This window comes from Neofelis nebulosa, chromosome 5 (assembly GCF_028018385.1).
Source record: "Neofelis nebulosa isolate mNeoNeb1 chromosome 5, mNeoNeb1.pri, whole genome shotgun sequence".
In the NCBI taxonomy this organism is placed as follows: Eukaryota; Metazoa; Chordata; class Mammalia; order Carnivora; family Felidae; genus Neofelis; species Neofelis nebulosa.
Window position 1 is genome coordinate 147332654 of NC_080786.1, and position 70016 is coordinate 147402669.

At 52.9% G+C, this 70016-nt stretch overlaps 2 protein-coding genes, 1 long non-coding RNA gene and 1 other non-coding gene across 4 annotated transcripts; 2 read left to right on the forward strand and 2 right to left on the reverse strand.

Annotated features, from left to right (window-relative positions):
• Positions 1-21405: 21405 nt before the first annotated feature.
• LOC131511508 (uncharacterized) lies at positions 21406-22398 on the reverse strand. The gene is made up of 2 exons (XR_009261541.1): positions 22061-22398; positions 21406-21785 (listed from the first exon to the last, which is right to left on the reverse strand). It is a non-coding gene; the product is annotated as an uncharacterized LOC131511508 (long non-coding RNA).
• Positions 22399-22473: 75 nt separating this feature from the next.
• Positions 22474-26387, forward strand: OLIG2 (oligodendrocyte transcription factor 2). Its single transcript, XM_058731904.1, has 2 exons — positions 22474-23111; positions 23886-26387. Exons 1-2 carry the CDS (start codon positions 22863-22865, stop codon positions 24945-24947), a joined length of 1311 nt encoding a protein of 436 aa, XP_058587887.1. The 5' UTR covers positions 22474-22862; the 3' UTR covers positions 24948-26387.
• Positions 26388-58719: 32332 nt separating this feature from the next.
• LOC131513282 (U6 spliceosomal RNA) lies at positions 58720-58827 on the reverse strand. Its single transcript, XR_009262509.1, has one exon. It is a non-coding gene; the product is annotated as a U6 spliceosomal RNA (small nuclear RNA).
• Positions 58828-66425: 7598 nt separating this feature from the next.
• Positions 66426-68740, forward strand: OLIG1 (oligodendrocyte transcription factor 1). Its single transcript, XM_058731905.1, has one exon. It carries the CDS (start codon positions 66547-66549, stop codon positions 67360-67362), a length of 816 nt encoding a protein of 271 aa, XP_058587888.1. The 5' UTR covers positions 66426-66546; the 3' UTR covers positions 67363-68740.
• Positions 68741-70016: the final 1276 nt, after the last annotated feature.

Here is a 70016-nt window from a genome sequence, read left to right on the forward strand (position 1 = left end):
GACACGTTGACAGCCAGAGGGCCCTGTGGCCTCTGACAGGTCACACATCTGCACCCCCATCCCGGTGCCTCCTCCTGGGCTCCTTGGGCAGAGTCTCCAGGCTCCTTTTCTGACACCTTCCTATGGCGATGGAGGGGAAGCCTTGAAAACACTTTGCCTCCCTCTGACTCAGTCCCCAGCACTTCTCCAATTTTAGGCCTTCCCTTTTGTCCTTCACCTCCCACCCCTGGATCCATAAAACTGCTGGGCTCCCTCAACAGTGAGAGGACCCCATACCTGCACAGATCCACCTGACTCTAGACAAGGTGCACTGTCCGTGGGAGAAATAAAAAAACAGGGCAAGCCAGTGCTGCTTCTGGTTTAGACTCTTGCCTCTACTATACCCTTGCAGTAAGTGCTTCAAGGCTTACCTCTGACACTTTTGGCTTGTTGCTCTCATTGGCTGCTCTGACCCCTGGCAGCTCTCTCTTCCAGCTCACTAACTCAAGCAGTGAGAGGACTGATTCAGCCACAGGACATGAAGTCCTTGGGCAGAGTGAACTCCAGGCTCAGTACTTTAGTGGTCTGGTTTCTCTTTCTCAGGTTTTGCGTGGACTCAGCCTTCCGCTGTGAGCTGCCTTCACCCTTAGGCTGTTAGTAGGATGGCTGGTACAGTTCCAGACCCAAGAACATCCTGCTGAGGATCAGGGGCTGTCTCATAGAGTTGGGTCTTTTTAAGAATGACGAAACCTTCTTCAGTGCCCCCCCCAACCCCACATCCCCGAGCATTGGTCGTATCTGGACCACATGAATAGCATCAACACCCAAGAGAAATAGTGTGATCCCTGATCCTCCAGCTGTCCTGTGGGAGCGACCGTTTCCCCTTAGGCCTGGTGGAATCAAGCTGTCTGGGCAGAATTTATTGTATTTTTTTCCGGATCTATTTTTGTTTTTGGTTTGATTATAGGGGGACATCAGTGCTTCCTCTACTGCGGTTTCCCATAGCATGCTTCAGGTTCTCAAAGTATTAGCAGGCATATGACTTGAGGGCACATAAGTTCAGGAAATGCTGGGTTAGACAGAGTCAAATGGGCTGCTTTACTGCAGGACTTCTCAGAGCCTTTAGTCAATTTACTAAAGGGTGTTGGGAATTAGCACCGGGTGTTGGGAATCTCCAAGAAGGGAAAGGAGAAAGCGATACTCCCCACTATGTTTCTTAGAAGGGGCATTGCCTGAGGCTGATGTTCTGCAAACCGTGCTGGAAAGACCTCTTTAGCGGGCTCTGCGTTCATGGTGCCCAGCAGTCGTGTCTTTGGAGGCGGAGCTGCTAACGGGCAGTCATGCGGCCTCAACTCAGGAAGCCGCAGCAGGGAGCAGAAGTGCCAGGTGAGAGGTCAGCTCCCTCCACATGTGAGGGATGGGGGTCCAGGTGAGTGGCCCGAGCCCCCGCCAGGTGAAGGGCAGGCCCGCTGCAATTCTCAAGGGTCAGTGGGTTGCTCCTACCGGAGCTCCTCTCACAAAGAGTGCTGCAGGTGCACAAGGGAGCCCTTTGAGGAATCGCTTGGGCACCGGGAGAGGCCCTGAGTACCTTCAGAGGATGGATAAATGCACTTGCGGTCGGGGCCAAGCCTACGAAGTGAAGAGCCTCTGCCATATGAGATTTGTGGTCACCACCCTCATTTCCATCATCATTTGTCATCAACGACGAACTAAGTGCTCATTGTGGCCGCATCCACGACCCCATGCGCTCTTCATCACTCTAGGACGTAGGAGGCCTTGCTGGCCACGGAGACGAGGGGGATCCAGCCCCTGACCCTCACGATTAACCGCCGTGTTCTACCCCCGGTGTTCACGCCACCACTGGACTGCCTGAGACCGCGGAAGACAGGATGTGGCACCAGCTGTCCCCCTCCTCAGCTCTCCCCACAGGCTCGGAGCGGCCTCCCCTGGAAGACAGAGGGATGACCCGGGGCCCCAGTCTCCGTGTGGCGCCGACCCCAGCCGGGGTTCGTGAAGGTGGGAATGGTGGTAAGGCAAGACCTTGCCCCGCTGCCTATCTGTGCATTTCCTCGTGGGGCTCGGGTTCCACGCCTGGGGGAGGGCAGTGGAGACTCAGATGAGTACTTCCCGAGAATGCTGCGCCCCCGTGTATTGTTACGACCCCCTCGAGTACAAGGACATGCCGACGGTCGGCCTCCGCGTGCCCGTGAGAGAAGAGTTCACCTGTCGCATGAAGGAGCCCTCATTATAGTATATTGTATTAGTAATAGCTACCACCTAGCTTCTTTTCCTCCTCATCCTTCTAGTAATTTCTCGATGGGGGAGGGGGTCAAGGGCGACACTGCTCCCCACTCTCGGTCCACTGAGGTCCAGTGGGGTTGAACATCTGCCCACACCCCTCTCAGGGGTGGATGTAGGATCCCAGTGGCAGGTCTAAAACAAGTGTGTCCCAATCTGGCCAGTAGGAGTCAGCCCTGGGACACTCTGGACGGGGAAAGTTCTCTTTGTCCTGGGGCGGCTGGGCTGGTGGGGTGGGAGCCTGGAGTTGCCTGCGGAGAAACAGCAGCAAGGCAAGCCAAGAAGTCAGCTTTCCAGAATCCCAGGCATCGCGGGAGGGCACCAGGGTCCAGCCACGCCTGGAAGGAGAGCTAAGCTGTCCTGTCGTGAGCCCACGGGTCCCGCCTTTTGCTTCAGTTGCTTTGATTGGGAATCTGTCATCTACTAAAAAAGGAATTCCTGGGGCGCCTGGGTGGCTCGGTCGGTTAAGCGGCCGACTTCGGCTCGGGTCACGATCTCGCGGTCCGTGAGTTCGAGCCCCGCGTCGGGCTCTGTGCTGACCGCTCAGAGCCTGGAGCCTGTTTCAGACTCTGTGTCTCCCTCTCTCTCTGACCCTCCCCTGTTCACGCTCTGTCTCTCCCTGTCTCAAAAATAAATAAAACGTTAAAAAAAAATTAAAAAAAAAAAAAAGGAATTCCGATTTTGTACTCTTCAGAGTCCCTTAAGCTCCATGAGGATAGCGATCGTGGACCCTGTTTTGCCTGTCACGATACCCCCGGCGACCAGCTCAGTGCAAGGCCCTTAGTAGGCACTGCGCAGTACTGTTCAAGGGCTCGAATGAAGTCCCCTTAGAGTAAGCCCCCTTTCGCATCTGAGGAAATGGAGATGCCTGAGCTGGCATTTGAACCCAGGGCTTTTGGGCTCCAAAGCCATGCTCCAGAATCTCGTGCAACCCTGCCTCACAGCCGTGCTTGCTGTCACGGTTAAGCCACAGTCACAGGGTTGGCTCACAACGCATCAAGGTCACTGCCCTGAGCCCGAGGAAGAGCTCACCCAGGGCATCGTCACAGCTGGCCCAAAGCGGCCCTGGGACGCTGTGGGGCCATCACCTTCTCTCTTTCGGTCCGCCGCGTGCATTTGAGTCTTCGCGTCTCAGAGCTGCATTTGAATCCTGGCTCCGTTATCCACTCGCCAGGTCGCTTTCTTCACAACTCTGTGCCTCAGTTTCCTCATCCATATAAAAGAGATAGATGATACTACCTTATGGTCATGTTCTTTCATTCACTCAAGAAACATTTACCAGGTTTCTGCCATGTCCCAGAAAGTTCGATTGGAAGCTGGGGAAGGAGACAGAGTGAACATCTTCAGAGTGCACGGCCTCCTTGGGTGGGTTTCATGCATCCCGGGCTGAGGACCACTGTGGGAAAGACTCTAGCATGATGTGGCGAGGTTGTCCAGGCACGGTTCATCAGTCCCAGGCAGCCGTATGCTGGGAGAGGTTTTAACAACTGGCTCTCCAAGGGAAAAACAAAACAAAACAAAACAAAACAGTCCTGACAATTTCCCTGGCATCGATGCTCCCATCCTGGCTGGTTTCAAGTTACCCACGTGACGTCACGTGGGGTGGGAAGAAAGATGCCCTTGATTCACTCTTCAAGGCCGGCCAGCTTCCTCTGGCACCAATGGGTCAGAAGAATCTCTGAGAAGGTAGAAGGTCCCCTGCTGAGGGTGAGCCAAGGACTCCTTCAAGAGAACAGTAAATAAGGACTGACCCAAGCCCCCGGAGGAGCAAGTAACCTGAAAACGTCATCGCCACGGCACCCCTAGATTGCTGGCCCTGCTCTCATGCCCGGAATTTGCTTCAGAATAATCTGAGGTAAGAGGAGTGCGGCTGGGTGTAGACGGACCACGAGCTGATAATTGCTGAAGCTGGCTAATGGGCATCTGGGGCTTCCCTGTATGATCCTCTCAATCTTCATAGGTTTTGAAATTTTCCGTGATAGACAGCTCACGTTTCTTTCTGTTCTCAGCAAAGTGCTGCCCAGGACTCTCCTAAAAGTCACGGTCACTCCCCCAACCCCAACCCCAACCCATCCTCTAAAAATGGCTGTGAACCGTGGTGACCCAGAGGCGTGTGGGCACGCTGCGCGTTCTTTTAAAAATACATTAAAGGAACAATAACGTTTAAGGAAACCCTAATGAGAAATCTAGGATATGGTGAGTATTGCTTTGGATCCTGGATTCATGAGAAGGGACTACAGTGGCCCTTGAACTTAAAAAGACCAGGAGGGAAGGCTGGTGATGAAGGCGTGGACAGAACTGTCAAGGGGCAGAGAGCTTTTGCGGTTGGTTGGAACAGGGGGCGGCAGGGTAGGGCAGTTCCAAGGAAGGTCCAAGAAGGGCAGAAAGTTCTGGCTGTGCCACCGGTTTACCACGTGGCTTCATGCCAGACCCATCACCTCCTGGGATGTCGGCTTCCCATCCGTCAGGAGGACAGCTGGGGTCTAGCTGATTGCTAAGGTTCTTCTAGCCTTGACCCGCTGTGACAAGGAAGACATAGCCAATGCCACATCCAACCGGCAACACCAACAAATCCAGCAACAGCCCCTGCAGGTGTGAAGCGCTAAGGACAGCCTGGCCGGAGAAGGACAGAGGGCACGGGCTCACAGGGAGGCCACCGAGAAGAAACCTCCCGGGAGCTGCTGCGGGAGCCCCCCAGCCAGCAGCACAGACGAAATGGGTCAAGCGGGTCTTGGGCACCAGTTTTAACCTAAAGGTAAAAGTGGTCGAACTCATGGCTTACACCAGAAATATCCCGGCTCCCCAGGGATCCAGAGCCTTGGCCCAGGGGTATATGAGCCAGAAAGAGGTCTGCCTACAATGTTAGTTCTCAAACCTTCGAGCGCAGCTCAATCAACCTGGGAGCCCGTTAAAAGGAAAGGGTCCTGGGACCCACACCCAGAGGCTCTGATTCGGTCCATCAGGAGAAGGTCCCAGGAACCTCCTTTTTTGGACAAACTCCTCAGACAGCTCCTGAAACAGGTGACTGGTCCAGGAACATGGCTCTGGATGACAAAGCCTAGATGAGAGGCCTGGCCAACAAGGCCTTGTAGGGAGAGACAGGAGCACCATTTTGCTTGGTACCTCTGGGCCAAACGACCTGGGTCGTCTGAGATCGTACCTCCATCTGTCTCCCTCTGTGGTGGCTGGTAGTGGGGGACCAGAGAAGGACAACTGTGCTGCCACGGTGGCCGTGAGCTGGACCTCGAGAGACAAGGGTGAGGGGAGGGCTCTGCTGGAGAAGAAGACGAAGTAAAGGAAGGTGGTTCCTTCCCTGGCACCCCATCTCTGAGGAGAAGGCTCCCTTTGGTTTTGCCCCCACGTGTTCCAGAAACACTGGAACGTAAGACCGACGGTGATGGGGAGGCCGGCTAGGATAGCCCCCACCTGGGGGTGTGGAAGCCGGCGTCCAAAGATGGCTCCCAATGAACCAGGTCTCCAGGGAGTCGCGCCCTTGTATAGACCCAGCTCGCGCTGAGCCGGGTCTGGCCGCTCACTTTAACCTGCTCAAGGCAGAGGACGTGACACGGTGTAACTTGTGAGGCTGAGCCTTAAGGGATCTGTACCTTCAGCTTTCGCCTCTTGGAGTCCTTCTCCTTTTTTTTTTTTTTTTTTTTTTTTTTAATTTTTACTTGTTAACGTTTATTTCTTTTTGAAGGACACAGAGACAGAGGATGAGCAGGGAAGGAGCAGAGAGAGAGGGAGACACAGAACCCAAAGCAGGCTCCAGGCTCTGAGCTGTCGGCACAGAGCCCGATGGGGGGCTTGAAATCACGAGCCATGAAATCATGACCTGAGCCGAAGTCAGGCGCTTAACGCACTGAGCCACCCCGGCGCCCCCTGAGAGTTCTTCTTCTTGAACCAAGCTGTCTGTCGTGCAGCTGTGGGGAGGTGGCCCAGGAGGCAGGAACTGAGGCCCCAGCTAAGAATCCACGTCGGACCTGCCAGCCGTCTCAGCATCTCAGCCAATGCCAAGTTTAGCAGAAGCATTGCCTGGGAAGCCCACAAAATCGTACACCCAATGCACTGTTATTGCTTGAAGCCGCTAGTCATGCAGCCATGGGTAACTGAGGTAGGGCTTCCCGCAGAACTTACAGGTCACATCTAGATTCGGGGCTTGAGGGGCGCCTGGGTGGCTCAGTCGGTTAAGCCTCTGACTCTTGGTTTCAGCTCAGGTCATGAGCTCACGGTCAGCGAGTTCAAGCCCCACGTCGTGCTCTGCGTTGGCCGCACGGAGCCTGCTTGGGGTTCTCTCTTTCCCTCTCTCCTCTCTCTCTCTCTCTCTCTCTCTCTCTGCCCCTCCGCCACTCACACTGTCTGTCTCTTTCAAAATAAATAAATAAACTCAAAAAAAAAAACCCCAAAAAGAATAAATTTGGGGCTTGAGCAAACCCAGGATGGTCATCTGTCAATCTGTTGTGTTCCCGTGCTTAGACCTGTATGCAAGGCCACACTCTTTCCAGAAAGAGTGTTTTATTCTCCTGCATATAGCTATGCTATTGACTCCTCGGAAAACAAACAAACAAATAAACCACTGCGATCTTTCCTACCAACTTGGCAACTAATCAAAATTGAAAGACAGTGAGAATTAGGAACTTTTGATACAGGCTCGTGTTCACACATACTTACCGCTTCGCGTAGAATAAATGAAATTATACGATAATAAATTGTTCTGATTTTCACAATAATAACATATGGCCAGGACTCTGTATGGAACCATCCAGTTATTTCGGGGAGTTAGGAAGACTCTGGAAGGCATATGTTTGTAGGGCTCAGCAGAAAGACATAATTACTATCTTTGGGTTGCCTGGTTTCCTATCCTTATAATGAGTAAGATATTTAGAGTCCGAACTGTTTATGTGACATTTCAATAAGTAATGCGGAGATTTGACAACATTTCCATATTCCTCTTTTAAAGTCTGAATGGCTCTGCCTTAATCCAAGCTCCTTGGCATTATTACTGTTTGTTACACTAACAAGTAAGATTATGAGAATTCTAATGAAGGCTTCCAGTGACAAACTCTGTGATTAAAATGCCATAATAACAGTTGCATGCATTTATGTGCCTGATTACCATAATCTATTTAGCACAAGTAAATATACAAACAGAAGGAGAAAAGCAAGCCCAGGAAGCTTCAGCTAAAGGGGAATTTGAAATGCGAGGGAGACAATGTAAATATGTAAATGTCTTTGTGTATTCTTTTCATCTCTCTCCTTTCTCATCCTTGCCTTTTTTTCCTTTTTTTCCTGTTTGCTAATGAGAAGACTATACCATCATATGTGGTCCCTACTCGACCAGGCTGAGGTGCATTTGGGGGCCATCTGCTGGGCCCGGCATCTTAAACAATGCCACCCAGAAAGCGCTGGATATATTCGCAGCCACCTTTGACATCGCGGAATAGAAGAAATGGTATCTCAAAGACTACAGGCTTTGATGTTTTCAGTCCCAACACTTAGTTCAGCTGTTACTCCATTAATGCAAGGCCTGGTCGAGCATGGCCGTGCTGGACCCTGCCCTCTCCCTCCCTGCCCTCTCCCTTCCCCCACAAACACCACATTGTCAACAAATTAACAGCCATGAGACCAGGTTTCTAAATGACTCTCTCTCCGTATCTCTGCCGGCTTCATTATTTTTAATTCTTAATAAAATGTCAGGCAGGAGAGGGCCTGGCACCACTCGGGAAGGGATTTTGAAGAACTTTCTGAAGAGTGGACCGAATGCTTGGGTTTAAAAGTAGAAAAACGGTAACAACCCCGTTTGAGAAGTAACTGAAATCCCAAACGTGTTGTGGGAAAGATGTGGCACAAGCATGTTCTTTTGTTTTTTCAAAGGAGGGGGCAATTTCTCGAACAGAAACACGTGGTCATTCATCTAGCCTTAATGCAGAATGGTGGGTTGTGTAAAAGTCCACAGAAAGGCACAGAAGGGTGCAGGTGTTTTGCAGAATATTAGACAAATAAGAAAACTTCGGGTTTAGATGAACAACTGAGGCCCCAAGATATTATATTATAAATGATCTGTTCTAAGTGATCTATTATATTATAAATGATCTATTATATTATAAATTATATATTGTAAATTATATATTATATTACAAATGACCTATCATATTATTATATTAATAATATAATATAATATAATATATAATTAATATAATATATAAATATATAATATAATATATATAAATATATAAATATATTTATATTTTATATATTTATATATTTATATACTATAAATATATAAATATATAAATATTTATATAATATAAATATAAAAATTATATATATAAAATATATATAAATATTTATATATTTATATAAATATATAATATATAAATATATTTATATATTATATATTTATATTTTATATATTTATATATTATATATTATATTATATTATATTATATTATATAATTTTTTATATGCCTATAAAAAATATAAAAAAATCCTGGAATACTCCCAGGAATCTGGAATACTTACAGCTAACATTCTTTCAGCTTTTACTATGTCCCAGGCCCTGTTCTAAGTGCTTTCCATATATCATTCAATGATCCCTCACATTAACCTTGTGAGGAATGTCTACTATAGATGAAGAAACTGAGATACAGGAAGGCTAAGTAGCTTTCCCCGGGATGGCCCGAGTTTTACCAACTGAGGATATTAGAATTCTAACCCACGCAGCCTGAACCCAGAGCCTGCACTTTGATAGAAAACTCAAACATTGTAGCCTCCATAGTTTAAGAACCATGGATCTAACTAGAAGGCTGTATATCGTAAAAATGATACAGTGTAGGGCCCGATGCATAGTAATCGTACAATCTATGCTAGCTGTGACCACTAATAAGATAACAATAATCGCAAGAATAGCATCATCGTTCTTAGCCGACACAGTTGTTTCCACCTGTATACGTTTTCCAACACACGTCCGTATGCATTTTTCAAATGAAGAGACGTTTAAAGAGGGGAGGCGGGCGGCGTGCAAAGAGGTAAGAACGTTGATCGCTGAGAGCGACACAGCTCATTGTTTGCCCGGCCAGCTCCACGCTTACCTGCACCTATGGTAGAGCCTGGAAGCCAGCATGCTAACACCATATGTACCAAATAACCACAGGGGTAGGTTAAACACACAGCCTTCCCCCTAATTTGACCAATTTAGCATTTGGGGAGTAGTCTGTCCGTGCCTATCTGGGGAATTTCTGAAACAATGGATTGAAAGAGAAATTAGGGGAGGCAGACAATATTTTGGAATCAGCCTCACAAACGTGAACAGCTGCGAGACAGACAATCAGCGCCATAGATGATGGGCTCTTCCTTGCAGACGCAAAATAAATGTTGGCGTCCCCCCGGGGCTAGCAGCCCGTCTACTTGCCCGCTGATTTCCACTCACGCGGATGCGCGGCTGTGCCTCCCTCCGGCCCTCTGGCTCGGCTCCCTGGACAGCGTCCCCATGTGGCCACCGGACGTCCCCACAGACATGGGCTCCCAACTCACCGTACTCACACACCAGCTCTCCCCCATGGAATCCCCGTCTTGGTCGATGAGTTGTGGCGACACCACCCATCAGGCTACCCGGCCTTAGAAAACTAACAAGACCCTAGGCTACTCCACACCCCACTGTCCATATGGAGTCAGTCCCCAAAGCTTGCTGATTTGGTCTCCTAAGAATGCCTTCCAGCTGTCCCCTTTTCTCCATATCCCTGCCACTGCCCGAGGTTGGCATCCACATCAGTGTGCCAAGGTTGCCATGACAGGGAGCCTCGAACAACAGAAATTTCTTTTCTTACAGTCGTGGAGGCTGGAAGTCCAAGATCAAGTTGTCAGCAAGACTGGTTTCTTGTCCTCGGCTTAGAGATGGCCGCCTTCGGCCTTCGTCTTCATGTTATCTTCTCTCTGTGTGTCTTTGGGTCCTAGTGGATCGGGGCCCAACCTAATGACCTCACTTTAACTTAATTACCTCTTTAAAGATCCTGTATCCGAATACAGCCACATTGTGAAGTCCTGGGGGTTAAGGACTCCACGTAGGAATTTGGGGGGTGGGGAACACAATTCGGCTCACAACAGGATCCTTATCCTCTCTCACCTGCACTACCATAAAACCCTGGCTTTTCCAAGGTTGCCACACCTAGAAGGCCCATATTTTCAAAACTTTCTAATGAGGACCCTGCATGGCTTTTACTATCAGAAAACAAATAATCGGTGCATTATTCATTCACTCACGATTAATAAATTAGTTCGGAGAAAACTGTAGCGGTCTCCTGTTAACCAGGGAGGTGTCCTTGAACGCTCTCTATGTTCTGCTTAAATCCCTTCCTCTTCTGTCACGTGTCCCGTTTGCCATCCCATGGCCTTCCCTCTGGACTCTTACATTTCTCTTCTACAAAGAAGGCTTCCGCAGAGCTCTATGTAGCAAACTGGCTCCCGTTCCCAAAGCCTGCCCCTCCTAGCCTTTCAGAATGTCTAGAACTCCCCCTGGCAGGGTTCTGGCCCTCGGGAAACTTGCCCCTCACCTTCTGAAGTTCTACACGTCTACGCTGATCCCCATCCTTGACAAAAGCAGGTGAGGGGGCCTCCTGGTGAGCTCTGCTAGGCAAGGTCCCAACAGGAAAGAGCACAGCCAAGATAAGATACTTTGCTGAAGGTTAATTTACAAAGGGACTACTTACAAAGACAGGGCCGGGGTGTAGGGGGACCTCAAGAGGTAGTGTAAGATTTGAGCTAGGAGTGTTTGTGTTGTTTCCACCCTTTGGCCCAAAAGGACAAGGGAGAGAGAGGTTACCAGAGCCCGGAAGAAAGAGAATAGGGCAGAACAGACTGCCGTAGGAGGAACAGTGACTTCCCACTGTAGGGCCTCCAAGGGGGAAAGCCTGGGAGATAAATGCCTCCGTTTCCTTCCTTCCCCGAGGCTGTCAGAGCCCGACCAGAGGAAGCCAGGAGCAGAGACCAGGGTGAAGGTAGCGGAGAGTGGACCCAGAGAGACAAAGGCTAGTTACCTTTCCATCCTCACAGATCTGCAGCACGGTTGCCCCATCTCCAAGCCGAAGTCTGTGCCTGCTTTGCAAGCTTTTCCTGGTCTGCCAAACAACTTACCACAGCAGACAGTTGGCGCCTGGGTGACTCAGTCGACTAAGCGTCCAACTTTGGCTCAGGTCATGATCTCAAACTCACTGCTCACGAGTTCGAGCCCCACGTCCGTCAGGCTCTGTGCTGACAGCTCGGAGCCTGGAGTCTGCTTTGGATTCTGTGTCTCCCTCTCTCTGCCCCTCCCCTACTTGTGCTCTCTCTCTCTCTCTCTCTCTCAAAAATAGACATTAAAAAAATTTTAATGAAAAATAAAAGTAAAAAAGAACAGCAGACAGTTATTTTCTCATGGTTCTGGAGGTCAGAAGTCAGAAATCAAGGTGTCAGTAGAACTGGGTTTTATTCAAAGCTTCTAGAGGAGGATCTTTCCTTTCCTCACCCGGCTTCAATGGTTTCAGGTGCTCCCTGGCTTGTGGCCACATCCTTCCTGCCTCTGCCTCTCTCTCTTCACATGGCCTTCTCCTCTCTGTCTGCTCTTCTGTCTCAGATCTTCTTGTGCCTTGCTTTGATAAAGACACTTGTCACTCATTTAGGGCCCACCTGAATATTCTAGGATGGTCACAAGATTCTTAATTACAGCTACAAAGATGCTTTTTCCAAATAAAGTTACATTCACAAGTTCCAATGATTTGGACATGGACATATATGGGGGGCACCATTCAACCCAAGGTTGGCCTCCCCCCTCCCCCCAGTTTCTCATGCTGAGTCCACTCCTTTTCTTATCAGAGATGTCCATCTCCAGGAAACCTGTGCCACCCACTTCACATCAGCTTTCTGTCAAAGCTCTGTCTGCACCCTCCCCCCTTCCATTGTGTTGGCCTCAGTTTCCACCTCTATGCCTGGGTCGCCAACAACTATGCTGGAGGTGTTGAAAAGGACTTCTCCAGAAACAGTACTTTGGGGCGTCCACAGCTGGCTGCCTTGGAATTGGTCGTAGCAGCTAAAGGGATACTTTCGAAGCAAGTCCCACATCAGCAGCCATAGAAAAATTTAGTTGTAGCATTTAACATAGTGATTCCTAGGTGTGACAGCAACTGCTGCCCCACCACCACTCCACCGGCCCCCAAAATCCATTCTCTTCCATCTCTGTTAGTGTGAGAGCTCCTCATTGGCTGTAATTGGTGGCCCCTGGCCCCTCACCTGAAGACTACATTTCCCAGCCTCACTTGCCTTTAGGTGTAGCCATGTGACTAAGAGAGGCCAATGGGCTGTGAGCAGAAGTCCTGCCTGCAGCCTCTGGGCCTTACCTTCAAGGAAGGTGATGTGGCTTCCACTTGCCCCTCTCCTTCCTGCCGATGGAGCCAGGGCTGCCATCAACACAAAAGAGAGGTTGCAACAGAAGAGAGGAAGACAAAGCAACAAGATAAGGTGGCTGGAGCAGCCATCTGGGCAGAGGGGCACTATACACAGACTGCCACATGATACAGAGCTGTCCTTCTCCCGTGTGAGCACAGCTGGTTATAGTGACATGGGTGTTCATGGCTAAGTGATTTATCAAAGCGGTGCCAGGGCATGGAGGAGCCAGGCCAGAGGAGAAAGCCAAGAAAAGATCTCAGGCCAAAGTGCTAAAGTGTCTGGGCTTCAACCTGAACCCACGGGGCATCCTTGGGGTAGAAATTATGCTCTGGAGTTGCCTTGAGCCAGAAGTAAGAAGGTCTGTGCCATCAGCCCTCTCCACATTCAGCAAATCGGCTCCAGGCAACTAAGCACGGCCCTGCAAAGGTCAGTCAGAGGTGCTGGCCATTGAAAATGAAGCTCACCACAGCCTGAAGAGTGCAGAGAAACGGTAGAAAGGGATCTGGGCAAACATCGACGCTATCTGCCCAGGAGCCTTTGCTACATATCATGAAAAGACACTACCAGGAAGAGTGAAGGGGCCATCAGGACCCACACCATCCATTATAGAAGTCTCCAGAATGAGTCCAACCACCACCACCACTTCCTGAATGACACGGTGCGTGACCACAAGTGCTCACTCGCCCTTCCCTTAGAGCCTCCTCTCAAGAGAGGGTGGCCTCATAACACTGCAATATCGCAGGTCTCCCGTCTTGTTATGATTCTGCCCTGGGCATTAGTTAGGATTCAGGCTCAACTGATGTAACAAAGACATTGGCAGCAGGGAGACGTCTCTTCTGATGTCCAAAAGTGCCCCACTTGGCATTCAAAAGTCCCTTTGGTTAGGATCCAGTTTAGCTGTGTCAGAAAACCCAACATAATGATGGACTTAAGAAGGCAGAGGGGTGTTGCAGTCACCTAAGAGACCAGAGAACGGGTCCTGGGGAGGCCTGGAACCCCACAGTATCAAGAACCCAGGCTCCTTCTCTCCTAATGCTCTTTCCTATGTGGCCCCATGGCCACCTCATGACTCCAGCGGCTCTTCCAGCCCTGACCATCATGTCGGGATCCCAGACAGCAGGAAGTCAAGGTGAAACGAGAAGAACACACTCCCTCACTTGGAGGATGCCTCTGGAAATTGCACGTACCACTTCTGTTCACATCCCCTTGGCCAGAACTTGGTCACAAAGGAGGCTGGGAAATGCAGTCCTTATTCCGGTGGCCACGTGTCCAACCAGAAGTCCTATACAGAAACCGGAACAGATCTGGAGGAACCATCAGCAGTGTGCTGGGTGGGAGGCAGTAACTGTATCCCACACACCCCACTCTAACCACCTCACACAGCCACTGAGAGAATCAAAATAAATTATACTAAGAACCATGATAGTAATTACTTTTGTTAACGGGTTTGAGAGCAGAGATGCTCTTTGTTTTGTTCACTGCTGGTCCCCTGCACAGGACAGTTCATGGCACAAGAAAGGAGCCCAGGAAATATCTGAATTATAATGCCCAAAGCATAAAGATTCTTGGACCCTTCTACCCAACTGTGTGGAAAAAGTCATTAGTACATCTTGAGAAGGATTGGAAATGGTACCAGATGTTGAAATCTATTAGAATTTGTAGCTTGACGTTTTAAAGGGGGAAATGACATTTTATTATTCTATCCTGCAGAGTCACAGTGGTCCGCCCGTCACCTCTTCTGACATCCAAATTAGAGATCACATTTTCTCTGGACTCAGGAAAATAAAAACTCAACATTTAAATGAGCTGTCAGCCAGGCTGTATCTCTTCTACATCGCAACATAAATTTGGATACTACTTAAGTAACAACGCGGTAGCATCTATCAAAATTACCAACGGCACAGACTACCTGACTTAATGATACTAATTCTAGGAATTTATCCTTAGGACATATATGTAAATAATAATTTACAAGGTATTTCATCGCAGCATTGTTTGTAACAGTAAAAAATCAGAAACAATCTAAATGTCTTTCAACATTTGAAAGACAAATAAGACAAATTGATAGCTAAATAAGTTACAGTACATCCATATTACAGAAGGATGAACTTTTTTAAGGAAGGAGCTTTTAATACACTGAGAAGAAATGATCTCCAAGATCACTTAGATCGCCCAATATTAACTGGAAAAAGCAAGGTGGGGAAAACAGCATGTGCAAAATTGTATAAAAAGGGGAACATACATTTTTGCCTGCATTTGCAGCGACTGTCTCTGAAATGATCGAGACAGTGACTAAGCAAGGGAACAAGGTGGCTGGGGGACAAGGGCCGCAATCTTTTCGTTATATTTAAAAATTTTTTTGAACTCTGTGAATATATTACCTATTCAGCGAACAAACAAAAAGTGTCTTGGGGACACTTGGAAGAAGCTGTCTCAGTGCAGGAAGCTCCTTGATCTCTCATCACCTGGGGCTTGAACTGTCCTAGCTTGCAGTGATTAAAGGGGAGCAGAAAAAGTACCATCAGGACGCTGGTGTTCTCAGATTCTGATGCTGTGGTGCTTGCTTTTGAGGCGGAGGAAACTGTCTTCATTGAGATTAGGAGAGGCTCCTTGCACCTCTGACCACCTTGGTGAGGGTGTTTGAGAAGAAGGTGTATGTTTGTAAATATGTGTGTTGGTGGTGTGCTGGCCTAGGTGTGTGTGTGTGTGTGTGTGTGTGTGTGTGTGTGTGTGTATGTGTGTGTGTGTGTGTTTCTGGAATACACAAGAAACTGTAACAGTAGTTCCTCTGGGGACCCGAGGGAAGGAAGCGCCAGGGACACTTGCTTTTAATCAAATACTCTTTAAACTGTTTGGAGTTTAATTTTAGGCATATGCTACACAGCGCCTATTCAAGCATGTTTTAAAGAAGGGAGAATTGTGGTTTATATGATGTGATTTCTTTCTCTTTCTCCTCCTCCTCCTCCTCTCCCGTCCTGCCCCCCTCCTCTTCCTCTCCCTCCTCCTCTTCTTTTTCTTCTTCTAGTCAAAACTGTACCTACCGCTTAAGCAGAATGGCCTCTTTGCTTAGACCTGGCCTTAGAGTCAACCCAGAAGTGGATGCTCTTTGGGGTTGGAAGTGGGGACAGAAAATAAGGGAACTGAATGGCTAAAACTCCTGCATCGTCCAAAATCACAGACCCCAAGTTCTGCCCTGGTCATGGTCCCAGACTAGGAAGGCTCTCTTCACACACTGAACACAGCCAACCCACATCTCAGACGTGGGTTCGGCTTCCCGGACTGTAAGCAAAGTGGAAACCAATTCTTCCCAGTACGCCTGCTGGGAGGGAGAGACTCTTCAGAGGAGAATCTGGTGCTGCTGAGAGCCCAGCGGGAGCCAGGAAGGGAGCACCTACCGTGCCTTGTTGGGCAGGAGCCTGGACCCCCAGGTCCCTCCCACCACAAGGGCACACAGGGTAGAAACACGTTTTCAGAGTTTCCGGTTCTGACCAGCTTTTCGAGGCTGAACAGGCAAAGGAGGGGAGAATCTAAAGGGGATGGGTTGGTGCAGGTCTATACTGCTAAAGGGGTCGGGTGAATCTTGTATTGATGTGGAAGGCCGTCCAAGAGGCGCTAAGAAATCAAAGAAGGCGGTAACAAACCCTTACACAGTCTGGAAGGACGTTGCCACAATGTTTGACAGTGACTTGTCTCAGGGAAGAGGGTTGGACTATTGGCGACTTTTGCATTCTGCCTTATTTCAAAGTTACTTTTGTTTTACAATGGGCTTGCATTTGTGAAAGCGTGCACTAAATTTTATTTAACAGATGGCCAAGGGGGTAAGAGTGAGCACCATACAAGTGGCTGGGGAGGTGTTGTGGACTCTCCAGGAAATAGCTTTGTCCGCCCCAGAAAGGGGCTGTGTCTGGAGCTGGAAGACCCAAGGACCCTGGGGAATAGGCGCCTGAGGACGACCCCCCAAGATACCTAGCGCAACGCTCCCCAAACTCTAATGTGCCATGCATCCCCTGGGAAGCTTGGTTAATGTAGCTTCCCTGTCACTAGGTCTGGATGGGCCTAAGGCTCTGCACGTCCAACAAGCCCCCACTTAAATGCTGGTGTGGTGCGTCCTGGGACCACCAGGGTCCGGAGAGAGGTGGCAGGGGGCGGGGAGTCAGCCTGAGGTTCCTGGCTCTCAGGAGCCTGGCATGTGTCATTTCAGTAAGCAGGGAAAATCAAAACTCAACGGAGACATGATGGAGGGGGAGGAGAAAAGAGACTGATAGAAGCCAAGGAAGCGCGCGCAAAGGGAACGCGGAAGAAGAGAAGAGGAACCCTCAGGCACCTGTCTCCCCACCCGGTTCTCCAAACCCAAGAAGGGGGTGGCGCGTGCGGTGCAGGGGTCAGGGCTGTGCCTCGGGTCCCCAACCGGGGGGAAGGTGCGGCCCGGTGCCCACGCGGCGGCCCGGTCCCTGCTCCGCCCGCGCTGTGGAGCCGCGTGAAGCTGGGGGCTCGGGCCGGGGACCCCTGGTTGGGGAAACACACCCCCCAGCCCCGGGCCGGCCGCGCGTTCGGGCTGAGCCGGGGGGAGGGCGCCGGGAGCCGGAGGCCCTGCCCGGATCCCTGGCCGCGCCAGCTCCGGGTACCCCGGGACCCCGCCGCACCTCTCGCCCCGCGCTCCCCTCCCTCCCCGCGGGGCGGAGTGCGGCAGGAAACCGGTGGGAGCCCATCTCCCGCCCCCCGCCTTACGGGATGACTTGTTTGCCTGGGGTCGGGGGCTGTCTGCCCCCCCACCCCCCACCCATATGACCAGGAGTGAGCGGCACGGTCCTCATCAGGCATTTTTGAAACTGGTCTAATGAGGGGGGAGACTTGTACCTTTGCCGCTATTGTTATTGTTGTCTTTTGTGGTGTGTGCAAAGTCCAAGAAAACTTTCAGGATAACTGTCTTGTCAGAGGCCCTTACTTGGATTTATTGAGCTCTCTTGGGACCTGTCCCCACTCTGGGGCTCAGAGATGCAAAGTGAGTTCTGGCACCGTGAGGACCCTCCAGGCGCTCCCCGTCGGGGAGGGAGCCAGTGGGTGAAATGCAGTGGGGTGAACCCTGCTGGAGGTGGGGAGAGCTCTGGGTGTCGCAGGAGCTCAAGGAGGGGGGGTGGTCTTCCCGGGAAGACCCCTGAGAGGGTAGTATGGGGCACAGACTGACAGACAGGAGGAGGGCAGGGGTCGGGGAGGCGTAGGTGAAGGTGGGGAAAGGGCAGAGCCCCGGGATAGACAGACGCTCCGGGCCCTGAGAAAAGGGGAGAGGGAGCGGGAGACCCTGAGAAGCCGGGCGGAGATCCGATTAGTACCCGAAGGCCGAGGTCAAGGGCCTGGATGGGATCCTGAAGGCTACGGGGAGGCATCGAACTGCTACATTTTCCAGATGCAGCAAGGAAGGTCATTTACTCCGTGTTTGGAGCTGAACAACAGGCACTCGGAGGTGAGAGGCCCCGCGCCCTCCGCGCGTGCAGCTGCCCCCGCTGCAGGCCCCACGGGGTGCGGGGAGCGCACGGCAGGTCCTGCCTCGGAATCTGCCGCGCGCTGTTGGCACCTGTAGCCTAGAAGACTCTCTCCTGCGCTCCGACGCCCGCCGCTTCCTCTTACCCAGGGTCTTAGGTCCCTCCTGCCCTGCCCGTGCCACGCCATACCCGAGTGAAGCTCGCCTCACCTCAGGGCCAGCTACCCAATCAGGGACACTCCCACCCGTGCTCCCCAACTTGTTCACCCCATCTTCCGCGCTGGATTAATCTGCTTGGGGGGGGGGGGCAGGGGCGGTGGAGGGGGAAAGGGGAGGCGCCTAGAGTCTCAGGAAAGAGGAGAGCGAGCAAATGGAAACCCAGGACTGACGCATCAAGGCCCCTGTGACTTGGGATCCAGTGGGCTGGAGGTGGAACCCAGACCCTGCCTTGATCTCTAGCCTTCAATATCTTCATCTGTAAAATGGGAACAGCGGGCCTCCTTCTAAACACCGAAGGGCCCGTTGCACAAGTTGGGTGAGATAAACAAATGGGAGCTATGAAGTTAGTTCCTGGTCGCCCCTCAGTCCTACCTCAACTTTGTTCCACGGTGAACTTGGGACACCGGGTTGACTTCAATGTCGCTGATCCTTAGGGGCAGATGGCAACCATTGCTACCTCCGTGGACGTGGGTGATTCAAAGGGTGGAACTCTCTAGGGAGAAGGGGCTATTATTAGTTTGGGGGGTTCTTTGGGGGGGGATTTTTGGTTTGTCATTTCCCTTTCGCTCTCCCAGCACCCCTTCTCCCAAGCCCCTGGGCATTCCTTCCAGATTCTACCCAGGCTGAGCCTCTTCTGACTGGGCGGGGTTCCTCCATATTCTCAGCGACTCAGGGCTCCCAAAACACGAGTATTAACAAAATAGGGAAACTTCCAAGGGAGGGTATCGTTTGACTCTCCCTCGTTCCTCCCAATCTCACAGCAGACATACCTTTTGAGGTCACAGTAGCTTCTAGAAACCCATTTTAGGGATGAGAATCTGAGACTGAAAACAGACAACTCAAGATGTCTCTGATGCCTGCCCTCACACTCTCTGCCTAGACCTGCTTCTCTGCTCCCAGAACCTTGACAAAATGGCCATACCGCCCTCGAGGGTCAGTTTTCCCAGTCTGTAAAATGGGAGTGAGCAAAGTAAGTAAAGGACGCTCCCAGGATCAGTGAGAGATTAAATGAGATGAAGCCTCCCAAGGCCCACTAAGCGTCTGGCCCAACTTAACTCGCCTTGAGGTGGCCATTAGATGGGAGTCCCTGCCCTTATCATTCATTCTAAAGGTTCCCATATTCCAACAGTCCAGATTACAGACCTCATGGTCTGCCCTGTACACAGAACGTTACGTGTATTTTACGAATCGTGTCTCACACCAGCCCGTGTGCACCTCTGCAGGCGTGTGCATTCAGAAGTATTTAGCAAGCACCTTCCACGTGTCCTGCCCGGTGCTCGGCGCTGGGTCCCCGGACAGGGATGACCGTGGACGGCTCCGGGGTCTGAGTTTTACAAGGAAGACAGAGGCCATTTGTTTGCAGAGTTCTCCTGAGGGGGTCTCATCGCTCCCCCAGGACCCCCCCCCCTCGTCGCCAAACGCCACCATTCCTCATCCCTCCTGGTTTCCGGGCCTGGAGCGATGGCCCAACTGCTTTTTTTAATTTGCTTTCTTTTCCGGTGCCCGCAGCCTCGCCTCCTCCCATCGGTCCCGGCTCAACGCCGAGCAAGGCCGCTGCTGTCCTTGGCAGTCTGGCCGAGCCGCTGCCTGAAAGTGTGCAGGAACTTGTGAAGGGAAAGGCGAGACCGCGAAAGAATGGCTCGGGAGGGACCCGGCAAGCAGTGGGAGGTCTGAGCCCTTAGAGCCCCGCGCGAGCCCGCCCCGGCGGATTTGGCACAAACTCCTCCCGGGCCGCCCGGCGACTGAGCAAAGGCCGGCCGCGACGCTCACCCGGCCTTTTGTGGGAGGGAAGCACAAAGGAGAGGGAAAAACACGTCTTCCGTTTTGACGGAGGAGGCCGACAGCTTCTGGACGCCCGGGCCAGCCAGGGACGCCCGGAGCCGGGCCGATTAGCTTCGGCAAAGTGAGCACTCAATTTCCCGGAAAGGGGCTGCGGCGTGGCCCCGGACGCACCCAGGCCGTGCACGCCGGGCGCCGGGGCTCAAGAGCAGAGCAAATGCCAGGGGGCCTCCGGACGCACGAGGGCAGGCGCCAGGGGCCGGGCTCCCGTTTTGCGTTATTCCCGGAGCGGGTAGGACTCGGAGACCCAGAGAGATGGGTCCGGCGACCGTTTTGCCCCGGACTAAAGGAGCTCAGGGGGCCACAGGGGGCCCCTACCTCCTGAGCGACTTTCTGGCAACCACGGAATGTTGGGGGGGATGCTGCCGGGAGAAGGGGTCCTCAGCCTACGGCTGCCAGCCCAAGCTCCGGGCATCGGGAGTCAGGACCGCGAGGTGCCGCTGCGCTGCCCAGAACAGCCACCACTGCCCGGGGCTGGGGCCTGGAGCGTCCGTATGGGCGTTCACGCGGGAACCTGGCCAATAAGCCAGCTCTCCTACCTCTGGACTCTGCCTTCCCTGTTTCTAAGTACGCATGGTGCCAGAACGGACCCCTCAACTAGAGCAAGCGCGAAAAGAACCCCAGGGCGCGCACTCTGGCGCGGACAGTGGCCGGTGACAAGCAACAAAAGAAGGAACCGGGGCTCCAGGACACGTGCCGCCGCCGCCGTCTGGACTAACCTCAGCGTCTGCAACCCAGGCGGGCGCACAGTGCGCCTGCCGGTGTTTATTAGATACACTGGCGCGCGCACAAGTCCACGCCCCGGCTGGTGGCCCGCAGCTCACATTCCCACGAATGTCCTCACTGCCTGCGGCCGGGGAGGCCCAAAGGAACGATCCTCTAAATACTCTAGCTCTTTCTGCTCCCCCCCCCCGCGCCCCCTCCCCGCAGCGTTCGACCATGCGACAGATTCTCCTAATTCAACGGTTATGGGTCATCCTCCGCAACCGTTGGACGACATATCTATCTCCACGCTTCAGTTCTTCATGTTTTAAATACATATTTAACGGATGGCTGCAGAGCCAGCTGGGAAACACACGGGTTGAAAAATAATGCTCCAGAAAGCACAAGATTGGGGCGAAGGCGAGAGCCCGCGAGGTTTCTATCAGAGTCTTACCCAGAAACTGGGAGCCATCCCGTGGGTTTATTTTTGTATTCGTTTATTTCGTGCCTTCCCAACGCGAAGGCGAACGACTTTGTTTTTCAAGCCGTGCGTGCAAATTAAAAGTTCCTAAACAACCACATAAACAGAGGCCATAACACTCCCTGGGAGGGAGGGCCGGGGTGTGTTTGTGTATGTATGTGTGTGCGCAGTATAAACGGCTAGTGTCCGCGGTCTGCAGGAGCAACCCTCCGTGCTGGAAATGTACAGATGGAAGGAATCCAGCTTAGGGAAAAGGTTAGAGACACACGGCCGCCACTGCTGCTCAGGAACCGCCCACGCCGGTTATCTGCTTGGTAAAGACTTAGCAGGGTTGTCCGTGGGCTTGCTGTAGACAGGGTATCCGGATTTTCCCATCTGTAAAATGGACGAGTGTGTCAGTGCCGCTAACCTACCTCAGCTAGCTGCTTCTCTAAGACCAGGTTTCATCCCTGATGGGCAAGCGTTTCCGGGCTTAGCAGCCAAGCTGCGATTGGTGAAAGGGGTCTGAATGCAGCCGCAAGGAGTTGGATCTCGCTGTCTGGCCCAAAGCCTGGAGAAGTCTTTGCCCAGGCCTTCGACCTTTCTCTCTCTCTCTCTCTCTTTTCTTTTTCTTTTTTTTTTTTTCAGACAAACCGGCGTTTCCCTCCTACCTCATTTTCCCATTTTGTGGAGACGACCACAAGAGTGATGCTGAAAATACCACCATCGGTTCCAGAGCTAAGACACGCAGGGCAGGCGCGGCACTTTGGGCGCTAGACTCTGCCCTTCTGTTAGCGCGGTTACTGTGCGGAAGCACCTCCTCCCTGTGTCCACGCCATTCCCGACTTTACGAAGAGTTGAGATTTCTTTCAAAAAGCCATTCTGGAGCAGGTGCTCCAGGTCCTTCCCTGCCCTCTGCCTCGCGAGGCCCTGCCCCCAGCTGGGGGCGCTACCGGCCGCCCGCGGAGGAGCGTGCTTAACTTGCGCCTGGTTGTCCTTTACCCTTGGGGTTCCAAATGCCCCCGTGTTGATGAAACGTTTGAGATGGGGGGGCGGGCAACGGGAACCCAGAGAGAGGGAGATGAAAAGCAAAGGAGGAGACTCCAGCCCCAGCGCCTGAATCGCCAGGGTTATTCGTGCGCATCCCCAAAGATCCGATCGCTTTGGGTATCAGGTTAGTTCGTCGGCAGAACCCCAAGCCCACGCCATCCTCCAGCCTGACTCTGTGGTCACCGTATTTTTACAGAAATTTGACAACGCTCCCTCTCTATCTCAACTGCATTCTGCCCTCGGTACTTCCCCGGCAAGCCCTCCCCACCCCTCCTCCTCCTCCTGCTCGCCTCGCACACCCCCTCCTCGGGTTCCTCCTCCAGTCCCTCCCCAAGAATCTCCCGGCCGCCGACGCCCATTGGCTGTGCGCGGGGAGGAGGCGTGTGCGGGCCGGGCGAGTTTCATTGAGCGGAATTAGCCCGGATGACATCAGCTTCCCAGCCCCCCGGGCGGGCCCAGCTCATTGGCGCGGCGGCCCCTCCAGGACCCGCACATTGTTCCCCGCCCCCGCCTGGGCCACCGCCGCCGCGGTCGCCGCCGCCACCGGGCTATAAAAAACCGGCGGAGCCCCGAAAGGTGCGGATGCTTATTATAGACCAACGCGACATCACCGCCCGGAGCCCGGTTCTCCACTGCGGCTTTTGGGAAGGAGCTCCTCTAATTGCATCCACAGTAAGTGTCCCCGCCCCCCCCATCCCAGCAGCCCCAGCCTGTATCCCAGGGACAGACGCCCCTCAACTCGCAAGCGACCCAGGAAGCTCGGTTAGAGAGGGCCCCGATCCCGCCCCTGCCCGCCGGTTCCCCTGAGTGGCTTCGCCGCTCTGATCCTCCCCACACTCACCTCAGCACCCCCTTCGCCCAAAAGCCAGAAGTCGAAGCGACCACAGCTCCTTCTGCCCAAGTCCCGCTAGGCTGGCAAGCTCCCCGCGGTCCCCGGACGCAACGCACGTTATCTAGGCTCGCGGGCGCCGGGTGCCTGTGTGTTTGTTGCTCGGTGTCGATGGAGATAAGGTCGATGCGTTTGAGAAACCAAATAAATACTTCTCTATTTAGATCTCCGTCCTCCCAAAGAAAAACCCTCACTTGCCATTCCAGCCCTGGGGATTCGGCCTCCCGATTCCTAATTGAAGGCATCCAGAAGGCCACCCTCTCTGAGGGGCTCCAATGCTCCCTGGAATAAAACAACCTGTGGATGAGAGCTGAGGAAGTGGGGAGAGAAAGAGAGCGGTTACTTCGTGCGCACCTGCCTGCCGCTAGAAGGAAGCGAGGTGGACACAAAACGACCGGCCACCCGCACCTGGACCGCACGCTGCGGTGCAGGCGGGAGCAGCTTCTCTCTCTCTCTCTCTCTCTCTCTCTCTCTCTCTCTCTCTCTCTCTCTCTCTTTTTCTGAGTGCCTCGAGCTCGATCTAGATCTCTCTCTTCTGTTTCTTCTCCTCTCCGCAGGAGGCGTGCGCAAAGCTCCGAGGGCCGAGGGAGGGAGGGAGGACCCCGCGAGAGCTGCGACTATCCCTCGGGGCCATGGACTCGGACGCCAGCCTGGTGTCCAGTCGCCCGTCGTCACCAGAGCCCGATGACCTTTTTCTGCCGGCCCGGAGCAAAGGCAGTGGCGGCAGCGGCTTCACGGGGGGCACGGTGTCCTCGTCCACGCCGAGCGACGGCCCTCCGGAGCTGAGCGCAGAGCTGCGCGGCGCCATGGGCGCGGCGGGCGCGCACCCCGGGGACAAGCTGGGCGGCGGCGGCGGCGGCTTCAAGTCAGCCTCGTCCAGCACTTCGTCGTCCGCATCGTCGGCGGCCGCGTCGTCCACCAAGAAGGACAAGAAGCAGATGACCGAGCCCGAGCTGCAGCAGCTACGCCTCAAGATCAACAGCCGCGAGCGCAAGCGCATGCACGACCTCAACATCGCCATGGACGGGCTGCGCGAGGTCATGCCGTACGCGCACGGCCCGTCGGTGCGCAAGCTCTCCAAGATCGCCACGCTGCTGCTGGCGCGCAACTACATCCTCATGCTCACCAACTCCCTGGAGGAGATGAAGCGACTGGTGAGCGAGATCTACGGCGGCCACCACGCGGGCTTCCACCCGTCGGCCTGCGGCGGCCTGGCGCACTCGGCGCCCCTGCCCGCCGCCACGGCGCACCCCGCGGCCGCCGCGCACGCCGCGCACCACCCCGCGGTTCACCACCCCATCCTGCCTCCCGCGGCCGCCGCCGCCGCCGCCGCCGCGGCCGCCGCCGCGGTGTCCAGCGCCTCCCTGCCCGGCTCCGGGTTGTCGTCGGTCGGCTCCATTCGGCCCCCGCACGGCCTGCTCAAGTCTCCGTCCGCCGCGGCGGCGGCGGCGGCGGCCCCGCTGGCGGGCGGGGGCGGCGGCAGCGGGGGCGGCGGCGGCTTCCAGCACTGGGGCGGCATGCCCTGCCCCTGCAGCATGTGCCAGGTGCCGCCGCCGCACCACCACGTGTCGGCCATGGGCGCCGGCAGCCTGCCGCGCCTCACCTCCGACGCCAAGTGAGCTGCCGGCCGCCGGCGCGTTCTGGCGAACGGAGGGACCCGGGGGCTGCGGGGAAGCGAGGCCTGGCCGGCACTGGGGCCCGGGAGCTCAGTTCCCAAGATCACAGGACGTGGGGCTGGGGGTGGGGGTGGGGCGCAATGATGAGGACGTCAGCACTGGGGAACCGAAGCAATTGGGGGGCGCGCACCGGACAGTGGGGAGTGACAGGGCCGTGCGCTCTGGGTGCAGCCCTCTCTGGCTTTAAACAGCGCTGCTCCGAAAGAAACCATTGTAAAAGAAGGCACTGCTGTGTGCACCCCTCCCTCGACACCCCCCTCCCCCGACACCCCCCTCCCCCTCCCCCTTCCAAAAAAAGTAATTCTTAAATTGGTGGTTTCTTCTAGGATGCGGGCCGCGCTCGGCCCTGGCAGCCTTTCGTTACATGGGGGAGGAGGAGGAGGGAGGACTGTGTTGGGGACTTCCTCTCCTTCCTCCTTTCTTGGCGGGTAGGAGACTTGGGAGAAGCTGTATTCCAGGACCGGCCCTCAGGCCTCGCCTTCAAGGGTCGTCTCTGGCCCTGAGCCAGGGGCTACGAGGTAGCTGAAAATTGGCATCCGGTACCAGAAGCATTGACGGTTTCGTCCAATGTGGGTAAACCCACAACTGTCTGAGAACTACTGCGGTTCCTGCCTGTCGCCCCTATTGCTTTTGAGGGTGTGGTTTGTTGTTGTTTTTTTTTAAATAAATCTATGTTCCGTATTCAACAATACAAGCAGGCCTTCTAGAAAGTCAGACTAGAACCACTTGTGGATTGGAATAATCTAAAACTGTCGACTTTGGGGGCGGTTTTTGTTTTTGTTTTTGGGGTTTTTTTTAGTTATTTTCAGATAGACTCGCCCTCCCTGCCCCCCTCCCCCCCATTCTTTCCGTCTGTAAGCACAAAGTGATTTGGTTTATTGCCCGACTGGGGGCAGTCATTCTGATACCCGAGGGTTTGACGGAACTCAAAGGCTGTTGCTGTGAATGTGGTTGGAGTTACCTGGGAGTTCTGTTGGCTTTTGAGGTTTTTCCTTCTTGGGTGTGTAAATATATTATCAATAATGAGGCCAGTGCTGCTGCGAAGCTGTTTGCTCACGTGACTGCCAGCCCCACCGGAGTCTGAGCCTGGCCTCCTATATGTCGGTTTCTTTTTGCCACGTTAAACACGAATGACAAACTCTCCCACGTGCTTCTCGCAGCCTCCGAGAACTGCCTGGGCGCCTCCCACGCGTTGCGGTACCGGGCTTTACAGCGTCTGCCGCGTAACATCTCTCCTCCGCTCGCGGTCCTGCAGAGAGTGTATCATCTGTTTTATTTTTGTAAAAAGAAAAAAAAAGTGCTAAATAATATTTATTACTTGTTTGGTTGCAAAAACGAAATAAATGATCGAGTGTTGAGATTTTAAATAAAAGTGACAAGTCCGTCGGCTGTTTGCGAGCCGCGTGGGTGGGGGGAGGTGCAGGGCGCTAGCCCTCGGAGCCGGATTTGGGAACCATTTCGTGGGTTCCACCCTGGAGAAAGATTAAGGGGTCGTTGGACTATTCTCCCCGCGCCAACCCCCTCCCCACCCCACCCCCACCCCCACCCCCACCAACAGGGTGTTTCTCACACGTCTCTTGTTAATTTGATTTTCCGACGCCTAATCCGGAACTTTTTTTTTTCTTTTCCCTGCGGTTGAGGATTGAGTTCGTTGAAAGTGAACATGTCTCTCCCTGCGCGGAATTTGGGACCTCCGGGGCAAGGGCCTTGCCTTGGGCTGGCTGGGGTCCCGGCGCTCAGGCCTCCCGTCCTACCAGGATTTTTTTTTTCTTTCGGCTCAGAGGCAGTCGCCCACCCCCCCGTCCCGCTGGGGGAAGGGGGAATCCTTGGGCTTCAGCTGCAGACCGGCCACTTGGGGCCCCGGGTCCGGACAGAGCGCCGCGGGAGCGTGGGGCGCGGGATCCGATAACCCTTCTCTCCCTTCCTCGCGCTGTGCATGACCCCACCCAGGCGCCCACGTCGGCCTTGAACTGCAAAGTGTTAGGTGCTGGGAACGGCCAGCCTGGAGTGAGACTCTGACCAGCGCGCTTTGGCCTCCATGCTCTTCCCCCCCCCCCCCAGGGCCACCTCTGTCTTCTTGTGGCCACTGGGATCCTCACAACCCAAAGTTGCGATACAAACTTAGGTCTTGGGTAAAAAAATTAATAAATAAAGAGATTCTGGGTAAAAAGGAAAAAGCTTCAGCCTTCCTGGTCAAGGAGGATAGACCACTTTGCAGTGTCTCAGCCTGCGGGGCTTCAGGGAGAACGCGCCCCCAGGAGAGCAGTGACTGGTGCAGACGCAGTGGCTTCCCTGGCCCGGGGCCCTCTTGCCTACAACGTCTTTGGTGGCCTTTGGCGGAAGGTCCCTGTACCTGGGACACCTGGGGGTGGAGAAGGTTTCCCTGGTTGTAGCCTCATTTTTTGAGGTCCCTGATCCCGACCCATGCCGACTCTCCCTGCCCAGGACTGAGGGTGGGTCCATCCCCCAGCTTGGGGACAGGTGCTTTTGGTGCATGGAGCTGCTGGCCTGAACCGCAGGCGGCTAGGGGTCCGGTGCAGGAGGACTCCTTTCAGCTCTGCTTTTCACCGGAGCCTGAGAGGAGGCAGAGCAGCTGGGGAGGAAGAAAGAGGGGGACAGGGTCCCCGGGCCCCCCCATGAGAATCCAGGAAGAGAGTAGGGCCGGTTCTAGTAGCTTTTATTTGCAAATCCCGTTTGAAATAAAATTTGTTAAGAATTCAAAACTGGGTCTGGCTCCAGCGGGGGTCGTGGGGGCTGGGGGTGGGGAGAGGATTGGCTGGGACTCTGATGGTAGGGACCTGAGAACCCAGCGCCACTGGGGCTGGGTGGGGGCTGGGTTGCAGCAGCGGCTTCCTTCACCAAGCCCAAGCCTTGGAGGGTACCCGTGCCTGTGCCTGGTGTATGTGGTGGATGTAGAGAGGCACGTAATAGGAAAGGAAATAAACCAAGTCTCTCCCCCACCCCAGACCCAAGTTCGCCCAGCCAGGGCTAGCCCTGGGCCCCCCAGGAAGGAGGGGTTGGATCCCTGCCCTTCCCGGAGTCACCCTGCCTAAACTGCACGCCCCGTCAGGGATCCCGGTCACCACGGTCACCACGGTCACCACGTGTGAGAGAGGAGCATCCTCAGACACTGCAGAGGCGCACACAGGTGAACTAGAGTGGATATTGCTGCCCAGGGCAGGTGGCTCCTGGAGGGAGGGTGGCCCTGGACTGGCGGGGACCTGGGGGGTGGGGGCACTCCGGATGGTGCCTGGGCTTCCGAGTAGCACTGGAGAAGATATTATGAAAACCCTCAGACTTCCAAGGGCCCTTCATTGGGGAGGACCCCCTCCCCTCCCCAGTGAGAGAGGGGAAGGGAAAAGGAGGTAGGGTAACAGTCCTGGCCTGGCCTGGTCCACTGGGCTCTGTCCCAGCCGGTCTCCTCTCTGGCAGCATTAGACCAGAGGTTCCCTCCTGCACTGAACCACAGCTCAGCTTCCCCACCCTCCACGTGGCCCCCTGGTTTCCCCGCTCTCAGCCGCAGAGCCAGGGACTTCTGTCTCCAGACCCCAAGGTCTCTGAGATAATCCCCAGTCGCCCACAAGAGCTCAACTTGAGGTTAAGGGACAGAGTCCCCTCCAAGGTCTCTATGCTCCAGGGCCCTGTCCTCCCTCCTCACTCTACTGGGCAGGAGTCACAGAAACGATGATTCCCTGGACATACTGTTGGAGGGCTTGCCAAAATTCCTTGGGTGCTGCTGGCTGTCTGTCTGGGGGCACCCAGAGAGTTGAAGCTCTACATTCTTGGGACAGCAAGCTGAGGGACAAAGCATTCCCTCAGATTAATGTTCCTCTCGGTCTGGAAAGGTGTTGCTGAGACCCAAGGTGCCATGCCCAAAAAAGATGGCTATAGGAAGACCTAAGCACCGGGGACACCCGTGGCAGTCCGGGGGCGGGGGACAGCCCAGCATGTAGGACCTCTCCTTTCATTCCCAGACTGGAACCAATGAAGGCCAGATACTCTGGGGCCAGCGCATTGGATTTTAAAGCCCCTTAGACGCTCTAAGTGCGGAAGAATTGTCTGTCTGCTTCCCTTTGAGGCAGAATTGACCGCCTGAACTCCTTCCATTACGTGAACACCTTGTGCCTCCCCCCCTCCCGAAGTTCATCTAAAGCAAAGGATCCTCTATACCCGCCCACCTCTCATTGTAAGTCCCTCTTTTAGTACAGACTTTGGGCCACTTTCTGTTTCCCAGTGGCTCCCAGTACTAGTAGGGATTCAGAACGGGGAGGGATCTTTGACAGGGGCCCTACACCAAGGGTCTCAAGACCCCTGGCTGGTGACAGACCGTCCTGGCCTAATGGTTCTTAGGATAAATGGTCGCTTCATTGAATCCCACCCTGGCTAGGGAGAAGGACCTTTGGAACAGTGAAGGTCAGCATACTTCTCCTTAGTTTGGAGGCTGCAAGCAGCCCATGGGCTAGATCCCGGGGCTAACCTCCCTGCTCCCTGTCAGAGTGAGGGGTCTCCCCCCCCAACCCCCGTCCCCGGCAGGACAGAGATGGAGACCTAAGGGGCTGGGACATGGGGGGCCAGATCTCTAAGGATTCCCCGGAGCTCTCATCCCTAATCCCCATCTCTCTCTTAGGGACCACCTCATTGCAACAGGACCTCAAGGTCGGTCCCAGGTTCATGGGAGGAGGGGCCTCTGCATTGAGGAGCACATGTGGCCTATCTGGGAGCAAGGAAGCTGCACCAGGGGTCTCTGGGGAGTTGAGAATACTAACGACAGGCAGAGGAGGCTGGAAGAGGGGACGCCAATGGGTATCACAGGTTCTTTGGTACAGAGCACCGTGCTGAGAGCTGTAGTGTGCTATTAATTCATTCAATTCTCACCATAGCCCTTCGGCCATGGTGTTATTGTCACTACATTTCACAGGTGAGGAGACTGAGGCTCAGGGAGGGTGTGAATCGCTCAGGAGCGTAGCCAGTGAATGCAGGCGGCAAAGTTGGACTCTGCCGGGCTCCAGAGCCCACGTTTCAGAGCTCATCTCACCCATCCCCTTCGCCCCCCCCCCCCACCTCCCCCCGCATTAAGGCCCCAGACTCTCTTAGACGCTGCCTGGGAAACCCTCGCAGCTCCCAACCCCACTCCCCCGCCCCCACACGCCCCCGCTCTCTTGGGTGACGCTCCCAATGCTCCCTCTTTGTGCCTGGACCCATCTGTCCCTGATGCCCCCATCTGGGAGGCTGGTGATGGCAAAGCCTTCGATAATTAGCGGGCTGGGGTGGGCGCGGGGCACGGGCGGAGGAAGGGCCAGAGCAGGTGAGCTCAGCGGTCCCTGTCTGAGGGCGCCCAGCAGCCCCGACAGTCACTGTGCTTTGTGCCCACACAGCTGCCGAAGCCCTGACCCAGTGGTGCAGTCCACACCCCGTGCCGTTTTTTCGGAAACGAGTCGCAAACTGGAATGCCCGCTGGCACTGGCGTGCGGCTTCTAGGTCTCAATGTCCCCTATCAGTACAGGATTCCCAGGGAAACACCTGCGTAGTCCCGCTGCCCGACATCCCCAGGTGGTGGTGGCAGCCGAGGGGAACTAGGGCACTCTCCTCCCGGGGGACTTCGAGTACCCTTTGACCACACGCCGAGGGCCCCACAGACAAGCATGTGGGCCACGTTGGCCCGAGGGCTCCCAGTTTGCAACCCCTGAACGGTGGCGCAGTTAACACGGCCCAGCCGGGCGCTGGGTTTGGAGGCTGCGTCTTTATTTGGGGTGCTCAGAACCGTGCACCGGCGCCCCCGGATCTCGCGTGGGCAAAATGGGTAGGCGCAGACGGGTGGCCCGGTCCCCGCGGGACGCGCACCCCGGCCTCCGCAGGCCCGCCCCGCCCTCCGGGTGCCCCAGCGCGGCCCACACCGCCTGGCTTGAAGTGGCTGCCTTGGACCGCGCGCGCCCGCGGTGGCTTTCGTTTGGGACCTTTGCTTCGCAGGCAGCCCCAGCGCCTCTGGGCCCATTGGTTGTGGCAGGGGTCGACCCCTACGCCCCCACCCCGGAAGGGAGGCAGCCCGATGGAGGAGGAGGCGCCTAAGATCGCTTGGGGGCTGAACAGCGTCAGACCTGAGGAAGCTTCCGGGCCCCCAACGTGGGCGGGCTCAGGCACCCGCGTCCATCACGAGTCTCCGCTTGCAGGCTCATGCCTGCGAGTTCGCTCTCACTGATCTTTGGTCCTCCTAAACCCGTGAGGCTGGAACTTTGCAGCAGCGGCTGGGAGCCCTCTGGCCCTGCTGAGCTCTGGATGCTGGATGAACCAGACAGACCCAGGGGAGCGCTGTTTACCTCTTCCCTCCCTGATTGACCTGAGAACCGAAATGCATCCCTGTCCAGGTGCTTCTAGGCGTCCTAGGACGCGCCAACCTCCCTTCCCTCCAAGCCCAGCTCGGTCCTCTGAACCCTGGGCCCTCAAGGCCCGAGTCCTGGGCCCAGGGCAAGGGCCAAGCAGAAACCCACCTAGGGGCCATGAGCAGGACCTTGTGCCATTGGCTCATCTTCAAATCTTCTTGGCCTACGGGGCGCCTGGGTGGCTAGGTCGGTTAAGCGTCCGACTTCGGCTCAGGTGGTGATCTCACGGTCCATGAGTTCGAGCCCCGCGTCGGGCTCTGTGCTGACAGCTCAGAGCCTGGAGCCTGTTTCGGATTCTGTGTCTCCCTCTCTCTCTGCTCCTTCTCTGTTCATGCTCTGTCTCTCTCTGTCTCAAAAATAAATAAACGTTAAAAAAAATTAAAAAAAAAAAAAGAAATCTTCTTGGCCTAGAAGGTGTCTTGTGGGGCAGGGCTCGATTGGCCTCTCAGAAGCTGAGGGGGAGCTCTCTGAGCCGGTTTCCTCTTCCGTAGAGCCAACCAGGCCATGTGATCACCAAAGGTCCTTGGCAGCCCAGGGGCTAACTCAGGTGCAGAGCCCTCTGGGTCCCCTGATCCATCTCCCAGCAGAGGCTCTGGGAATCTCTGGCCCACAGGGACTGTGCCACGAGTGAAGACAAGTCCTCTGGGTGTTCTGTGTGTGCGCGCCGATGGAATTGACAGCTTCTCTTCAATGAAGTGTAGAAATGTTCTGGAAGTGTCTGCCGTCCTTGATTGTGAGCTTCCCCAAGGTAGATTGGAGGCCTTTGTATCTAGATGTGCCTGCTGGATGTGAACCTCTGAACAACGGGACTCAGTGGAGGACGCAGGGAAGGAAGAGGTGTCCGGAGTGATGGGGACTGAGACAGGAGTGTAAACCCCCCCCGGGAATCATGCACTGATGGGGGGGGCATTGAGACCTCGAAACTGATGGGGCATTTTTGTTGTGCCAACTGCCCCCCCCCCCATTTGTATTCAGACTTAGGTTACAAGACCTCCCAGAGCCCCTGGTGAATGGAGGCCCTGGGCCCAAGGGCCTGGCCAGGAGGTGGCTGCTGCCTGATCTGGACCCTCAGATGTGAGCTTGGGCCCCCAGGAAGCATCCATGAATATGTAGGTCACGGTGGAGTGGGTTGAGCACTATGAGACCATGACTGAGTAATCGGGTATGTAGTAGTAGGCTACCTTCGCCAGGCTCCACCAGCCGCGTGACCTTGAACGAGAGATGGGGGCTTTCCGAGTCTTAGCTTCCTGATCTGCAAAACCGGCATGGTGCCGGTACCATTTTCACAGGGCGTCAGGCTTGAAAAGGAGAACCTGGGCCTGGGGCTGGTACACAGGGCATGCCTGGCTGCTGGGGTGTCCTCTCATTGAACCTTCTGGAATGTCCTAAGAGGTAAGATCCCTGTTAGTCTCTGTCGCATGACTTGGGGCAGGGGGCGGGCAGTGCTGTATGCCTCGGGACCCCAGGAGAGGCCTGGAGTGTCTCTGAGCTCTATATGTGGAGTCTGGTTCCCAAGCCTCCTAGGACAGGGGGAGGTCCTCATTCTCGTCCTCAGATGCCAGGGTCTGGTACTCCATTGGTCCTCACCGAATAGTCTTTGTATAGTGGGAAAGGACCTACCCTCCACGGGGAAACCCGGAGCTAGTCCTTTTAAGGACAGAAGCCAGAATCAGAGAGGAATTAATCGAAGGGAAAGTTGCCCATGAAGCCGAGGCCCCAGCCTCGCAGCCAGCCCCTCCCTCCCCTCCCTCAGAGCCATGTCTGCTGGTCCTTCTCTCTGTGCCCCTCAGGGGTCAGCTGGAAGACGGAGGGTTCTTCCTATTCTGGAATTGCAGCTGGGAGCCACAGGGAGAACAGTGGCGGGGCCTCTTGGGAGTTGGGCTGGGGAGGGGGCCCCAGCTCTGAACTCGCTCAGCTGTTGAGGCCAGTGCAGCCAAGGAAGATACTGGGACACCAGTGGCTCAGCCAGGACAGGAAGGAAATGACTTGGTGTAGCCCGCAAAGGACGGGAGCACAGGCACAGAACCAGAGGCTCTTCAACCGCAGTCACCTGGACAACCCCCTCAGTCTGGGGGCCACCCTCTCTGCCTTCTTCCTACATGCCCCTCCCCTCCCCAGCCCGATTAGGGCTCCATCACCACCCCCCCACCACTAACAGATCTGCTCCTCCTCCCCCCGTTGGGGGGGGGGGTTTGTGTGTAACCTATTTTGTGTGTAACCTACCAGCTCCTGGTATATGTTCACCTCTTTCTGTTTGCTTTGATCGAGGTGAAATTCACATACATAAAATTAACCACTTTAAAGCCATCGACTCAGTGGCAAGCAGAGGGCTGTGCAAATACTGCCTTTATCTAGTTCCAAAACACTTTTGTTACTCTAGAGTAACACCCTGTGCCCTTCCTGTCCCAAGCCACCACCACAAATCTTCCGGACGTCTCTGTGGACTGACCTATTCTAGATGCTTCATTTACACAGAATCATACAACATGCGACCTTTTGTGTCTGGTTGCTTTCACTCGGCATGTTCTAAAAATTGTTTTTAACGTTTGTGAGAGAGGGAGAGAGACCGAGAGAGACAGAGACAGAGAAACAGAGCATGAACAGGGGAGGAGCAGAGAGAGAGAGGGAGACGCAGAATCCGAAGCAGGCTCCAGGCTCCAAGCGGTCAGCACAGAGCCCGACGTGGGGTTCGAAGTCACGAACTGCGAGATCGTGGCCTGAGCCAAAGTTGGACGCTTAACCCACTGAGCCACCCAGGTGCCCCCACCCAGCAAGTTTTTGAGGTTCTTCCATGCTGCAGCACGTGTTAGTACTGTGTTCCTTTTTAAGGCTGAGTAGTATTCCTCTGAATGTATGCACAACATTCTGTTTATCTATTCACCTGTCAATAGTTTCATTCACTTCTGAGTCACTCCTCACATCCTTTCCACAACCTATTGTGGGAAAAAGAGATCTGGGCTAGGAGTTTGATAATCTAGGTCTCTGAGCAAGATGGGTGTTCTAAGGTAAGTGGCTTCACCTTTCTGGGCCCCAACCTACTTATCTGTAAAGTGAAAAGTTTGGCAAGGGCCATTTCAAGTTACAGTTCTCTCTGACTTTTTGCAAGTCCAAAGTGCTCCCTGGCACTCAGAGAAAGGATCCCAACACCTTTTCTGCCAGCCACATCCCTGGGCCGAGGACCCCATTGCAAGTCCTGGGACTTGCACAGTGCCCTCCAGTGGATCCGACTCCCCTCACGTCTTTGCCTTTGGGTCTTAAGAGGCCAAATCTTAATGAGAAGCATGGCAGGGGTACGTAGTGTTTTGTGAGCCATTCCCTTCTTGAGTATCCAGCCAAACTCTTAGCGACTTTGGTTTGGCGATGAAATGACCAACTTACTTGTAACACATACAGGTCCTCGTAATGACATGGTTAAGAAGCGGACAGTAGGGCACCTGGGTGGTTCAGTCGGTTAAGCGTCCAACTTTGGCTCAGGTCATGATCTCCCAGTTGTGAGTTCAAGCCCCATGTCAGGCTCTGTGCTGACGGCTCGTAGCCTGGAACCTGCTTCGGATTCTGTGTCTCCCTCTCTCTCTGCCCCTTCTCCTACTCTCCTTCTCTCTCAAAAACAAATAAACATTTAAAAAATTAAAAAAATAAGAAGTGGACATTGAGCTAGGTCATGAGGTTTCAACTAAGGGAAAGTATACAAGTTGATATCCTAACTCTGTTTTCTTGGTCTTTCATTCAGTACACATTTACCACCCTGTCATCCTATCTGCTGCTTTGGGCAGGTTGGAAACACACCGAGAAACAGTATGGAAACATACCGAGAAACAAAAAGCTTACTTTTTGTTTAAAGTAAGCTTCAGGCTCAGTTGAGAGCCTAGCAGGGAGCCCAAAGCAGAGTCCAGAGTGAGGCTTGAACTCATGACCCTGAGATCAAGACCAGAGCTGAGATCAAGAATCACACACTGAATCAACTGAGCCACCCAGGCGCCCCCAAAGAAACTGACTTAAGAAATATGCACTTTCAGGGTGCCTGGGTGGTTCCATCGGTTGAGCATCCACTTCGGCTCAGGTCATGATCTCGCGGTTTGTGACTTCGAGCCCGGCGTCAGGCTCTGTGCTGACAGCTCGGAGCCTGGAGCCTGCTTCAGATTCTGGGTCTCCCTCTCTGTCTGCCCCTCCCCTGCTCATGCTCTGTCTCTGTCTCAAAAATAAATAAAACATTAAAAGAAAAGTAAAAAAAAAAAAATATGCACTTAAAAAAAATTTTTTTAAATCTTTATTTATGGGAGAGAGACAGAGACAGAGTGTGAGTGGGTGAGGGGCAGAGAGAGAGGGAGACACAGAATCTGAAGCAGGTTCCAGGCTCCAGGCTGTCAGCACAGAGCCCGACGCAGGGCTTGAGCTCACAAACTGCAAGATCATGACCTGAGCTGAAGGCAGATGCTTAACCGACTGAGCCACCCAGGTGCCCCAAGAGATACGCACTTTCATAGCATTGAAGAGCTTTGAGACCTACCCCGATTGAAGGGGGGTGGTCAGCTGATCCTGTCTGAGTGGAATTGAACTTGGAGGTGGGGGAACTTTAATGCAGGGAAGGTACCATTATTTCAAAGATGTTTTACATTTCTGTTTGGAATACGGAAGCTCAGTAAATTGAGATAATTGTTTTCACCTCCTTCCTTTTCAATACTCCAAACTTACCCTGGCATTTCCAACCCCCTTGCTCTGCTCATTTTCTTTTTCTCCATACTGTATTATTTACTTATTTATTTCACTGTTTATCGTCTGTCTTTCTCAGTGGAATATAAGCTCCACGAGGCAGAGATCTTTGTTCATCCTGATCGCTGATGTAGAACACTGCCCGGCACATAGTACATACTCAGTAAATACTTATTGCAATGGAATGGGCACAGACGATTATTGCCACCAAGTCCTTTCCTAACGAGCAGGGAAGAGACATGAAGCTTCGCTGGGATTCCCACAGAAGAAAACACTAGCAACATCTGCCCCTGTCAGAGTGCGCTGTTGAATTCTGTCTGCCTTCCTAAAAATGCTTTGCTAGAAACAGCCACGTCGTGGTGGCTGGTCTTATATTGGTCCTGGGAGAGGAGTCAAAGAAGGGGTTTTCTGAAATAATTTATCAGATAGGATCAACAAACTTACTAACGCTGGAACATTTTGCAAACTTACTAATGCCAGAACATTCTCTGCTGCTTTCTTCACTTCCTTGGGTGAGCTCTGAGCACAGTTAGGATCCAGACCTTGAGGCGTAAGACTGACCCTTAGCGTTATACAGATTCCTAGTTGGACGATTTGTTCTAATCCTTTGGGAGGCAAACTCTTTGGATTAAAAAAATATATAAAAGCACAACCAATACTCAATTTGCTGAACCTTTCCGATGGGAGCATCTCCCAAAGAGGAAAAGTATTTTGTGGCAAATTAGCAGCTCCCACAAACCACCACTGTCATGGTCACAAGCAGAATGAGAACACGTTGGAGGGGGAGGGACAGGGGTTGCAACGTTTCAGATCGGACGGCCTGCCTAAACCTTAACATGAAATATCCTAAGGAGGAAAAAAAAAAAAAAAACCCTCAGTGGTTGTATTTATTCCGAATGCAAAACTGTCCCCTTTGTTGAGGTCGGCTGAACTAACTCGGCCAGGAGAACAATGTCGAGTCTGCTGGCGGGCCATGTGCTAATGTGCTCATGCATTACAGGCCGCAACAGATGGCTGTGAGAACACTGGGCCGCGCCTGCCTGGGTCAGGACGCAGAGCCCAGTGCTTCCCAGTTCGGCCCAGTTATCAAAACACTGCTTCTCTATGGAGACATGGTGGCTGTCCGGGGGGCGGGGGCGGGGGCGGGCCCTGTCTCTTCTGCACATACAGGGCTTGATGTGAGAGCAGAGGTGTAAAGGAATAATTACTTGGGGGGGGGGGGACGTTGTTGGTTGGTTGGTTGGTACCATGTCACAGAATTGACAAGTTCTTTTCGTGTGGTTGAAAGTGCGCAAACGGGAGATACACGCTCTGTTGTTCCGACATGTTAGTGCACGGACGTCGCTCACGCTTTTAATCATTGTAAAGTTCTCTCCCCTCCCCTCTGAGGGCCTGTCTTCTGTCTTTCCCCACATCTCAGTGAATCACTGCAGAGAGAAAGTCACCCCGCCCCCAGAGCAAAACAAAACACAAAGAAAACAAAACCCAGCTTTTTGCAACGACCAAGTAAGGCTCCAGAGAAACTCCTCTAGAAACATGTAGCCAAGTGGAATGTACCAGATCTACTCTAACACCCTCCATCCCTGCATTCTCTGCAAATGGGAAGAAAGCCCACACTGGCCACCGCCTTTGCGCTTCTCACTTCCCCCCTGCCCCTTGAAGGAAAGGCCTGGTCAGGTTGGCTGCCGGGAGACAGGACGGGGGAGTCAGTTACGGTCTGTATGTTTCCCCACCACCGCTGCTCAGGCTCAGGCCACCCACTTCCTCCCCTTGCTTCTGTCCCCGGAGCAAGGACTCCTCAGATGACAGTAAGCCCAGGGAGGGCAGCACCTCAGAGATGTCACTCCAGACCCACACAGAGGCAGAGAAGCACAGAGAGAGCCAGAACGGACAGCAGACCTCTATGCTCCGAATCTGAAACAGATAAGGAGGCGAACCCCGGGCCATCTGGTCTTCCAAGTCCCTCTAACTTTCGTGATGTTCAAGGGGAAAACCGGGAAGCTGGCGTGTGTCCCACTGTCTCCCCACCAGCTGTGTGTGCTCCTCAGCATTCCTTGGGTTAAAGCCATTGTTGGGGTGAGCGTGATGTCTCCAGAAAGCCCCGTAAAAATGTCCGTTGCCTGGGAGGGAATACAGAGCAAGTCGTTAGCACAGGTCAGTCTGTGAGGTATCGTTGACAACACCAGGGAGGATTCCCCAGAGCCTGGAACGTGCGAATTCTCCCGGAAGAAGCCGGAAAAAGAAGGGCCATGAGACTAACAGGGCCAGTGAAATGGGGGCCAGAGGTAAGCTTTGGGGAGGGGCACTGAAGCTTGTATTACATAGGATATAGGCTAGGTGTAGTAGACTGAAATCCATTTTCTAAAGGAAGGGGAATGAATTTCCACATGAGTGGTGAAGAAAGCATAAATTTTAAGTTAACGAAACCAGTAGAGTTTGATAGCCCTTGCCAGTTTGTAGGGTCTCGGACAGTTTACATTCATTACCTTGTTTAAAATGAGAAGCCCGAGACATACACGCCCTCTCCACCCCACGGTGATCTCTGGGCTTGGCCTGCTCACAGGGTGTTACAGGGCAGAGTCCAGAGGTCTGTAAGGGACTCTCTTCACCCCATGAGGGGGACTGGACAGGCTCCCGCCCCCACAGAGCCATTCATTTGTGAACGAACCTGTTCTTAGGGCCCTTGTTCATGCCCAGCCTTTGAGAAGCTACCCCCCCTAATCTTCAAGCCTTCTGCACCCTCGCTGGAGAAGGGGTGTGGCCCCAGCCAGACTCAGAATCAGTAGCCTATTTGGAGCTCATTCCGGGACATGTCTTTTTCTTTCAGCCTGTAAGGAGCCTGACCCTGAAACACACCTTTGCTCCTGGTATGTTCAAGAGGAAAAGAAAAAGAAACCCGTGACCCACGTCAGGCACAGAGAATCCAGGGGAATCCAGTCTCCCCAAACCCAAGAGGATAGAAGCGAGGTGCAGACCCTGAACTGTGATGACCAGATGTGTCACACACTCTGAAATTCCTATTTGCCCGGATCACTGGCGACCTAGAACCTTTCTAGTTCTGCCTAACAAACATGTTTAATTCAAAAAAAAAAATTTGTTTAAAGCAACCTCTACACCCAACGTGGAGCACAAACTCACGATCCCAAGAGCCACGTGCTCCACCAATGAGGCAGCCAGGCGCCCCTGCCTAATCAAAATTTAAAATGTGCTTCCTTATTTCCCGATTCACTCTTTGCCCCCTACACATTCATTTCTCTTTCTAGATTTGCCTTTATACGTTTTGTTCCACCTAAGAATTAATTTCCCATCAGCCATCTCTCCGTGCTTCTTGAATTTCCAGGTCAGGGCTCTCTTGGTGTATTAAAATGGGTACTATTGATGGACCACGGCTCCACTGTGCCCTGTTGGGCAAGCTCCCGTCCTGATGGAGTGTCTGGTCAAGCAATAGGAAGGTGCTAGACTTCAGTAACTCTGTCCAGTAGAAATTTCTGCAGTGACAGAAATGTTCTATAGTTACGTTATCCAGTATGGTAGCCACTAGCTGTGTGTGGCCATTGAGCACTTGAAATGTGGCCAGTGTGACTGAGAAAAGGGATTTTAAATTTTATTGAGTTTTAATTTATTTTCATTTAAATAGCTACATGTGGCTAGTGGCTACTGTACTAGAGAGGTTAGGTCTAGAAAGAGGCTGCAGAATGCTCTAGGAGTCCAGGCTTCACCAGGTACATCATCAGATTGTATTTCTGTTGCCTAGACTAATACAATATGGCCAGGCCCCAAATGCAGAGGATTTCCTCAAAGTCAGAAGTATGTCTTTTACCATAAAACATTATTTGCATTGACTCTATTAGCAAGGAAAACCATCATTCCGTGCCACTCAAGATTATTAAACTCTGGAAGGATCGCAGGGCTGGCCATGTTGGCCAATCTGTTATGGACTTTCAAGACAGCCATCTGGCATCACCATGCTTTATTCTTCACCTCCTCCCAAACCCACCTACCACACCCACAACGCTGTTGGCTTTTTCCATCCTCTTCATAAAACTCATTTCCCTCTTCATTTTTAGCCTCCCGCCTAAATCACTAGCACTGATAACTTATGAGTAGTCAAGAAAAGCACATAGTGTTTCCTTTGCTGACACCCTCGTTAAATTGCCCACATTTCTTCCCTCACTCGAATATTTGAAGACTTGGGTTCCAAAGTCTGTTTCAGAAGGTATACCTACCATCAACAAAAACTTTCCCATGGTCTTTGATGACCATCTGGAAAGTTCTTTGTTTTTCCCAGGATCTACCACAGGGAAACACATTCTTTGTGGAGGGGAGACCGACTTCATACAACCTCAACTGGGAAAGTGCTATTGGCTCATTAAAATGGTTAGCTACTCTACTCGGGGTTTCTCAGGGTACCGCTGTTGTACTTCAGGCTGGATAATTATTTGTCATGGGGGCTGTCGTGTCCATTGTAGAATGTTTATTACTATCACTGGGCTCTGGGCACGAGATGCCAAGAGCATCCCGCTCCCAGTTGGACAACCAAAAACGCCTCCAGACATCGCCAAACGGTCTCTGGGGGACAAAATTGCCCCCAGTTGGGAACCCCTGTTCTTCCATTTAGCACTCACATTGGGAGCTCAGATAGCAAAGCAGAGAAGGAAAAAGCCACACGAGCCTTTGGATCTGAACCCTTCACTGTGCTAAACCTCTTTCTTATTTAGAATTCCCTATCAGTGACAGACTTTGCCCCCCCGAACCATGAGAAATGAGAAGATTGAAAGGTATGTGACTTGGCTTAGATGTCTCTGGAACATTTTTTGAAACCAAGGAAGGTAGATGCAAACATGTAAGGAGCTTGATTGGTTTGGTTTCCTACATGGGAACTGTTTCCAATGAAAAGACAGCCCACAGGGATATGACTCAGCAAGTATAGACTGAATTTAGTGAAATTTCAAGAAGAAACGTTCACATTGATTGGGCTCTGAGTATGTGCCAGGCTCATGAACAATTTCCAGCTGTACTGATTCTAGGACTATTCTTACGTCTGTTTTACTGATGAGGAAACAGAAGCCCAGAGATCACGCAGACGTGGGATTTAAGATCCCAGACTTACAGAGATGATGCTGTACTGGCATAGTGAGAAGTACACATGTTCCCGCTATATTTTCTGTTACTTAAAAATACTGAGTTTTGGGGCGCCTGGGTGGCGCAGTCGGTTAAGCGTCTGACTTCAGCCAGGTCACGATCTCGCGGTCCGTGAGTTCGAGCCCCGCGTCAGGCTCTGGGCTGATGGCTCGGAGCCTGGAGCCTGTTTCCGATTCTGTGTCTCCCTCTCTCTCTGCCCCTCCCCCGTTCATGCTCTGTCTCTCTCTGTCCCAAAAATAAATAAAAAACATTAAAAAAAAAATTTTAAAAAAAATAAAAATACTGAGTTTTAAGTCGACTTTTCACTTTGAAATAATTTCAGATTCACAGGAAAGCTGCCACGATGGGGCAGAGAGTTACTACGTGCCCTTCACCCCGCTTCCTTGGATGTTAATATCTTACAGTCCCTTGGAGCATTTGGCACAAGTAAGAAATTAACGTTGCTACACATATTAACAGAGCCACAGCTTCTGTTTGGGTTTTTTTCCGCTTTTCCACTAATGTCCTCTGTCTGTTCCAAGGAGTGGAGGGTCTCCAATCCAGGATACCATTGCCCTTAGTTGATGATTATTTTCAACAGTGTTGACCAAGGACTTGCTCAAAGCAGTTACAGACACTGCTCCCATGGAACATGCCGTACAAAAATTCCACTGTTGTGAGAGGTGGGCACAGAGAAGGCTAATCACCACTGGATTAATATTGGGTGGAAGGAGATTTATGAGATTAGGGGGGAAATCAGATGTGCACGGTACACTGGGAGGAAGTATTAAAATCCCTGAGAGTAGCAACGGGCTGACACATCCTCAGAGACACATAATTAAAGCATAACAGATGACAGTTTCCCCTGAAAAGGGATGGAGAGAGAAAGGAGGGCCACAAAGGCTGCTCAGCGCAGGGACGGATCTGTTTTACCAAGTGACAAGAGAACAACCCCACCCCCCACCCCCCCCACCGCCCCACCGCCCCTTAAAATCTTAGTAAGACACACTCTGTTTCCCACCGTGACTTATGGTGCTGACTTACTGAGAGTTCAAGGGAAAAGCGAGGGCAAAATCAGTGACAGGAGTCTCTGCCCAGGCGCATCTGTGCGGAAAGAAGACTCCTGCCTCACGCCTATTTCGGAGCCGCCAACAAGCTGGAAAAGCCTCATTTCTGAAATAGAGCCCGGTTGCTCTTAATCCGCACCATAAACATCCAGAAGGGCCCTTATCGGAGCCAATGGATAAAACAGAGCTTTACTTAGAGGCACTGCCAGTACACCTGGCTGAGTCGCTTCGAAATTCAGGGCAACTCTTTCGAGAAAGGGAGGGTAGGCGCCAGATTCAGAAACATGCGAGACGGCATGCAGAGTATTTCTCTCTCTGAAACTTCTCAGGCAGGAGTTCTCCTGCCCGGTCATGTCAACATAATAGCTGACACTTACTATGATTTTTTAAAAGGACTACAAGACAATAACAGAGGAGACGGCAGAGATCAGGAGACTGGAAAACAAGGAAACGTGATACAGTAGAAGCAGGCGTTCTCCATCTGGCATATGGTGCTGTCCCCCCCCCCCCCCAACTCCATCCCCGCCTTTCTCCATATGTATGTTCCTCATTCAGAGCGTTCATTCCTTTCCATTTTGTTTTCTGGGATGAGAGTTTATAACTAACAATGGGTCATTGTTAACAATGGGACCCTTACCAGGAGAGTTGGTTGTCGCAGAGTCTCTTCCAGATCAGAGCAGAAAGCTTCCAAAAATACCGACAATTTGAGAAATCTAATCAAGTCGTGGGACGAACCTCACCCTGACCTCCAGGCTAATGAAGTCTCGAGGAAGAAATGCACAGGAGATTTGCATGAAGGTGACTAAAATGAATAAAATGTTTCATGCCGCTCCCCGCCCCGGAAACCGGGGGGGGGGGGGGACCAGACGCTAACTGAGCTGAACCCACACAAGCAAAGTGATGATTAGCCATCCTGTGATGGTGGCTGACCGGGCCACCACCGCCTCAGAGCAGCCCGACTGCAGTCAGCAATCACGGTGTCGGGGCAGGGGGCAGACAAGGGTCCCCCCAAAAGGTCCATGCCCTTCTGGGAAGAGACAGCAGGGTGCATGATGACACTGAATAATGCTGCTCTACCCGCATGAGACACCTGATATGCTGCGGATGCTCTAGGAGACAGAAAAAGAAAGATCGGGCCACGGGTCGGAAAGGTGGGGAGGCTTCAGGAAGGATTCAAACTGGTCCTGAAAGATGACTGGATTTGGGCATGGCATTGGGGGAGGGTAAAAGTTAGTGCACACTTGGGTGTGCTCTGCTCAGAGAACTCCCCCGTCCTTCTGACGACAGAAAGAGGAAGGTCAACGTGACCTGTGAAGTAAGACGGGTTCCCCCCTAATGTCGTCCCTCGCAAATGTCGTCAGGCTGTGCAGCAAAATCATCTGGGTGGTTGGTTGGTTTGTTCCGAACACCCGTGCTGGGCCGGACCCCAATCTAATGAGTCAACACCGCCAGGGGCTCGGTCCCCTAATGGGTATGTTTGTAATCACCAGGTGACTCTGATCCACTGGGCTGCTCCAGTGACCCCATCTCAAAGATGAAGAAACTGAGGCCCAGGAAAGGACATGCTTTGCCCATGGGCACATATTGTCAATTCACTTAGCAGGCGACTTTCCAAGTGTTCTTTCAAACTTTCTTGACCAGTGATGTGCTCAGAAATCCCAAGGCCGTGGCAAGCAAGTATGGCCCGAATACCTCTCCTTGGCTGGGTCCCATGTCCCTTACCGGGTCCTGGGGGGTGTAAGGACACAATGAAGCTTCCCTACCTTGTGAGTCGCTCCACTGTTACCAACCTACTCATCTAGAAGAAATAGAAGCAGCTTCTGTTCCATCATTGGAACTGGACCATTTGTCCTTAGTGCAGAGGAACCGTAACAAACAAGCAACAATAACAACAATAACAAAAAACATGACAATTTGCCAATGTTGGAGTTTTGCCTCTTCCTGCATTGCTTTTGGCCTCAGCCGCAGAAGCCTCCCCAGCTACGGCCACACTGTCTCTGAATAAGTAAGGGGTGCTCTCTTGCCCAAACCTCTTGCCTTCTAGGCTGCCGTCGTAGGGTTTTCTTGCAAATGATTTTAGGCTCTATTCTCATTTTTTTTGGAAAGGATGTGTGTAAACATCCAAGTCCTGCTCTATTTTGGCCCAAAGAGGCCAACAGGTTCGTGTTCCCAGATGCTCTGGTGCCTGTCCCTGCTTTGTTCATAATGCTCCCCACCCCCACCTCCTGATTTCTTTCCAGATGCCCCCAAGCCAGGCCACTGTCGATTTCTGCCCTCCCTGCAACACTTCCTCCCAGGAGGCTTTGTAGCCCCTACCCACCCCTCCTGAATCGTTACCCAACCTCCTTCCTCATCTGGCACCCGACCCTCAGCTGCTTTTAAGCAACACTGGCCTCCTCTCTAGCTGCCCCACTCTCACCTGGGTCCTCCCCAGGTGGCCCCACCTCTTCTGTTTCCAGAAAGATTCTTGCCTTTCATTCCAAAGGTGAATCCTCCCAGATCAGGGGTCTCTGGTCACCTGGTCCTGGGATCACCCTCCGTCCTTCCTGCTGTCCCTGCATACTGCCCCTGATGCCCCAGCAGCTTTGCATGGACCAGGATCTCTGGCAAAGGGCTGAGGCCACTGGCATAAGAGAGGTTTAGAGATCCCACACATTGATCTCCTTTATCCTTCCTTCTCCTTGTTAATACAGAAACCCCATTCTGTCACTCATTCGTTCATCAAATATTTATGAAGCATCTATTGTATACCAGGCACTGAACTAAGTAAGCCCTGGGCTAGCTGAGAGGTTGCTAAGGCTCTGTGAGTTTTAAGGTTTCTATATGACACGTTTAGGAGATTGTTTAGAAATTCAAATTCAGAGTTGCCTGAAAAATCAGAGTAAAGAATCCAAAGACTGCCAAGTTTTGTTTTTTTTTTTTGTAAATGGACAATCACTAGGAAACAACAAAATCGCGTCACAAACTTTGTCTGGGGCCAAGGGAATTGGCTTCGTCATAAACGAGGCCTGAGTTACACAGCTTAGTGTGGCCCTGTTCATCTAAGGACATTTATTAAGTGTCTTCCGTATTTATAGCCTCTTCCCCTCTGGGTGTCTGCTGTGCAAAGTCTGTGGGGTCATGGGGACTGGCATAAAAACCCCACAAATGTGAGAAGGTTCTAGTGATCTGTTGTACGATACGAACATAGTTAATGCTACTGAATTGTATACTTAAACGTGAAGAGAGTACATTTTATGTTATGTGGTTTTTTAACCACAATTAAAACAAATATATGCCAGGTTGCTTCCAACACCCCTGCCCTGCAGAAAACAAACCCATTCTCCCATGGACGTGAGCTCGTGGGCAGAGCCAAGAGAGGGTCCCTTCCAGCACAAAGGGGCCCACAGAGAGTGGGGCGGGCAGGGGTCCGAGGCAGAGGAGCAGGGACCTCGCGGCCACCTCTTCTCTGTGTGTGTCACGAGGATGCAGCAAACGCGACACAGACAAGCCACGGCACCCCACCTGCTCAGCCAGGCAAGAGCTGGTTACAGCCATGGGTCTCGACACCTGGACGAACACCACTCAAGATGTGTACTTTCTGTGTTGTAGAGGAGGCAGGATGTCTCCGTCTTTACTTCTGTCTTCCAAATTCTGATGGGTTCGTCAGGTGTGTAGTTTCTAGGAGGATCTAGTTCTCTGAACTGACAGAATCTGGGGTGGAAAGAAAAGGCTGGTCGGATCTGGAGCGAGAAAAGCACACAATATCTCTGTAGGCAGTCTTGCCGTGCTCCCCAAACTCATCCAGTGAGGATGAGCAAAATTCATTGGGGCTCCATTTTCCATTTTTTTTTTATCAGCTGAAGACCTTCTCTGGGTTCATGGGCTATATAAACATTAGGATTTAGGGGCGCCTGGGTGGCTCAGTCGGTTGAGTGTCCGACTTTGACTCAGGTCACGATCTCGCGGTCCGTGAGTTCGAGCCCCTCGTCGGGCTCTGGGCTGACGGCTCGGAGCCTGGAGCCTGTTTTGGATTCTGCGTCTCCCTCTCTCTCTGCCCCTCCCCCACTCACGCGCTCTCTTGCTCACTGTCTCTCTTTCTGTCTCAAAAATAAATAAACATTGGGGCGCCTGGGTGGCGCAGTCGGTTAAGCGTCCGACTTCAGCCAGGTCACGATCTCACGGTCCGTGAGTTCGAGCCCCGCGTCAGGCTCTGGGCTGATGGCTCGGAGCCTGGAGCCTGTTTCCGATTCTGTGTCTCCCTCTCTCTCTGCCCCTCCCCCGTTCATGCTCTGTCTCTCTCTGTCCCAAAATAAATTAAAAATGTTGAAAAAAAAATTAAAAAAAAATAATAATAAATAAATAAATAAACATTAAAAAAAATTTTAATAAAAGTTTTTAAAACTTAGGATTTAATATCTCCTCTCGACTCCTACCTCTCTTTCCCTTCCTTCTTGTTGCGGACAAAAGAAAATGGTTCTTGGCAGAACTGGTTTCGTGGGTGTGCAACCTGTGTAGTCAGTCCCTCGGGGCCCGGGTTTAGGAGAGCCCCCCACTTAGTTTCAGGCTCTGCTGTCACTGTCTTGAAATCCTTAATGATTATTTATTTACGTATTTATTCTGAGACAGAGAGAGAATGAGGGTCAGACAGAGAGGGAGAGAGAGAGAATCCCAAGCAGGCTCCACATTGTCAGAGCTGAACCTGATATGGGGCTCGATCTCACGACCTCAAGATCACGACCTGAGCCGCTAGGGAATCGGCCACTTCACCGACTGAGCCACCCAGGCATGCCCATAATTCTTAATGATTTTTAAACAAGGGGGGGGGGTGCATATTTTCATTTTGCGCTGAGACCTGTAAATTACGTAGCCGGTCCTGCTCTCGGTCACAAAAGACTCTCTGAGGTGGTTTTCAAGTTTTCCACCTTCCGGCCGTGTGACTCCTCCCCATCTTCCTGCTTCCCCCGCTGGGGACAAAGTTTCTTCCTGGTCCTGGCAGCAGGAAGGCAGGGAAAATCATTTCTTGGGTGCTCGACCAAAATAAGAAAGTCCCTCTCTTAAAAATTAGTCCATTTTAAAGCCGCAACATGAGTCTTCGCCAGGATACGGTCCTTCCGTTGGCTGTACTCAAACGACTCAGCGGTAAAGAAAATAAAAACTGCTTGTGAGTCCCATCCATAGCAAAAAGTAAGGGAAGGGAAGGCTAACACTAAGAAAAACATATTCAGCCCTTTAAAAACTCTTAAACATTTTGGCTCCCAGGCAGGATATGCCAATCATTTCTGTTAATTAATGTGGGAGCAAAACATAACCTACTGTCCGTGAGACCTAACTCGTTCACGGAAAGCAACGGGAAAGCAAGTTACACCGACCACTGTCCTCAACCAGCCGGCCTCTCACCGGAGCTTTCCTTCACCACGACCCCTCCCAGCCCCTTGCCCCCCACCCCCCCACCCCCGTGCGATTTAAAATATTTTTTTTGTGAAAATAACATTTGTTAGCGTTGTTTTGTCTTAAGGGGAGGTGTGTGGGATCTAAATCAATTTTAATATATTTCAAATTTATTCATTATCATGCCCTAAAAGCAAATTCCCATTTTGTGGTTCTCCGAGGAGAGTGACAGAGCCTTGTTTGTGACAGCCCCGGGCATAAGCCATCATTGTGTAGCTTAATTAGATATTCCCCGTGCTAGTGTGAGGGACATATGTCTATTCACTGTAACAAACACCAAGAGGGGCTGGGGGCTTTCATGCTTCTGCCCATATGCAGATAAACACAACACAAGTGTGGGTTCTCCCAAGGACCTGTGGCCCCAGCCGGCCCCCGGCACGGTCAGCTTGCATTCACCGATTGGTTCCAGTTTATTAACAGCCTATGAACTTCTCATCGGCTCCCGGACTGGTCAGGACTGTCACCTGCAACTGCCAGGCCAGGGCTAGCTTTCTCCTCGGGAACAGGGTGGGTCTGCGGCTGCTGGGCCGGATGCACCCTAGTTTTTTAACACAAAGAACCATGTGGCTGGGGAGTCGCAAACTCCAGCGGTGGAAAAGCAGGTTGTCTTTTGGGCGGTTCCAGACAGTTCCCGACCCGGATCAAGCAATCCTAGGCTCGGTGAGACTCGGCTAATTTTAAAGGCAATTTTAGGGGTGCCTGGATGGCTCCGTTAAGTGTCGACCCTTTATTTCGGCTCAGGTTGTGATCTCACGGTCATGAGATTGAGCCCTGCATTGGGCTCTGCGCTGGGCACAGAGCCTGCTTGGGATTTGCTCTCTCCCTCTCTCTCTCTGCCCCTCTGCCACTCACGCCCTCTCTCTCAAAATAAATAAACATTAAAAAAAAAAATAAAGGCAACTTAAATTCTTAACATCTCGATGTTTAAATATAACTTCAAATTAATGAAAGCGGGAGGCACTACCAAGTGGGGAAAAGCCTTAGCCTATGTCTCACCTTCTCTTTGAAAAAAGCAGGAAAGGAAACTGGGGAGGGGGGGTGGAATGTCCCTGGGTCCCCAGTGTCATGTGCCCTCTGTACTCGGCCACATGAGCATGGGGCACTACCCCCTCTTAGAATCACGTTCGATTTCTTTTCGCCGACAAACCATCTCACACCACATGTTAGTGCACGAGGGCTGCCCCAACAAAGTGCCACCAAGTGGGGAGGTGTGAACAAGAGAAATGCATTGTCTCACAGTTGTGGAGGCCGGAAGTCTGAGGTGATGGTGTCTTCTGAGGGCTGCGAGGGAGAGCCTGTTCCCAGCCTCTCCCTTTGCCTGGTGGATGGCTGGCTTCCCCCTGTGTCTTCACATTGTCTTCCTTTTCTCTGTGCGTCTATCTGAGTCCCTGTTCCCCATTCGTGTAAGGACGCTGCATTCAAACCCCTCATAATGGCCCCCTTTCACTTGTCTACCTCTGTAAAGGCACAATCTCCAAATAAGGTCCCACTCTGAGGTCCCGGGGGTGATGACTTCAACATATCATTTTTGGAGGGGCACGATTCCATCCGTAACACGCTGTTTCAGAGAGAATGAGAACGCACCATTTGCTCTAACCCCCAACCCCAGACTGACGAGATATTGGGGTTTGTGGACCCTGTGAAAATACGAAACTCTCTGGCTTTTCATCAGCTGCTAAAGAGCAAGCCATTATGGCGGGCAATCTTGTAGGTGGCCCCCACCAAGCATCCACGGTGACCTCTAAGATATCGTGAAATCAGTTTCGGATGGAGAGGGACGGTCTGTTTTCATCTCCTACGGTTACACAGGGTCTAGTCTGGGGGAGCCTGAAGTCTCCAAAAATATGCCTATTTTGAAGAGTGAGAACCTGACCCACCTAAGAGGACAGCTGAAGCCCTTGAAGCATCGACCCAAGAGGTGTGATGACTTGGGATCACCCAGGTAGTGGTGGCAAACCGAAGTCTGGAATCCAGGACCCCCAGGGGCCAGCCCAGGACTCCAATGAGGGGATGAGGTAGGGGGGCACACAACCCCTCTGATGGCTCCATAAGCAGTAAGATGGTTTGAGGCCGGCTTGTGATGCCCGGTCCTCAGTTCAGCCCCACGGAGGCTGGAGAGCTCCCACCCATCCTTGGCAAGCTTTCTTTCCCCCTTTTAGAACAGGGTGTAGGGAATCCAGGAATCTCCAGTCCGGATCTCTGAAGAAAGGCATACTATCAACCAGGCGTCAGGGCAATGCTTCCAATAACTAGACAGCTTTGGCATTAAGGCCCCCAGGAGAAAGGTCCACCTGCGTCGGCCCAGGGCTGACGCTCTGATTCCAAGTGAACGGCAAAGAGTAAGGAAGCGTTTGGATCTCGGAGTCAGGTGGATCCTACCCTGGATGCTAACCACCACCGTCCAATTGTACCTGGCACCCACTACTTAATCTCAACTTCTGGAAAAGTCCCACCTTTCCCAGGTGTCACAAGGATGAGCATCCATAAGGCATATGCAATTCCTTCATAATCAGCCAACGCTGAACCAACCTTACGAAGGGTCACGTTTTTATTGGTTCTTCCTCCTAGGCAGAAGCACATTTGCTGCACGATGGACCTGTGGATGGGAAGTTGTCTCCACACAGATGAAAACAAAACAAAAGTTGATTTTCATTTTATCCAAAGTTGTTTCAGAGAATGAATAAACGTGAAGCAGCTGTCACGAGAGCGGTGTGGAGGGTATCACTTCACTCTGCGCCCCCCCCCCGCCCCCTGCAAGCCAAAAACTGTCAGAATCTATCGATGAGAACAATTTAAGAATGCCACCTCTGGTGCCTCCAATGAGTTTCTTGTCTTGGATAAGTCAGTCTTGGATAGCCACTCTCCTAGAACGAAGGAAAATAGACGGGCTGTCAATCCAAGTACTATTTCTGTTGAGAAGGTTCTCGTGAATTAAATAATTACCCTAGAAGAAACCCTCAGTGTGTAAAGGAGGATTTGGTGGTCCTTTTTTTTTGAGAACACGAACCCCTTCCAACAAGGCAGGCCTCTCTGAATGCTCTGTCAGCGTTTCCCATCATTGTGACCTTTGCCTCCATGAGGTCAGCAGGTGAGGTTACCATCACTCCAGCATGCAGGGGAGGAAATCAAGGCACACGGGATCGGGAGATTCCGAAGGTCACATGGCCGATCCAAGAGAAGGACAGGAGCCTCGGTCCCCAGACTGGCCCAGTCCTCTACTCTTCCAGACTGTTCCAGAGTGTTCTACACTGTTCTATTCTGTTCTATACCATCCCACATAATTCTACACTGTCCCATACTTTCTTATCTGCACCGGGGACACTTGACAAACTGTGCCATTCGGTTTTCAGGCATATTCCAAAGGTGTAAGAGATTTGTAAAGCCATTTTGTCTTTACCGTTAATAAGAGCGATCACCCTCTAGCCATGTTTAACCTTCGTAATGTCTACAAATCTCTTAGACACGTGAAAGGAAGCTGGGAAGCCCCCTGCATGAGGTTACCTGAAGGGCCTCCATCCATCTGCCTCCCAACCAATAATTTCCCAACTTTCTATTTCCTTGCTTGTCTCAAATATCCGTAGAGCTGAACTGCAAAGGTTTGTAGGAAAAAAAAAAATACGAGGAGACTTCTCAGTTGTCACCTCTGTGTGTGAACGAGTTTATCAGAGATCCACCAAGTAGAAAGACCCCTGAAGGATCCCAGGGCAGCCCTTCATTTCACAGGTAGGGACACCGAGGCCCAGAGAGGTCACGGGCAAGGCAGAGCCGGGGACAGTCTCTTCACTTTGAGTTTGACGCCATTTCCAGAAAACAGGGTCCCTCCCAGGTCTTCTTTCTAGGAAAGGGGTGGGAGCTCATGGCATCGGGCCCAGCTGTGGCCGGGGAGCCTCTTCTGTCTCCAGGGCTGGACGATACTGTTAAAAGATCAAGTCCTTCCCGTGAGTCAGACTTGCTGGGGGCAACTCACTTCTCTGAGCCTCAGTTTTTCCACCTGAGAAAGGAGGAATAATAATACCACCACCAACCTCGTGGGGCTGTTAAATGAAATGAGGCCACCTGGATAAAAGGCTTAGCATGGGGCCCGGCTGGGTCTAACTGCTCAGGGCACATGTTCACTCATGCCCCCCATCACCCACATGCCCCATGCCTTGCATCTTTCTTTCTAGCAACCAAAGTTGGCATTTAAATGAAATCGCCGTTCTCAAGATAACGCTGGGTTCCCCGAAACGATCCACAGTAAAGAGAGGGAAGTTTTATTCCCCTGGTGGGTCACTTTACATCTATTCATGTCTGGGCAGAAGTTTCATTACCCTTGGCGGTCCTGGCCATCCTGGGGGTCTGGCCGTGTTCCCCTCGGGAATCAACGGTCCTGGTGGCTCGGAGAAGGTGGACTGTCTTGTAGGCCAACCGGCAGCCAGAGATGTCCCTGAAAAGAGGGCAGTCCTTGGCCTCCTGATGGCCTCGTGGGCAGGCGGCAGCAGCCTCCGGCCCTCTGCCCCCAGTTGCCACCCCCGGAACAGCATGGGGTACAGTCCCTACTCCTTCCCTTTTCCAGATTTGGGCAGAGGTCCCTGGGCTGGGCTTGACAAGCTCCCTGGGCATTCCCTTCATGCATGTGTGGGGTTAGCCTGTGAGAAGAATCTGTTTCCTTGGCCGGAATGGCCCCCTCTCCCTCCCTTTTCCTCCCTCCCCTTTCAGGTGACCGACTGCCACGTGACTCAAGCCGGTGAGTCCTAGCCCTGCCCGTGACTTGGCAGGATTCTAGCGGGATGGGAGAGAAGACCAAGATGCAAAAAGTGTTATTACTAGGACCTTAATTTTGTGACGTCGGCAATGACCCCACAAATTCCCGCATGTGAGGTTCGATTACATATACGGAAGAGGATGCACGGGATCACACGAGGCCCTCCACACGAGCCTGTTGAGTGAAGGCCATGAGGTCAAGCCATGGGTGGCAAAGCCTGGGGGAATGGGTGGTCCTTGCAGAGGCAGGTGCTGGACATCAAGAGCAGAGACTTGCCCTCCCACCACTCACCATCCAGAGAAGCTGGGAGCAAGAGCAGAGACCATATCTTCCTCTGCTCACATGTTTGCCTGACTGAGGGCCACACAGTCCTCTGTTCGCTCCCACCCAATGGCAGAGGCCACGTGGGGCCTTTCAAGCAGATTTTACTAGAAGCCTGAGGATACCAGAAGGAGGAAAGAAAATAAGCAGCATACGGTTTATCATACTCAACTTGGGTCCTGAATAGGGTGCCTTCCTGGCTTTTCTGAGGCCACGTCCGGGGGTGAGGGTGGACACCATCTTTCTTCTTCTTCTAGGAGCTCCTTCCAGCCCATGCAGATCCCTCAACATCTAAGGGAACCAGGTTGAGAAAGAGAGAGAGAGAGAGAGAGAGAGAGAGAGAGAGAGAGAGACCCTCTCCTGTTCAAAGCCACCTCTGCCTCCCCGTGTCCCATCTAAGAAGCAATAGCCCAGGAAGTTGAAGAATAGGGGGGTAACTCACTTCAGGGGGAGTCTTGCAGAGTGTGGCCTTACCCTGTGGTTTCCCTAGAACGTCACACAAGGAGCCCAACACTTGCACATGCACACAGGTATCAAAATCAAGACAAAATCAAGGCACTAGAGAGGCTGTTGCAAGGCTGGGGCCCCTTTCCTTAGCAGGTGCAGCTGAGAGGCTGATATGACCCAAGACAAAGACGTAGCCTGGCCCACAGGAGCAAGAACCCCGCAGGGCAGCACCTGCTTCCTTGGGAGCAGCTAGAATGGCAGGAAGTCCCTGCGGGACACCGTTGAGAAGGAAGGAGGCTAAACAAGCAGACCAGGGAGGCAGGCTTTGCAGAGCCCACAGGGTGGGAGGGAGCAGAGAGCTCCGAGGTTCCAGCTTATTTCTGCAGCCGTTTGGGACAAGGTCCCCTCTACTTTGCTGTTCTTTTCCTCCTCTTGCTCTATCAGAACTTCATCCTCACTTGGCCGCTTATTACCACCCCTTCTTCCTTGGCACCAGAATCCTGGTTTTATTTAGGGCTACAGGGGGCTGAGCCATAAGATTACATTCCCCAGCATCCCTTGCAGCTAGGTTTAGCCCTGTGATCAATATGTTTTGGCTAATGAGACCAAAGGCTATGTAAAGGATGCTGATTTGGCTGGGTGGTGTGCTTCTTTGCCCTCTGTCATTCCTTTTCCTACCACTTGGAATGTAGGTCTAATGGCTGGAGCTCCAGCAGCCACCCCGGACTGTGAGGTGATCTTGAGGGTAGAAGCCAAACACTAAGATAGTAGAACAAACAGCTAGAGGCACTCACCACAGCGGCCCTGGTACTGCTTATCCCTAGATTTCTTTTATAAGAGAGAGGGGGAAACCGTATCTTGTTTCAGCTACTGTTATTTGTGTTTTCCATTTTAGTCAGGGGAATCTAGTACCGATGTGGATCCATGGCCCCTGCCCAAAGGGAAAGAGAGCTCTTCCTGCTTTATGTGGTCAAGGGTGGGTCAGGCCCATGGAAACATTTTCCCCAGTTAGAATATGCAGACAAGAGCTATGTGCAAACAAGCGTTGGGGTTATTTCAATTTCATATTGCGGTAGAATAAACTACCTCCACACTTCACAGCTTGAAAGCACCACTTTCTTATTTCTCCAGACCCTGAAGATTCGTAGCTTGTTCTCAACCACCCAAGAGTGCTATCAAAGGACGCACGCTGACCAGCACCATCCTGCCAAGAATGGAAAGTTCTCCCTAGTGCAAAAGTGAACAAAAGCAGTTTGCAGCATGAAAGCAACTGCTCAAGCCTGATAACAACAGTCCCAGGGGGAAGTCCCAAATGAGAAATGGGAGGCTGTTTAGTGTGCTGATTCTCGGTGGGGACTAGCACAGGCCCAGCCAAGGAAAGGGAAAGGTTTGGCCGTCTTCACAGCAGGCTGGAGTCGGCCTCCCGCAGGATTTGGCGTCCAGTGGTAACCAGAGGCCGACTGCAGGCAAGCACTGTCTGCCTGAGGCTGTGTAGTAATCTAGGAAAGAAAGATGGTGGTCAGTGGGAGCTCCCCATGCCCCACATGGGAAAAGAGAAGCAGAGAATGGGAGCAGGGCTCCGTCACCGTATCCACTATGGACACTTAGTTTCCCCAAGTCTGCAAAGGTATCTGTAAACAGATGTGTGGCAGAGATGTTTGTTTTTGCAGAAAAACGGTATAAAGGCGATGAAGGAACATGAGGGCTGGGATTCACTCACTCATTCATTCTAAAAGTATTTACCTGGGACTTTATAAGTCCCAGGCACGGTCCTAGGCCCTGAGGACAAAATATTCGCGATATAACTTTGCGTAGGACAGAAAACAAAGCTTACAGAGAAAGGGCCCCAGTCACTATAGGGCTATAGGGCAGGGAGGGGATCTGGGATGAGAGGACCTGCAGAAATGTGACTAGCCTGTGGCTCTGGGGGTGCCCCAGGGAGAGGCAACTGTAAGAGCAACGGTGTGAGGCAGGGATGAGGTTGGATGTTGCTGAAAGGCCCATGGGGCCTGTGTGGCTGGAGCACAGTGACTGGGCGGGGGGAGCAGGGCTGCAGGGCATGGAGGGTGGCAGGATGAGGCATCGGAGAGGCAGCCAGAGCCCCGTGTCGTCGCAGGGCCTCTCTCTCCATGTGGCCCTCTAACGAAGGTGCTGGAGTTCAAAATGGCGGCCGGTTTCCAAGCACAAAAGCTCAGGGAGAGGATTGGGTAGAGCTTTGGGGTCTTTGGATTTCGTTTTGAGTATGTCAGAAAGCCTCCAAAAGCTTTGAATGAGAAGCACGGACCTTGACCCGATTTACATTTTGTTAAGAACTAGGGCTGGAGTGGTCTTCCTTCCGCTGGAGGAAGCTTGAGTGTCGCTCATTTGTCCGGAAGACAGTGAAAACTAAAGGGCTGCACCAGGCTGATCCTAACATGGGAGGCTCCAAGAGGAAGAGGAGAAAGAAGGCCCCATGGCCTGCATCCCTTTCCCTTCTCTCCCCGCTCCCGTCTACGGGCTTCATGCACATGCCTGGGAGGGGATGAGCTCTGGGGGCCACATCCCCTTGGCCCCAGGCACTCCCCTCCCCATGGAGAGAGATACAGCCAGAGCACAACTGGAGTGGGGCCCTTAAAGCCTGGGCGCAGAGCAAGCTGCCTGATTCTGAGCATTCAGAGGCGGTTCTGGCTCAGACCATGACCACAGGGAACTGGAAAGATTAAGATTTGATGGCCAGTTAATTCCCCTATAGACAGCATCTCCTCCTTAGGGCAGAGGCTGTCACAGATGTGCGACTATGATGGAGCCTCAGTGCGATGTTTCCAACGTCCACACAGCATCTCAGCAGAAGGAACAGGCGAGTTCAAGACCAGGGGAGCAATACGGTCCACGGGGCACACAGAATCCTACCCAGGGCACTTGGTCAGGGCCCAGAACCTATTTGTAGACAGTCCTCTTGCCTTGATTTTAGAAGAGGCTGGGTTTTGAGGCCACACAGCTTGAGACCCAACCCCGGATGCCCCATGCCCTGCATCTGACTCGGAGACATACGGTGATGGGTTCAAGGGCATTCGCGGAGGAGAGAGAAATCTCCTGAAGAGGGTGAGTTCTGTCAGCTCGAAGGCAGAGGGATGCTCTGGGAGGCAAGTTCAGGGCCTGGGCTGGGACTGGGTGTAATCGTGGGGAGAGGAGCTGGAGAGGAAAAGGGTAGGAAGAGAGCAACAGTTAAGGTTGCTAGCGGATGTCTGCAAAGAGAAGTGGCTGATGGGGTCTGGGCTGTTTGCCGCTGGTGTGTATGGTGTGAACCTTCAGAGGCCCGTGAACACACCCTGAAGCCACACTCCTGAGGCAGCCTTGGAATTCCGTAAAGGGGAAAGGTGGCAGAGAAGAGGGGTGCCCCAGACGCCATCCTCGGGGGGACATTCCAGCAGCAGCGAGCAAGCCCCTCTGCCTCAATTCTGTTTTACACCCGCTCAGAGCAAGCTTACAACGGAGGCGTGGGGAAGCAGCCAGTGGGAGTGGCCCGCTCGCTCCAGCCGCGCTCAGTGCAGGGAGCAAACTGGAAGCCACTGTCCCCGCCAGAGGCACGGTTTTGATCCAGGCTGGTACCCACAGTGCTCCTTTCCAATCCCCTGTATTCTCAGCACAGCAGGCTTTTAGATGTGAAGTGTGAGAGCTGCCTCAATTCTTTTGGTAAAAAGCCATCGGCCCTGCGTTACTGATGAGCATGCAAGGATCTAGAAATGCAGGCAAGTCCCCGCTCTATCACAGCAAGTGAAAACTTGCCCCAAATGCCCTGTACCACTTTCAACGGACCCGCTGTTAGAATCGGGAAGAATCAAGTCAGTGGGTATGGTGTTACTACTCCTCTGGAGTGCTACGAACAATGTAATACTTCCCATCGCCTCCGTTGGACACAAGCAGCTGCCGTGTGCCAGGGAAATAAAGGTCATAATAGGGGACGAAGGAGCATAAAATTGGCCCTGACCTTAGTCTCCAGGCAATGTGGGAAGTCCTGCCAGTTTCCGCAGCTGCACCCCTTTCTCTCCCAAGGGGGAAGGGCGGGGGAGCTGATGGAGGCCAAACCCACCCTCAGGAAATTCTAGAATACTCTGGCATTCCAGCAGCCATTTGGCAAGAGTGGATCCCGTCACAGCAAGAGAGCTCTGCTGACCAAGAGACCGTCAGTCCACAACTTCTGGCGAGGGCTGTCTCTGGTGGAAGGCTGCGGGTCTTGTGCACACATTCACATCTGTGAGCATGGAGGCAAGGGAAAGAAACAGGGAGCAATCCTCCCCTGACTGTCTTAGTTCGGGCTCTGCATCCAGTGATAGTGGGCTGGCCCTGACTCCCTCTCTCTCTGAGCCTCGGTTTCCAAAACTGCGAAATGGGCAGTGGCCCTCCCAACTTCAATAGGGGTACAGTAAGGCTAAAATGAGGTAAGAGATGTGAACGCGGTTTGCAAAAACTAAGCGCAAGGGTATCCCTCGGAAGCCAACGTGCCCATCCCAGGTGGTCAGGACTGGCCATGCAGCCGCCGAGGCACAACATCCTCCCGCAAACTCTTCCTTCGGCAACATCTGGCATAGAGCCTGCTCTGCCTCTCCCCCAAGACCCTGTTGGGCAATCCCGGCTTGCAACATTTCTGAAAACATGTTCTAACATTGACAGAGCAGAGGAAGGCGGGGACCGTGTCTCTATTCTTCTAGGAACCCCTCCTAAAAATTGCAGAGGGGGGTGTATGCTGTGGTGACAGTGGCTGGGGGACTTTCCCTTACTGCCCTTCCCACACCCCCTGCTCCTGGTTTGTCTTTCCATCCTGTTCCCATTTCACCATTCCAGCCATCAGAGCGCATTCCCAGTCCCTCCTACCCCGGCAGTTCTGCCCCTTCTCAACCCCTAATGCCGCCCTGCCTTCTGCTTGCCAGACCTTTCTCCAAGCCTCAGCTTGGAGCAACCCTTGCTCTAGGGTCCTAAGACCAGCAGCGTCAGCATGGACTGAGCACTAGATCATAACGAAGCTCCCCCCAGCGTCCCAAAGAAGCAACCGGGCTCCACCCCGGTTCCCTGACCCAAGCTCTGCACTTGAACAAGACCCCAGGTACTCTGGTCTAGGGCAGCTCTGATGACCTCCACCAGCCCCCAGAGGCAGGCCTTGCTCAGCCAAACCTCGCCATCTGACGCTGCTAGTCAGGTGTCCACATGGGTACCTCATATCCCCAGGTGGATTATAAATCACCGGAAGGCAGGGAGCCCACGCTTTCTAAAGGACCTGGCCCAGGGCTCTGCACAGACATTCAGTGAACTTGGTCAGTCTGTCTAGAAGGGGCCCGTGTACTCATTCATTCACATATTCACTGAGGACCAAGGAGGGGCCTATCCCCCGTTCAAGGCACCGGGATACAGAAGAGAATGCTGCTCCCATAGAGTCTACCCTCCGGAGTGGAAGAAAACAGACATGCATAAGTAAGTAGACAAGTAAGTGACGAGGCCGTTTTATTTCTTATCTTATTTTTCGTTTTTTTAACGGAAGCTTCAGGAATTCACAGGTCATTATTGCGCAGGGGCCATGAAAATCTTCTCTGTGTTGTTCCACTTTTAGCATGCATGCCTGCCAAAGCGAGCACAGGACGAGGCCATTTTAGCTGCTGGCGAGTGCCAGGAAGAAAATAAAGCAGGCGGGAGTGACAGTGGCCATTGGGAGGGGTTGCCACTAGGATGGGTGGTCTGAGAAGGTTCATATCTGCTCCAAGAGCCCAATTGAGAAGACGGGGGCTGAGGCTTCCAGGCAGAGTGAAGGGCGGAGGACCCCAAAGAAGGAGGGCCTGGCCCATGTTCTGACCCACGTCCTGTCTACCCTGCCCCTCCCACATCTCATCTATCTACCACCTCCCTCCTGAGCAGGACAAATCCCAGGTGTCAGGTCCATCCATCTGTATCTGTCCACCTCACCTCCTCGCTGTAGGGCAGCCACCCCTGCTCAATTCCCCATCCTTTTCTCCATAGCCAACTTTGCTCTTGCTTTAAACATGGTGGAGACCTCACCAGACGTCCATGTGCCCAAGTGATGAGGAAAGAGAGCTCCTTTTAAAAACGCTATTCTTACATAGTCTCATTTTCTTAGTTGGGACCAGGTGACTCACCCTGGTCCTTGCTACACGCTACTCAAAATACGGTCTTCCAACGGGCATCAGCCTCATCTGCGAGCTTACTAGAAACACAGACTCTCAGGGGCTCCTGGGTGGCTCCATCGGTTAAGCATCCAACTCTTGATTTCGGCTCCATCTAATCTTTGCTTTAAAGAGTGCCTGTAAACAGAAGTATAATCATGAGTTTCATTTTGCAAATGAGTTAACCTTGCACGGGGAGGTCAAGAAGCCTGCCCAAGTTCACAAGCTTGTAAGGGGGAGGCTGAGCGGGAGACCCCCCCCCCCCCGCCCCGGTCTGACTATAGAGCCTGGCCTCTGGCCACCCACTGCCCCAGAGGAGGGGTCACCTTAGAGCTTAGGCAGTCAGTTCTGGTGCTAGAACAAAGTACCACACGAGGTGGGGCTTAAGGAACAGAAATGTGCTGTCTCACGGTTCTGGAGGCCAGAAGTCCAAGATCAAGGTGTCAGCAGGGCTCGTTCCTTCCAAGTCTGTCCCATCCTTCTCCCCAGCATCTGGTGATTTGCTGGCAACGTCCGGTGTTCTTTGGCTTGTAGAAGCATCACCAGGGTCTTTCCCCTCATCTTTACATGTCTCTGTGTCCAAATTTCTCACACAAGCCAAAGCCAGGTAGTCTGGCCTCTAAGTGCCTGCTACAGTTCTCTCGGATGCCGTCTGGGATGAGACTGAAGTCACACTTCTGTAATTCCTTCGGCAAGATGTTGCTGCGTTTTGGTTCGGTGGGTCCAGGACGGTGTCTCCGAAACAGAGCCACACGAGCAGAACATCCACAGTGTTCAGCAAGCACGGGGGCCGAAGGGGCTAGAACCCCCCAGATCCTTGATGCAGAGAAAACATGTACGTAAAGGACACAAAACCAGGACGCCACCTGAGTCTGAATGAAAAGCACAAAAGAAGTGTCTTTGGGGGGTACCTGGCACGTAGCCAGTGCTCAGTAAATACCAGCTACTGTGGCCATTTTACTAAGCAGCTACTATGTGCCCCACTCTGGACAAGGCCCGTGACTTGTATTTCCTTCTAACCTTTCTAGCCACTCTAGGAGATAAATACTATTCTTTCCATTTTACAGACGAGGAAACTGAGGCTCAGAGGAGTACAGCTAAGGCAGCTGGCTCTTATCCCCAACCTCAGGCTCAGGACTCTTCTTTGCAAGACATAAAGGGGCTGAGAGTTTGAGCAGAAAAGCCTCGGAATATTATAGCAGAGGAGATGTGTCTGTGTAACGTGGATAGCCTTCACCACCCAAGCTAATATTTCCAGGTCAGACAGAGCGCCTTCTGGAGAGGAAGGCGGTGGCCTCCCAGCTCCGGTCTCCTTAAGAGAAAGAGATCTTTCTCTTCCCCTGGTGGTCTCATCTGGAGTCAGATCCAGCCGCCGGCTCTTACAGCCGGGGAAGGACTGCGAGCCAACGGGAAAACAACAGGTGAGCTTCTGAACAGTCCCCTTCTGTGCCTCAGGCAGGGTGCCTGCCCGGACGACGGCAGGGCCACACTGACTTCCAGAACCTTCTGTCTCTGCAGGTGTTTTAGGAACTTGGCCTCAGCGCTTCAGTGACCCATATTTTATTACCTTTCAGGTTTCTATAATTCATCATTCACTCCTTTCTGAAACCCTAGAATGGAAGTTTAGCAGCTCAGCGCCCCGGCCTCTCCCCATTCTCTCCCCAAACACATCGGTCTATTTGTTCTCTTTATCCCCACTCTTCCTGCCCGTTCAATGGGGAAAGAGTGAAACCGGATGGCTGCACCCAGTGCGGGGAAATGACTTCAGAGCCACCTTTGTTTTCCTCATTCCTTTGAGCGCACTTGGCCCCACGTCTCTATGAAAGGGCTTGTTTGAACCATTTGGAACATCTAGCGAGCGAGAGATGCTGCGGCCAGAACCGCTCGCATCTTTTCAGGCTGCCTGAGACTCTAGGTTCAACTGCCAAATTTTTGCAACAAAACTAACCATGACATTGGACATTGTGTTATAAATTAGCCACAGCCTTCCAAGCAAATTGTCTCTTTTCATTGTATCAATGGAAGCCTTTGGAACATTTGGCTTCAGCTCCTGACTTTGGGGAGACTCAGAGAATATTTTTGGTCTGCCCAAAGCAATGAAGATTTCTATTTCTGTTAGGTCACCCTGAGTTTGAAAAAAAAAATACAAAATCAATAAAACCCCCAAATCCCATATGTCCATCTGCTTGAGCTCTGTCACCAACAGCCAAACCAATCCTTTATTCCTAAAAAGGAGTCTGAAAAATACTCAGATGCTGTCTAATTGTTTCCCCTTCCTTTCAACGTTTTTCCACATACAAAAAGAAAAGTCACAAGTTTAGACTTAGAAATAATCTTAAGTAGTAAAGTTTATTAAAATCGGGCCTTCAAATGACATTTATTAAAAATAAATAAGCTTGGGAGGTCTCGATGGCTTAGTCGGTTGAGTGTCCGACTTCGGCTCGGGTCATGATCTCGTGGTTCGTGGGTTCGAGCCCCGCGTCGGGCTCTGTGCTGCCACCTCGGAGCCTGGAGCCTGCTTCCGATTCTGTGTGTGTGTGCCTCTCTCTCTGTCCCTCTCCCACTCATGCTCTGCCCCTCTCCCTCTCTCAAAAATGCATAAATGTTAACAAAACTTTTAAATAAAATAAAATAGATGTTCCTATAATATTTGTGAAACACACACACACTACCCAGTGATCATAGGTGGCATTTTAACCAGAACAGAGAACGCTGTCCTACCGCCTACGTGGTTCCACGCCGGAAGGGAGGATAACTGTGACAATGACACGGTAGGTCACTATGAGCATCCTGTGAGCTCGTAACAGCTCGATCAACAGGCGCTCCCTTTGGAAAATGAACAAAATTCCTATCTTTCCCAATTTTCTTTCCCGGCAGGAATCTTTATTTGACCTGAACCGTGTCTAAGTGTAACATAGATTCTGCCAAGATGGTCCGCAGGTGAGAGGGAACGAAACGTCTCTCAGGAGCGCTGCTCCATCCAAGAACACTTACCGGAGGGTAATCCACCTTCTCCCGCCCGTGTTCTCTACCGCTACTCTCTTCCACCCAGAAAGGAGCTGAGGGCCCCTCTCCCTGCAGCAACACCCCCCCCCCCCAGCCCTGTCTTCCACGTTCCAGGCACAGTTGTGTTGGGATGAAACCCGCAACACGGTGCCTTCAGCGGTGGCGGCCACGTCTCATCGTGACGGTGTGGGTTTCAACAACTCGCTTGAAACCTCAACTTTCCGAAGAATTTTGCCTGTCTTTGAAGACAGTAGCACTTTAAGAAGCGAGCGCTCTGGTTGGATCGCAGGTCCAAGCTCCAGCCAGCGTAAACGGCACATTGCAGCAAAGACAAACCTTTTGCGCTCAGCTGACCTTCTCCAAGAGGACGGTCTCCCCGGGGACGACAGGGGGTCGGGTCCCCACTGTCTGCCATGCCAAAGGCTCGAGCCTCTTGATCCAGAGCGGGGGTGGCCAGCAGGCTTAGAGGACGGGCGGGAGACCTTTTAGGTTTCTGTGCAAGGAAAAGGAAGCCCGACACACACACCTCCCTGGGGGCGAAAGGAGTCACCGACACAAACACACACAAGGCCCCTTTAGGCAAAGACAAGAGTGGTTGTTATGGTGGACGCAAGTTGTTCCCCAAGTATGTCCTGAATGTGGGAGGCCACAGCAGCTGCCTCCCCTCGAGACGGCCCTCGGGGCCCCTGCCAGGAGCTATAATGACTCGCTGGCCCTTGCCAGCTGTCACACTTTGCATGCCACTGGAGCTCCGGTCCAGCAGAAGGGGCCATCCAAGTCACCAGTTTCAACAAGCGCCAAATCCTGTGCCCATGCTGGGCCCGCACGGCCACCCAGAGCTCTCTTGTCGGGCTCTCTGGAGAGCACTTCACTGACCAGCATGTCCGACTGACGGTGTCCTTGGCCAGGGAACGGGACTTCTCCTTCCCAAGACAGCAAGGTGGTGAGGTCAAGAGCTCAAGGAAGCCCTCAGGGTCACCCCCAGTAAAGAGAGGCCCTCTGCGGGGGAGGGCGGCATGCGTGTTTCCAGCTCTTTGATTCCCGGGGTGCCCTTGCCTCTGGAAGGGAGATGTATAGGGTGCTGTATGGGCCACTCTGTCCCAGGCTTTAGATCTCCCTTTCTCATTCACTTCCTCTTCCTGCTGGCAGGGGAAAGCCCGAGAGCCCCTGCCTAGCATGTGGACGGAGGAGGAACGTGCCAGGATGATACCTCAGCTGCAGGAAAGAGGGGGTCCTCAGGGTGAAGATGGGCGCTGCCAGAGGGGGCTGGTCAGGGTTCATGATCCCGTGAGCCCTCTCTTCTGAGGCTTGGCTGGAATCCATCAACTCGTCAATACTGGCTCGGCCCAGGCTTGGCCCTCCATCCTTTACCCCAGTCGCCAACCCTCCCCATCGTGGCCTCCTCTTGGCTTGCTGGAAGCCTGATCCAGCTGGAGGGAATTCTAGAAGCCAGCCACTAATGGTGCAGCTCTGCCTCTCTTGTCTGAAGGCATGCTGTCAACCCCACAGACCCACTACCCCCCGGGAGCCTCAGTTACACCATCTATAGCAGGGATTTTAAAAAAATCTTTTTTTTAACGTTTATTTATTTCTGAGACAGAGAGAGACAGAGCATGAGTGGGGGGGGGGGGCGGTTACAGAGAGAGGGAGACACAGAACCCGAAGCAGGCTCCGGGCTCTGAGCTGTCAGCACAGAGCCCGACACGGGGCTCGAACTCACAAACTGTGAGATCACGACCTGAGCCGAAGTTGGTCGCTCAACCGACTGAGCCACCCAGGCGCCCCTACAGCAGGGATTTTTTTAAAAAATGCCCAGCTCACAGGGCTCCTGTGAGAATCATCAGGTGTCTGTAAAAATGCTTCGAAAAGCAGAATGATTTTCAAATGATTAGTGAGCTGCTGAACTAACCTGCCTGGAAATTGTGAGGTGACTTGTTTGGTCTCTCCCTTCCTGCCCAGGCCCCCGTCTCTCTTCCCAAGCGACCTCTCCAACACTTTGTCAAGTCAAGGCCTCCTGAGGGTCAGGGGCTCCTACCAGGTTCCTTCCCTCGCTGTGAAACCCACAGGAAATTCTTGGATCAAAGCATGCTGGGAGTCTGAACATCTCAAGGGACAGCCTGTGAGCCGGAGAGATTTCAGACCAATCCCTAGACGCCCCCCTGGACACACGGTAGTTGCAAAGCACTGGGCTGGACTTTGGAAGGATACGGAAGAGAATATGCGGTCCCCACCCTCCAAACAATCACACCCAAATGCAGAGATGATCTCCACCTAACAACCTAGGTCAAGGAAAATGCTATCGATGGTGCGTCAAAACATGATGAGAGGGGGGAAAACATGAGACATCATCAAGGCTTCAAGAAGAAAGTCATATTGGGGTTGAACCGATCCATGGACACGATATCACAGGCAGAGCAGGAGCTGGGGGGTTGGAAGCAGAAATCAGGGTGAGCCTACGGAGCAAATGTTGGTGGAAGAAAATGGGAACAGCCCTGAAATCAGCAAGCCCAGGCAAATAGTCCCCATGGTGACAGACGTCCCCCTTTTCGCCCCAAAGAGGATCAAGGTGGACGAGCCCATTTTCTTTCTGGTCCCTGGACATTGCATCGTCCAAGAGGACTTCCTGTGAAGTCCTGTGAACTTCCATGTTCTCTGCCTGTGCTGTCCTATAGATGGCTTCTAGCCACCTGGAACTACTAGATCCTGGAAGCCATGCTACTTTGGTTTTATTTTAGATTTTCATGGCCACAGGGGCTAAGCAGATGACAGAGGTTTAGATACCAAGGCCCTCTTCCCCAGGCTATGACGAAAGGCTGCAGTCATATTCATAGCCACCAAGTAGTGCTATTCGGGGAAGAGGAAGATATAGTCCCACCCTCAACAGATACGAGTGTGTAGGTGGATGTTTGTTTGTTTGTTTGTTTGTGATAAGAGGCTGATTTCTGTGTGAGTTTTTGCTTAAACAAGAGTGAGGCTTAGAGAGCAGAGTCACGGATAGGATGAATACATGTCCCTTTCGGGGAGGAAAGAAAGATGACCCCCAAAGCTCCTAAGTCCCTTAAAGATCTGTCCATCCGAGGGTGGGGAGACGGAGTGGCCAGTTGCAGCCATTCTGATTCTTCTAGTCCTTGAGCCCAGATTTTAGTCCTCAAGACCTGGCAGGAAATCACTCATTTAAAACAAAGAACAAAACAAAAACAAACAAACAAAACCCACAAAAACCACAAAAACACGTTCCACCCATGTTCGCCGCAGCATTATTCACAAAAGCCAAAAGGTGGGAGCAACGCATCCGTCCCTCCATGGAGAAATGGGTAAACAAAGTATGGTACACACACACACACACACACACACACACACACACACACACACGACCATCACTTAGCCTTTAAAAGGGAAGCAAATTCGAACACGTGCTGCAACATGGGTGAACCTTGAGGGCATTGTACTAAATAAAACAAGCCAGTCACTAAAAGACAAATACTTCAGGATTGCACTTAAATGAGGTACCTAGAGTGGTCAAATGCCCAGACAGAAGGAGGGTGGTTGCCAAGGCTGCAGACTGGTGGGTAGGGACTCGCTGCCTAAGGAGCACCGAGTTCAAGTTTTGCAAGATGAAGAGCTCTGTGCCTGGGTGCCCGACAATGGGACCGGACTCAACACTATGTGTACGTTACCATGGTTAAGGTAGTGTTGTGTTTATACAGGACTGCAATTAAATAAAACGAATATGCACAATAAAGTAGAGGCAGGGAGGAGGAGGGGGTAGGCACACGACCTTTGGCCTCACCAGTGCAACCCGTTCTCCGGGCGCCACCGCATTTCACCCGGAAAGGCGCGGTCCCTTCCCGCCGCTCTGGGGTCCCGTCCTGTGACTCCCTCACTGGCGCTCGCAATAACCTTCCAGGGCCGGGCTCGCGGCACCTCCGCGCCGGCCCGAGGCGGGGCGGCCAATGAGCGCGCGCCTGGACCCGGCCTCGCGCCCCCATTGGCTGCGCCCAGCGACCCGCGGCCCCGCAGGTTCCCAAGCTGGTTTAAAGGGGTCGGAAGCGGCCCGCTGCCCCGCCATCGACTCCCCGCGCGCAGGCCCGCGGGGAGGGGCGGCCTGCCGCAGGGCCCACCCCGGGGCGTTACTGAAGGGCGCCCTCGGCCGCCCCCACCGCCCCCCAGATGTACTATGCGCTTTCCCAGGCGCGCGTGAACGCGGCCCCCGCGACCATGCTGCGGCCACAGCGGCCCGGAGACGTGCAGCTCGGGGCCTCCCTGTACGAGCTGGTGGGCTACCGGCAGCCGCCTTCCTCCTCCTCCTCCTCCTCTTCCACATCCTCCTCCTCCACGACGGCCCCCGTCCTCCCCAAGGCGGCGCGCGAGAAGCCGGAGGCGCCGGCCGAGCAGCTGGGGAGCGGAGCGGGGCCCGGCGCGCACGCGGGCGGCGGCTCCCGGGCGGACGCCAAAGAGGAGCAGCAACAGCAGCTGCGGCGCAAGATCAACAGCCGCGAGCGGAAGCGCATGCAGGACCTGAACCTGGCCATGGACGCGCTGCGCGAGGTCATCCTGCCCTACTCGGCGGCGCACTGCCAGGGCGCGCCTGGCCGCAAGCTTTCCAAGATCGCCACGCTGCTGCTCGCCCGCAACTATATCCTGCTGCTGGGTAGCTCGCTGCAGGAGCTGCGCCGCGCGCTGGGCGAGGGCGCCGGGCCCGCGGCGCCGCGCCTGCTGCTGGCCGGCCTGCCCCTGCTGGCCGCCGCGCCCGGCTCGGTGCTCCTGGCGCCCGGCGCCGTGGGGCCTCCCGACGCGCTGCGCCCGGCCAAGTACCTGTCGCTGGCGCTGGACGAGCCGCCGTGCGGCCAGTTCGCGCTCCCCGGCGGCGGCGCGGGCGGCGGCGCGGCCGGCCCGGGCCTCTGCACCTGCGCGGTCTGCAAGTTCCCGCACCTCGTCCCCGCCGGCCTGGGCCTGGCCGCCGTGCAGGCACAGTTTTCCAAGTGAGGGCCCGCCCGGGCCCGGGGCGCTACCTCGGCCCGGCGTCCTGCCGCCCCGCTTCTCCGCGCCCCGCACCCGGGGAGAGCCGGGCGGGGCACGGAGGACACTTCCAACCTTCTCGTCCAGAGGAAGGGACTGTGGGGCGCCCCCTTCCCCGCCCCCACCCTGGGGAAATGAAAGTGACGCCAGCGGGTGTTCGACGGAGCGTCGGGGCCGTCTGGGGTTCTGAGTGGATTCCAGCTTCTTTGGGCAGCAGGGGCGCGCCCCCAACCCCACTCTTGCCCAGCGTCGGTCTCCCCCGGTCCGGGAGTCGTGCGCTAGGTGGGGGGTGGCGTGGATTTTCAGGCACAGCGCGGCTTGCTCTGGGTGAGTCAGGAGGCCGGTCCCAGCGCCAAGGCTCAAAGAGGCGACACCTGCCAAGTCAGGGGACCGAGTGGCCGCTCTCCGAGGGCAGGGAAAGAGTTCTTTTCCTTCTCCCCAGCCAGAGGCCACAGGCACCCTGGTTCCCACCAGCCAAGGCCTGTCAGAGAAGGCTGCCCGACCTCAGGAAGCCGAGAATAACCAATTAGTCCATGCAGACGGTCCCGGGCTTAGCAGAAGGACTGACCCTCGGCGGCGGCCGGACGGTTGGCCTCGCGGTGCGGCGGGAGGCGGCGATGCTAACGCCAGGGTCGTTGGGGGTGCTGGGCTGGGAAGTCGGTCCGCTTTTGTACCCTGACTGTTAGAGTGAGATTTTTGCGAATCGCATAACCAGGGGTTTTGTTGCGGAGATTATTCGCTCTTAAATCCTGGGATCTTCTTTAAAAGACCGTTTAGAACTTGAGATTCACCAGTTTGTTTCCCCTTCCCCAAAGGTAGCGTAACCAACCTTTGCGCTTGCTTAAAAACAAAAACCAAGCACGTTTGACGCAGGCTGCGGTCTCTAAATAGGTCTAAAATAGGTAACAAGGCCCTTCGCAGTCGCCCACCGTCTTGTCCGAAAGCACGATCGCTAATTAACGTTCTCATTTCAAGACGCGGAGGAGGATCTGACCCCCCAACCGGCGGCGGCTCGGCGGGTCCCCGCTGCGGTGGCGGCGATGGCGGGATGGCGCTTTCTGGGCGGCCCCTTTGCGTGAGGGGTCCTTGAAAAGCGCTCTGGGCAGGCCTTCTCGCAGCTTTACAGTTGAAAAACTGCATAGAGGACCCGTCTTGATTTGTTACAGACGTTAACAAATTATTGCACCCAAGATTATTTTACGGTCTTTCAGCAGCTTGCTTTGAATTCTGTGTTTAAGGTTTTGGTTGTTGGTAGTAGCCGAATTTAACTGGCATTTTATTTTATCTCTAACGTTGTTTTCTTGCTCTGTGAAGAATCCACAAAATAAAATGTTTAAAGACCTTACATTTCCCCCCTCCCCGCTAATTTGTTTGTTAAGAAAAATGCCCCGGTGCGTGGATGGATTCAGAACCCGGGATGAAGTCAGTGGTTAAATACCACCGGGTTCCAGAGTTTTTAAACTTGGCTTCCTGATTTGGAACATAATTCAATGAACAGGCAACTGCTTGTCAAGTTCAGGCATCAGGCAGAAATCTAAGGACCCCACCGAAGGTGAGTGGGTGGAGTTAGCTCTTAGCCAGGTTTGGGAGATGGGTCTCTTGACTACAAGTTCCTCCTCTAAAAATGAGTTTATTTATTCATTTTTATATGTTTATTTCGACAGAGAGAGAGAGAGAGCAGGGGAGGGGCAGAGAGAGAGGGAGACAGAGAGTCTGAAGCAGGCTCCTTGCTGTCAGTGCAGAGCCTCGTGTAGGGCTCGAACTCACCACCCCTGAGCTCATGACCTGAGGCTTAACGGACTGAGCCACCCAGGTGCCCCTAAAAATGAGTTTAAAAATACATTGATCGTAAAATTATTTTGTATGTTACCATCTTTCTCAAAAATCCACCTTTTTCAGTGGATAGAAGCTTAAACAGTATCATACATGGCTCTCCCATGTATTACATGGGATCTCCCCCATTCTTTATATAAGTTTGGAGTGGTCTCCTCTGAAATCATGACCTTGGACATCGCTCTATTCTGAGAGGTGAAAAAGCTCCCCTATGTGATTGGTGATATTGCAAAGAATCTTGAATAGTGATTTGTTCCCATGCAATATTTAAACATTTTGTAGTTGTTGATGAAATCCAACCACTGCTTAAAGGCAGAGGTTTAAGAGAGGAGAAGGTGTCCCCTTTAACCTGCAGAAAATGAAAGTAACCCCATGAGGTGACTTAATTTTATCCATGTTGGTTTATCTGAGGTATGTACACACATTGGGGTGATGAGCATTCATTTGGAGAACGTGTTGTGGGGGGGGGGTGCGGAATGCTAGAAAGATCGAATTGCTTTCCTCACCATTTCAGTTAAATGTCTGTTTCCTTACAGAGGAAGCAGGAGAGGACATGAGAGAAAGAAGCTGTATTCACCAACCCATTTCGGGAAAGCGTCTCTCATTCTTCTTAGACTCCACCATCAGAAAAGTCAACAGGCTTTTGTAATAAGTAAATTTGAATCCGGGTTTTCTGTTTCTTTAATGCCCGTCCTGGCTTGACCTTGCAGCTTGACAAGGTCCCAAAGGAGAAGTAAAAATCAACAACTAAATCAAAATCAAATCAGGTCCTCCCTGAAAAAAAAAAC

Excerpts from the sequence above, each read along its gene's own strand:
- OLIG2 (XM_058731904.1), top strand. The coding sequence starts at position 22,863 with ATGACATCAGCTTCCCAGCCCCCCGGGCGGGCCCAGCTCATTGGCGCG. Across the intron at positions 23,112-23,885 it reads CTCCTCTAATTGCATCCACA|GAGGCGTGCGCAAAGCTCCG; the intron begins GTAAGTGTCCCC and ends TCCTCTCCGCAG.
- OLIG1 (XM_058731905.1), top strand. The coding sequence starts at position 66,547 with ATGTACTATGCGCTTTCCCAGGCGCGCGTGAACGCGGCCCCCGCGACC.